Below are 60,948 nucleotides of genomic sequence, written 5' to 3'. Positions count from 1 at the left end.
GAAGACCACGGAGTGAGAACAACTGGTCATGGTGCTCAAGAGAAGACCCGATATGGGAGGAGGACTAGAGGTGTAACTGATGATCAAAGTACCCCATCTGATGTTTCTTCAATTGCCTTAAATTTTGACTCTATCAGTTTAGGCACAGAGCGCAGTGGGATCTCAAATGAATCTCATGAAGGCAACAATCAATTTGGTTATGATGCTTATGGATATAATCAATATGGAGAAGTATATGATCAGTCATCCAGTTGGGTTCATCCTTATTATCTCCTTATAGGGGAAACAGTCGGCAGTTCTAATGAGATCTATAACTATCATGCTCATCACTACAATTCGCATTATATGGGTCATATGTCTTGGTCTGATTATTGCATTTTTGTAGACCAGCGAGCGGCTTTTTAACTGCTTAGAGTCTCTTTTTGGATGTATATGAAGTTGACATTCATATGTATTTATATGTAGTTCTAAATTTCTAATAAATTGACTTTTTTCAAAAACGACATTTTGTTACACTGTATCTCCGATATATCCCCGATATTTTTGATGTCTCCCTTTTTCAAAGTACCGATACATATGAAGATACCAATATTTAAAACCTTGGTCCGAATGGATCAAGAACAGATGCACAGAAAGATTGACCAAAATATGGATAACAACTCATTAAACAAGAATCCTATTTAGCTGTATTGCAGAAGAGCCATTCTACAGTTTTTGAACTTTGAACAAATTTTCTGTTATATATGCAAAACCAATTTTATGACACTTCATTACATCATACATTACTCAGCATGGAAACACTCTGCGCAAGCATCAAGGATGAGGTACCTTAGTATACCAGTACACTTAATTTTGAGTTTGAATAATGAATATTCTCAGGGTTCATATTTCTTTGCTTTCTGAGAAAAAGATGTCTAGTCCTTCTCCACTGACAAAAGGAACATAGGAATTGGGAGTTGATTTTACCTAAATTTGTATCTGCATCATCAACAGTTTAACATAGAAATCTGCATCCCATGAAGCAACAGTAGTGTCTTTGCTGACAATCCTAGCCTTCGAGGTAGTCCTTAATATAATTCTGCTTTCAAAATTCCTTTATGATCTTCGTTTATAAATATTTATTTCATTTTTTCTTAAATCAGCACATTATGAAGATGCCTGGCAAATCTGTTCTTCTGTCGGAGAAAAGACTAATTCTATCAACCTCAGCATGCGACCATGTCTTTTGTCCTCTGCCTGATGAGGCTTTACATGGAACTGGTGCAGAGGAATAAAAATAAATAAGTTTCTCCTTGTTAGTCTTTTAGATAAGAGGAAAACAATCTAAAGTTGAACAACTTAGAGAACCTAAGTATTCTTTGTTAAAAAAAAAAAAGAATCTAAGTATGCATTTCAAAATTAACTTTGAGATACAAGAGTGAACAATACTTTCAATCACTCCTGATCAAATTATGAGGAATAAAATGCACAGATATGCAGAAACTCATGTACAAGCATGAGGTCTGAATTGAAGCAGTACGCAAGTATAGTATTAGACATGTAAAAGACTTCGATTTACAATCTCCTAACTATTACGGACCCATACACTTGCCAATACTGTATTCTTGGGACAAAAACAGCCACATCATACGTACATGTGGTTTATTTGATTGTCCTGATCACTAGTCCAAATTTGCAGTTTCATTTTACTTGCCATCAGATACAGAAAAAGGCAGCAAGGGAAAAAAAAACACTCCACTGGCAAAAGCCATAATTAGCACATAGGCATGATTCATAACCCAAAGGGAAGAATTAGAGAGATATTAGAAAGGGCGGCAGGGGAAAAGGAAGGGTATGGCTCCTAGACATTTCGGCAAGAATTGTCAGTATTCTTTTAATTTGTACCCTTGGAGCTGTAAGATGGCATTAGAAGGTTAAAAGTGAAACTTAGCAAGCAGAGGCCATTGTATGCATGCATGCATGCATAAATGTACGTGTATCGATCAGCGTTTGATTACGAAGTGCAGAAAGAGAGAATCAAATAGTCTAACAAACAGCATCCAGAAACTATTTTGATATTTTCAAACACATTCTCATTAGTAGTTCAAATCATTACCCAGCATTGTAGCACTGTCTGGTAATTCACCAGCTCTTTCACCATTAACAGCCACTGAAACTTGAACAATTCAATTCTGTGTCAATAACACATACACTTCTGTGTCAAATTATCAATGAGAAGAAATTGCATCGTCGTTTTGAGTCTCCGATCCGTGTGGTCTCTGCTTTCGATTGGACCTCGGCTCCTTGAGCTCCTGGAATGAGTCCAGGGCGCGTCGGACAAACCAGCAGGTCTCGTGGGACGTGCCGACAGACGCGCCGCCGCAGACGGAATTGTTGAAGTCAGAGAGGAATGAGGTGGCGTCCGAGAGAGAGGACCTGACTTTGGACTCTCTTCATGGTTTTGACCGAGGGTTTGTGTCAACCGTCAGATTTGTTTAAGGGGTTTTAGAGAGAAATACCCCAAGGCCTAAAACCCTAAATGCTTTTCAAGTTTAAATTGATTATCATAATCTCCTTGTAAGTCTTTTAGATAAGAGAAAAATAGTCTAAAGTTAGAGAACCTAAGTATGCTTTGTTATAAAATAAAAAAATAAAATAAAATTTAAGAGAGAGAGAGTACCTAAGTATGCATTTAAAAATTAAATTTGAGATACAAGACTACAAGAGTGAACAGTACCTTTAATCTCTCCTGATAAAATTATAAGAAATAAAATGCACAGATATGCAGGACCTCATGTACAAGCATGATGTCTGAATTGAAGCAGTATGCAAGTATAGCATATAGAAGACTTAAATTCCCCATAATCTCCTAAATGTTACGGACCCGTACCCTTGCCAACACCGTATTTTGGGGACAAAATCAGCCATAATTTACACGCGGTTTATTTGTTTGTCCTGATCACTAGTCCAAAGAAACATGCTTTACAATTTCATTTTACTTGCCATCAGATATGGCAAAATCAGCAAAGGAAAAAACACTCTACTGCCAAAAGCCAAAAGCACATAGGCATAAGTTATAACCCAAAGGTAAGAACTAGAGAGATATTAGAAAGGGCGGCAGGGGAAAAGGAAGTGCTCCTAGACTCTTGAAAGATCCTTCTCTCATTTTGGCAAGAATGTGCTTCACCAAACAAGAACAACAAAATTTAGTTAATGTTTTAATTGCTCTTGCAACAAGAGTGTATGACTAAGCCCAGTTAATGTCTAAATCATTTATTACTTAATAGGTTTTGAGGTTTAATGGATAGCCTAATATAGTACAGGATGTGAAAACCAAAACCAAACTAGGTTAGCTACATATCAATCTTAAACTAAACCCTAAACCAAACAAGAACAACAAAATTTAGTTAATGTTTTAATTGCTCTTGCAACAAGAGTGTATGACTAAGCCCAGTTAATGTCTAAATCATTTATTACTTAATGGGTTTTGAGGTTTAATGGATAGCCTAATATAGTACAGGATGTGAAAACCAAAACCAAACTAGGTTAGCTACATATCAATCTTAAACTTAACTGGGGAAAAAAAAAAGGGAAAAAAAAAAAAGAAGCAACACTGAAGTGCAGAAAAAAGAAATAAGGCTAGTTATAAACAAGGGCACAAATAGTTTCCAATAACAAAACCAAGAACTCAATTGGATAAGAAAAAGGAAAATGAAATAAGCAAGTGCCTAAAGAATCAAACAGTCTAAATAATACAAACAAGGAAAAAGTGCGATGTGCTAGTCATGTATTTTTCAAATACATTCCCATTGTAAGTGTTCAACAGATCTGCAGAACACATTCAACTCCTTATGGCATCAAACCGTCTAACTAATAGCAACAAGGAAAATGTGTCATGAGCTAGTGACATGTTTTTTAAGTACATTCTCATTATCAGTGCAAGTGTTCAACGGATTTGCAAAACACATTCAACTCCTCATAGCATTGCAGCATTGTCAACTATTACAAAAACTCACTCACACCCATAATTAAAACCTCATTTTAAGTACAAACAGAAGAAAGGTGACTCAAACCCATCAAATTATCAGCAAGAAGGAACACATGCTCTAGAAAGAGGGAAGACGCCTCAAACCCATCCTTTTGATGCCTAATAATGCCCATTTGGCAAGCGATTTAACTACAGAAGATGTTCAACTTAGTTAGTAGTTGCAGGTTGATCAACAACATACTGCAATCATAAGAGAACCCAAATGGTTCAAAGCAATACAATATAGAGTATCCAAAAGCAAAATAAGTCATAAATTTGTATAGAGTAGAATGAGTGGGACAGGGGACCTTGACAAGGATCCAGAGGGAATGACTTTAGGCCCTGTTAAGGAGCTCATGGAGGGCTCGGTCATGTGGACCAACCTCTCTGTAATATACACAGTTCTTAGAAATGTACATGGCGTAGTAGGGTCTTGTGTCCTTCAGCACACCAATCTTAACATAAGCGTAGACTCTCAAAGCTTTCTACGTTTCTCTTCCAAGCAGAAGCATCAATGACTCTATATCACTTGCACCACTACATGAATTTTTGGTTATGTCTGCCTGATTTCTTACCCAAAACCATGCACGCATGGGCTGCAAGCTGGGTGTAAGTAATAACATATCCTTGGAGGCTTGGATCCATATCCAGCAATAGTAGCTACCACTCTAGATAAAGTTTTGTTTGAAATAGCAAAAATATATTTATGGCTGGCTAATTCTGTGCCTACTTATTGCCAAAAATTTTCTATTATTTTCAATTGTTCACAAAGAGAAAAGAAAAGAGTACAGAGCCAGGAAGTGTTCAGGCTAAGAATGTTGAAATCATTTTTCTTTTGTTAGTTTGCTGGAGCTTATTTCTGTTTCAAGACAGCTAAAAATTGCTAGGTTGGTCTTTAACTGATTTGCTAGAGATGCTTAAAAGAGACACTGACCATTTCAACTCAAGCATGATACATATACGGAAGTCATGTCAGACCTAACAATCTAATCTATTTGGCAAGGCATGATACAAGCATAAAACGACTCAGACACACAACCAGCTACACATATCGAAGAAGGAATGACCCTGGCATCCAAAATTAATGTCCAACCAAAACATAAGAATCAAAAATTAAGACATAATAATTTAAAACACATTTTTCATACATATAAACTCATCCTGCTCTCAATGACAATATCTTGCTTAGTTAAAAGAAAAACAATACTCCTAGTCAATATGAATATATGCCACATTATCAATTTGTTGCATTAATTTGATGGCTCTGAACAGTAACAGTCACAGGTTGATTTATTGAACTTCCACTCCAAATGGGAATCTTTTTTTCTGCTTCTTGTCAAACTAATGGCCTTCCTTTTTAACCACGAACCAAACATCTGGCTCGGACCAAGAAAAGAAAACGCCCAATCATTCATACAGGTGCTTGTGGGTCAAAACACCACATAATCATATTGCTTCAGAACTTAGAGAGACCTAAAGAACCAGGGGTTTACAAGTTTAGGCTGGCGGCTGGACACAACCCACATGACGATGAGTTTATATTTTCTAAGGTTTATTGCCATACAGAAACTCCTCCATGCAGAGAAATGCAAGGACATGGAACATGAACCCCAAAAATATAATAGACTTCAACATCAAAGAGCTGTTATGAAACTATTAGTGTATGTAACATTTTTGTTAATAAACTTAGAAACAAGAACAAGAAACAAATGCTGAAAATGGGAGTCTGAAACAGCACACCCAGATGTTGTTCTCGGTATCCTTCTGCTCTCAAAAGTAAAAACAATCATCAAACTTACTTCTAGGAATTTCAAGAAATCACTTGGAGCCAAATTCAACATTACAACAGAGAGTTTGCAGACTTCAATGGAATGCAATGCTGCTACAAAGTTTTGGTAACCAATACAAAAGTAGGTGGGAAAGGACCCAACAATTGTTTTGCAAAATCAATATAACTGAAGCTTAAGTTAGTAGACATATTCTATTGTATACACAAGCAGCGTCTTTTAAAAAGATAAACCAGACAAATCTAGTGATGAAGCCACCACATAACTCAAAATATCTCAAAACTTTGCATCGAAGCTTCATCAGGATTCCATCTCAAAATCTCTGACACGACTTAACAAATTGGCTTCCTAGTCTTTATGTTTTAAAGCAATGAAGGGCATCGTTGTATCTATCATCCTAGATCACAGTCGTGAAGAAGGTTCCACTACCTATTACAGCAACGCTGACGGAGATTCTAAGAATCAATGCTCCCCTGCCAAAGAAAATCCTAATAATCCTTCTTCGCTATCCTAGAACTATGTATTGTAAGGCTCAAAAATCAAGAACTTAATCGGAAAAGGAAAAAGGCAAAAGCAACAACGAAGTGCAAAGACAAAGAATTAACTAGTCAAAACAGTATGATTTCGATATCTTTCAGACATGTTCTCTTTTATTATTTCAAAATCCTTCCACAGCATTGTCTAGTATTCCACTAACTCTTCCACAACCAAAAAAATACGATCAAAACCTCATTTCATTATGAGTACAAATGAGAAAGAAACTCACGAAACCAGAAACAAGAAGAAGAAGCTCCTCAACCGCTGCAGATCTTCTTCAACTTATCGGCGGCGGATTCATCAACAGAGTACTGCAAATCAAATCACAAGTTTAATTTGAGTCCAAAATCAAAGGAATCGGAAATGGAATTAGGAAGCGAGGCTAACCTTGTTGAGGACCCAGAGGGAATGAATGTAAGCCCTATTGAAGAGGTCGTGGAGAGCTTGGTCATCGGAGACCTCGACCTCTCTGTAATTGACGAAATTCTCCCGAACGTACTTGGCGTAGTAAGGCCGAGAGTCCTTGGGCAACCGCCGCACCAATCTCAGAACCTCCGCGTAGATTCTCAGAGCTTTCAACATCTCTCTCTCTCTCTCTCTTCTAAGCTTTAGAAACTTCTCTGGGTTATGGCCACTCACTATATATACACACCGGCCGCTCAGCTAGTGGCCTGGTGGACGATTTAATTAGTAACGTGTCAATTTTCAATGAAGCTCCAGTTAGAATTTTCAATGACTGTACGTGATACCCTAACACATGAATGTTAGAGATAGTATATGTCATCTGTCTAAAATTCGTTCAGATAAAAGCAATGCTACACTAAAAGTTTCATTGCAAGACTAAAGTCATTGTTTAACTCTCTGGCGAGAGAATTGATTATGTAATTAATTAACAATAAATTCATCATTACGATCACCGATGAAGTACTTATACATGAGATTTTCACTTCTTATTTTTCTCATTAAAGAGTTTTCAATGCTATACTAAAAATCTCATTGCAAGTCGAAAGTCATTGTTTAACTCTCTTGAGAGAGAATTGATAAATAAAAAAATATAATTAATTAACAAAAAAGTCATCATTACAATCACTAGTGAAGTACTTATACATGAGATTTTCACTTCATATCATTGAATTACTTTTCTCATTAAAGAGTCTCTCTTTCATTCTTTTTACTTCGTTTCAAAGAGTAATTAACAAATTCGATCAAGTGTTATGCCATCAAAACCATATTTACACAATTTAACAATTTTTTTAATCTTATCTGTCCAAAGAAAAATTTGTTAGTCTTATTCATTTTATTTTTAAAATTGTTCTATCTTTATTTTTGATAGAACGTTGGATGAGATGGAGGGGAGAATAAAGCCCGAAACGACCACGTTCATAGATTAAAAAGTCGTCTTGAGTTTAGTTTGCAACTCTATATCCTATCGGAGTACTTTTTTCTTGTTCGAGTAAATTGGACTCGTCACGTGTTGAATAGATATTCACCCACATTTACTTTTAAATTAATATATCACTGATTGTTTGATTTTTTGTAGACGATTTCTGAATTACACAGCTGTCTCCAAATAACTCTCTAGATGTAAGATTCAATTCTTAATTATTAAATGACAAAATTTCAAAATATGCTACAGTCCCAGCTACAATTTCTTAGAATGAGACGAATGGTTAAAAGGTGGAAGCAAAAAGCTTTAAGTTGTAATAATCTACTAGCCAAAGTAAAATAGTCTTGCATTTAGGAGCAATTTTTAATTTATAAATTTACCTATGCCATTTTCTTTTCACCCAATTGAATGAAAAATGGATTAATCTTCTAATGAGGACTTCATAATAGGACCAAGTGAGGACTTTTGAATGAACGGTTAGATGAGTATTTTCAACTTTAGTTGATATTTTAAAATTTTAACATGCAAGTCATCCAACCATTCATTCAAAAGTCTTCACTTAGTCCTTATTATAAGGTCATCATTAAAATCTCTCCCATGAAAATTCTGTAATTTTAATTGGCCTTTTCCCCAAAATAACAGAAATTACTGTAATTAAAAAAAAAACCAACCGTTCTAGTAATTTGATTGTTTGACTTGAGGCCTTTTAACTAGATCTATGATAGATTTGATTTGCAGTCAACCATGAGTAACTAGTTGGTAGTTTTATTATATAAAATTATTGAAGACTGATATGCTGAGTGGGCCATTGTATGGGCACAAAGATAGCACCACAATTTGGTCAATTTCATGCAATGATATATATATATATATATAGATCTTATCCAGAGCGAGGCATCGCTTTGAAATTTCAGAGCGAGGTTAGGGTTTAGGGTCACTTTTCGGTCGCATATCCACATCTCAACCGTTCAGTTTTTAGATACTAATGTATAGATCATCTCTGCAAAATTTCAACGAAATTGATGGTCTTTAAGATATCTAACTCGCTTAAATCAATGGACGAACTGAATCTGTCCAACCTGAACCGTACTAGCTTTAAGGCAGTTATCAATGCCTTAACGACCATCAATTTGGCTGAAATTTTGTAGAGATGATCTATACATTAGTACCTAGAAACTGAACGGTTGAGATGTGGATATGCGACCGAAAAGTGACCCTAAACCCTAACCTCGCTCTGAAATTTCAAAGCGATGCCTCGCTCTGGATAGGATCTGTATATATATATATATATATATATATATATATTTTTTTTTTTTTTTTTTTTTTCAAGAATAATAAAGAAATTCCAATACTTATCTGCAAGTTCAAAATCCTACAACAATTGCCAATTCATATTACACCGGGTGTCAAAATGCAGCACCATTAAAGGTTTGCAAGAAATGACACGCTCAAAAGTAAGCGCGCAATTTAACCCTGAAAAATGTCATCGTTAGTATATGGTAAATAGGGATCGTTCAAATCGGGGATTGAGGGTACACCTTGTTTGGCTCCAAAACCAGCCTAGTTGCAAACAGTCTCTTTTGCTGCTGTGATTGCGCAGGCGTGCCAGCACCGTGGGGTGCAGTCGTCGGGGGTGTCTTTTGACCTGACTTCTTACCAAACGCTGTAGACGAGGAGAGCACCAACCTTGTCACAAGGTTCTTTTCTATGCCTTTCAGAAAATGACTTCTTGCCTTACGGGTAAAGGCTTTGGTTGTGATCTCTTGCGTTGGGTCTTTAATGTAGGGACAAAAAATGAAGATTGTATGTAAGGTATCGGGTCTAGGGTATTGGGACCGTATGTAGGGTATCGGGTCTTTAATGTAGGGTCAAAAAATGAAGATCGTATGTAGGGTATCGGGTCTAGGGTATCGGGATTGTATGTAGGGTATCGGGTCTTTAATGTAGGGTCACCTCAAATCATGTAAAAGTTGCCATATATTAAGATCGTATTCTACAATTTTCTTGTTTTTATTTTTTTGTTTGATCGGTACTAAATCAAGTTAACAAGGAGATCCCCAAGATCCATCGCTGATCTCCAAGTTTCTTCTACACATTGGGCTTTCGTTTCTCGTTGTAATCTAGGTTTCATCGTTTAGTTCTTGGGATTTTGGACTTCCAATTTGGGTGATTCAATTATGTGTTATTATTCTTGATAATTCTTCATTTGCTTCTGCGGTTTCTTCATCAAATTTGATGTGATTGGCCTGCTAGCTTGCATTCGTTCAATTTGAGGGATGTTGATTGTTTGCCGGTGTTTTGAGTTTTGGGTTTCATATATGTCGAGTAAACAAGAAGCTCAGTGTTTAAGTTTCGATCTTATAAAGGCTCAGTCTTTGTTTCTTACTCAATGTGAGATATCTACATTTCAAATCAAATGGAAGTAAACCCAATTGACATAGGCTATGTTTGGTAGAGCTGGGCTTTTCAGAAAAGCTGGCTTCTGCTTATTTATGAGAATAAATGGCTAAAAAGCAAAGCTGCTGAGTGTTTGGTAAACTGGCTTTTTATAAGAGCTGTCAGTGGCAGAAGCAGTGGCAAAGTATTTGGTAAATCAAACTGGCTTGTGCTTTTTGTTTGTGGAATGACCAAATTGGACATGAGAGATTATTTTGCCTTAATTGTATACCAAACAATGTTGTTCAAATGCTCTTGTTATTATTTTTAATCTTTATTATGTCCTTATTAATTTTTGTTATCTTTCAATTTTTATAAATCATGGTGACTATATGATTAATATTGGACAATTTTAAAAATAACTGATACAAATATATTAGTAACATTAATAACAATTGGTTTCTGGTTCACATCAAATGTTCACGTTATTACGCGCATTCATCAAACTTTGAGTAATGTTATTTCTTATTGTTTCCATTTCTTGTGCACCGTGACCATGATATTCTTCTTCTACATCATCATCCATTTCTATCTCACCACTTGACCCATAACCTTCTCTTTCTTCACTGCGGACAAAATGTCTATCACCATGTGCATGTCTCCTTATATAATTATGAAGTGTCATGGTAGCAATGACAATCTTCACTTGCTTATCAAATGAATAACCTTGCATGTCCCTTAAAATCTTCCACTTTTTTTTCCAAACTCCAAATGTGCGTTCTATAACGCTTCTAAGAGAAGAGTGTGCTTGGTTAAATACCTCTTTTTCATTTCATGGTTCTTGCCTACGGTATTGTTGAAAATGTTGTCTCGGACCTTTGTAAGGTCCCAAAAACCCATTCATTTGAGGGTATCCGGAATCTACAACATAATATTTTCCTGTAAAATAAAGAAATGTCAAATTTTAACAAAACTTCATTCAAAGCATCATAAAATTTGATCTAAAAATAACTATAAATAAATATAGTTACCTGGTGGAGGTTTAGGAAAATTCATTTCAGGATCTCGAAGTACCGTTAGAAACACTCTTGTATCATAAGCAGACCCTTCCCATCCCGCACATACATAGATAAATTTCATATCGAAATTACATGCCGCCATAACATTTTGTGTTGGTATTCCTTTTCTACCAATGTACGGTATTTGTTTTTCAGGAGCTATAGAAGCGGGAATATGTACTCCGTCGATAGCGCCGATGCAATCCTGTAAATAATGATGTTATTTGTCAATTAATATAAGTAACTAAATTGTGAAATAATTTACTAGTAACGCATGACAAATACCTTAAATGAGGCATGTATTTGTTATCCCTCATTATCTCCGGTGCAACACCATTAAATTCATTCTCCGAAGGCTTCATTATATGTTTACTTAGTTTACACAAATGATCTAGTGCTTGTCCGAAATATCTACAAACGTTTTCACTAGAATGTTGAAATCGTTCTGCTACTGACCTAATTCCACATCCCTGTCCTAGGCACCACAATAGCATTCCCATAACTTCAATATGACTTGTTCTGTTTGAACCCAACACCCCAAATTTAACTTCCAAATCACTACATATGCATAAACGATAAAATACTTCCTTTTGCATTCTAAAGGCATTGTAACACCGACTGTCATTCCCTTGTAATACTTCCATTATCCACTTATTACCTATTTGAGAAGATACCATGCAAGGAGTTTTATGAACATAGTTCATGTAATAATGTTGAATGAGCAGAGCATTAAATTGTACACTTCGTAAGAATATCTCCTCCTCCACTTCATCTACTTCCGAATTGTTCATATTTCAATCCAAAACCTGCAAATTTAAATGACTGATTTTATAAATATGATAAATATAAACTAAATCATTATCAAGCAGTAATGAACAAAATTCACCAAATTCCATTTTTATAATCCACATGATGAAAAACATGTAATCAAATTCAATTCAATTCTTATAATTAAAAACAATGCTGAAACAAACAACAAACATAAAACTTCAAACATAACATAAGCTTAACCAAAGACAAGATAAGCTTATTTTTCGTTCATCTCAAATTTCAACCACTCCAACTTCACGTTAGGATCTTCCATAGTGAAATACATCTCTCTCTTCTCTGGACTTAAAAACAGTCGAGTGGCAAAAAACCATAACCTATTACCCTGCTCGATACCAGGCAATGAGGTGACATCCTTCATCATGTCCTTAATACTGGTGCCTCCACCTTCTACACTTTTATTAATCATGGAAGTTGCTGTGCTCCTACTCTCAATTGCCTCACACATTCGATTAATTTGTTTAGCCAAATGAACAGCACTTCCCACCTTTTTTTTTTTTGGTACTACTCCTTTATCTTTCTCAGCTCTCTCATTTCTTTTTCTTTTAGGCAGAGTGGGGGCCAAATCATCATTGTCCTCAGAGTCACCACTACCTTCAAGGTTCACCTCATTGTTACCTTGCTGTGGACTTCTAGGGATAGGTAGTGTAGAAGATGGTGAATATGCATGCTGACCAGTGGCTGAAATACCCATGAACATCTTATCCAACTTGTCTTCAAAATCGGGTGCAATCCCTTTTTCTTTAACTTTCCATATTCCTTGTTTTTCTCGATAAAATAATAAATAAATAAATCACACGATGTTCAATGTATCTCAAATGAAGTAAAATTGTTAACCACAATAATTAAATTGATTTACATACCTCAATCTTGAGGCGCCAGCACTCATCGGATGCATCTATAGTTTGACGCCTGTGATCCCACCCAAGACCGGTCTCTTTTCCCTTCAATTCTTTCCGTAATTTCCAATGATCTTTGAGGGAATCCCATTTATTTTTCAGTTGTTTTCTAGTATATTCTTTGCCCATTTCTTTAGAAAAATTATTGATTATATTCACCCATCCCTCCAGATTAAAATGAGTATGTGGACGATTATTGTTATCCACCTCCTTGATACATAAGTCACAAAAAACATCTACTAAATCATCATTCCAAACAGCCATCTAGCACAGATAAAAAGCCAAAAATTTACAGCCCAAGCTTTAGTACCAACCCCAATGCATAATCAATGATGCAATAACAAGAAACTAAAGCAGTGATAAGAAAACATAACCATCAACAACAGACAAAGAAAAAAAGGAAGCTATAAGAAAATGAATAAAGTAGCTGGTACCTTTGTCATATAACACACACTGAGCTTCTTCTTTTGGGTGGAGGAAACCAACTCGATGATGCTATATAAATCTTTTCCTCAAAACCTGTATGAAACAGCAAATAGGTAAATTACAAATAGCCTAAGCCAACTCTTTCTCAATCCAAGATAGTGATCCAACCTAATTTGTGCACAAGTTGACATACTAAACCAGAAAAATGCTCAAATTATTGGAAACAAAGATACACAAAACTAGAGTCAGAAAACGTGAATTAAGAAAGTGAAGCAATGAACCCCTAGTATCATCATTGCTAACCTGCACCATCATTTACATATGGTCTCTCTATTCCTAGCTTTCAGATTTTCAACTTTCCATGTCCATCATCATTACCTCTAGGTAAGGGATTCGATTAATATTTCTATATCATGTAGAAAGCAATGCGCAAATCCTAAATCAATGAGCAACTACACCAATAAAACCAAGTCAATTAAAGAACTGAATCCTAAAACTCGAAACCCTAAGTTCATCACAGCCCATACAAATTCACTTAACCATTTTGCTAAACATTCCCATAACTACGAAAGTCAAAACAAATATAACAACAATTTGATTAAAGATAAGAACGAAGCAGAGGGAGAGAGACTGACTTGCTCCTCCTTCCAGATCTCCCAACTAACCTGAATATCGAAACTGTCAAGTAGCCTTGCTTGATTGAGGCTTCAATTTCACTTTCGGAATCCTGATGAGATGCAAGTGAGGCAGTGACAAAGCCTGCCCCGGATTCCACCCTGAAATCCGAAGTGGCCCTGCGGGACCCACTTTTAAAGAAGGTTTACCAAAAATTTCGGCATAACCTCCCTTAAAAATGGACAACCCAAAAACCTGTGGAAAACAAATTTCACTTCCAACAAATCCAACCACATACTCTTGGAGCCACTCTGCTCCCATAATTCAACCAACTCAAACTCAAAGATAATAATAGTATATCAAATACTTCAAGTCCAAGAAACTCCAAGATTAAAGATACCACAATTCACCAAAGTTAGGTCGTAGACCTCAAATATAATTCATTACAAGTCTGGGTCACAAATCCCATAGTAATCAGAGCAATTCTAGGAACGTAAATTAACATAAAGTACAGTAGGTTAAACAAGTAACCTACGAAATGTGATGACGGAAGCGGTTGCGGTCACTATGGCTCACTCCTGAACGCCGAGCAGCAATTCTGTAAACTGGGCATTTGAAACCGAAGGGCCCAGGGGAAAAGTAATTTTAAAACACGTTAGCGTGAGTGGACAAAAATAAACAATTTTAAACAAAAGGAATTTTATACTTTCCCCAATTATTTCTCTATAAACTCCCGATGCATGCAATGTTAAGGAAAACAAAACAAGAGAAGTTCTGTACAAGAAAAACCGACTAGCCCCGCTAGTCACAAACTAAATGAAAAGATTGAAACTCCGGTACTCATGAAAAAAAGACCAGCCTCGCAAGTTAAACGGAAATCGAACTAGCCCCGCTAGTCAAAAATAGTAAAGTGAGTAGGGGAAGACGATAGCCATACAAGTGAGCCTCCCAGGCTCAGGTGATAGCCTCCCAGGCTAAAGTACTCCCATTACTCCCGTAATATACCCTTACGCCACTAAGTGTAGCGATAGGATACTAGGCTTCAGAATTACTGTCACAGAGACAGTAACCAGCGTCACAAAGGCGGAGGGCTTCGGTGATCCCATCACCTCGCCACAAAGGCGGAAGATCAAAGCTAGCAATGATAAGTCACCCAAAGTATGGTAAAAGAAAATCCGAAAACCACAGTAAAATCATAAATACATAAGGCTTCCCCATCTCTTGCAAAAGAATTCCCATGACGTGTCCCACACGCCAAGATAAACTCAAATTCAAAAATAAATAGGAGAAAATAAGCATATTCCAATGACGTGACCCCGCACGCCATAAAATCTTCAAATAATCAAATATCCGACACCATTTCCGAAAATAACCATATGCTCGAGAAAGTAATACGATAAACAAATTATCATCTCGGAAACAAATAAATAAATGCATGCATCATTCTTTGAAAATAAAAGTCCACTCACAGTATGATCAATCCTGACGTCGCTCGGTATTTTCCTCGTACGAAGACTCCTCTCGTCCTGTACGAATAGCACTCGTAAAAATATATTTACAGGACAGAAATTAACTTTACGATAATTAGAAATTGAAATTCAGAACGTCCCCCTTCAAAATCCAACTCCTTAATTCACATCGAATCCATCCGTAATTCTCCAATAATATTCATTCATCGATATATATATTCTAAAGTGAATTCGAAAGAAATTCGGTGATCGAATTCACATAAATCAACAATCAACAACTCATGCACAATTCGTAATTCCTCCAATTTCCACCAAACTTCATGTATAAACTTCTACAATCATTAAAGAATTTATGGAACCAAAACGGTAATTAAAACGCAGCTCTACGCGCCACCCACAGTGGCCGCGCGTGGGGCCCACGCGCCACCGGCAACCACCACCAATGGCCACCAAATTTTGGCAGCACCACCTACTCAACAGACCCAATACTTTTCACAACTACAACAAGTTCCAATTTTACCTTGAAGAGCTCCAAACTGGCTGGTAAAGTTTTTCAAGAAAATCCAAGAACCCTAGATATTGCAATTGTCAATCCGGCCTCTACACAGCAAATTGGAAGGCAAGACCTTAGGGGAAATGATCTTTGCAAAAACCCGACCTTCGACGTTAGTTTGGTGATCGGAGGTGACCGGAATTGCTGGAAATCGACGAAAGCTCCAAACTGCAGCTGTGAAGACTTTGCTTCGATCCGAGGTTTATCGGCCAAATCGCCACAATCTAAGGCCACTAAGGTGCAGAGAGGAGGGAGGCGCTCCTGTGGTGGCCGGCTGCACGCCGATGCACGCCGGTTGGTGGCCGGAAGACGTGGAATCGAAGGGAGGAAGAAGAACCCGAAAGGGGAAGGAAGAAAAGTCGGGGGAGAGGAGAGAGAGAGTTACCGTGGGTTTCCAAAAATGGAAACCTACAGTGGTAACTTTCCATATATATATTTTTATTACCATGAACAGTAACTTCCACATTTTAAGTCATAACTTTCACATACAAACTCCGATTTAAGTGTACCACATGTCCACAGACTCGGTTTAACGTCCCCTACAACTTACGTGAAGGAAATTTTCTCAAATTGTTAACCCATAAAAAGTCAACTTCCAACCACCCCCCTCCCCCCTAAAAGGTAAAACTATAACCGCGAATGGTAAAACATACAGTAATTCTTGTAACACTGTAAAAGGGGTAAATCGGATGTGGGGTGTAACAGGCAACATTAGAGGGAGATCGAGATGCGGCGACTGATGGGTTCTGTGATTAGAGGGAGATCGAGATGCGGCGACTGTGATGATTTCTGTGTGAGAGGGCGATCGAGAGACTAATATATCGAGGGTTTGATGGCAGATGACTGTAATTGGTTCAACCAACGGAGGGTAGAAACCGGGATTAAAAAAAATTCATTAATGTACAGTAATCACCGCTACAGTACTCCACGACCTTCTGGCTTCTAAAAGCTGGGGGGAACCAGCTTCTGCTTTTAGAGAGAAGCTGGGGAAGCTTTTTCCAAAAGCAGGATAAGCTCGCTCACCAAACGGTTATCGCTCTTGTGCTTATAAGCAGGGGAGCAAAAAAGCCCCCCCAAACATAGCCATATTCATAAGTTTAACCCCAGAATCATCTAGATAGGCCATAAAGTCTGCATTTGAATATTTTTGGTGGGATTAGATATGGTTTCTTTGCTCCTTTTTTGCTAGTTTCTGAATTGAAATGAGAGATTACAAATGTATGAATTGGAATTCAAAATGTGTGAATTGTGAATAAGTGTACGATGAAGTTGACTACAAATCATTACTTGTAAAAATCGTCTTTAAAAAAAAATTGAGCTACTGGATTTAATTATCATGTATTGATGTAGTTTGCTGAAACTCCTTATTTATTGTAGCACAAAGACTTATAAGTTTAAGATTGTGGTCATCTCTGTGTTTTTATATAGGATTTGGTTGCAGCTGGTGTTTGTGGGGCAATTGGGCAGCTATCCAAGCCTTTAACTGTTGTAATTCTATATGGCAAAGAGTTTGATTTAATGGCAACCCTTCAAGCTGGAGGATTAGATGGTTCCAAGCTCAAATTATAAAAACATGTTAAGGAGATGCCACTAATGCTAGATCATGCTTAAGACTATTCTCAAGAGTGTTATCACTGATGAGTTTTCTGTTGGTGCATGTTACTCTGTGAGTACTATACTTTGTGTGCATATATTCTGATATAGACAAATGCCATTAACACATTAATATCAGTAATATGAAATTTAGTTCCATTTTGCTCAGTTATACTAGACCAATACTAACAGAAAAATCATGTTCTGCATACTCACACTTTCACAGAGCTGAATATTCTCTTTATTTTTCATGCACAGTCAGACATTATTTTGAGAAAATACATTCCATTAGTCTTGATCGATCTATGTTGCCCACACCAATCAGCATTCCATATCGATGATGGTTGGTGGGTTAGGGAATGATTCTTTCATGTAGTTAATATCTAGTCTCCTGAATTATTTTCAGAAGAGTCATAGCTAAAACGAGCTATTCTTTTCACTTTATAGGATGGGTGATGCCATTACATCTAGCTATTTAAGGCCAAAGAATAGATGTAGTGAGGCTTTTGTTGATTAAACGATCGATGTTGCTGGAATCTAGTGTGTAATCTTCAGCATGATTGCATATGCTTCCCCTCTTTTAGCTATGGGTAAGACTTTTAAGACTACTTACGAAATGAGATTTGGCAGACCCCTCTACTTACTCTAGGATTGGATATGGTAATGAGACTTGCATCCCACTATCAAATCAGTCAACTTGTTCTTTTGATTTGTTTTTGTTCTTATGCCTACAGTAGCAATTGAATAAACTTGGTATAATTTGAATTTGATTATAGCAATAAAGATACGGTTTATTTGATATGCTAATTGTTGACTGGATTATGTAGAAGGTATACGCATTATGTCTTAGATTGGTCTGTACCCTTTTCCCTACTATGTACTAATGCTAGCTTTAATTATGTATTGGGAATCGAAGTATTTTTCTTTACATAGTAATGATATTTTAGATTGATCTATATGCATTCAAAATTTCATAATGAAAATCAATGAAGATAATGTTTTCAACCCATAAATTTTTTGAATTTTCTATGTTTGTTTGCTTTTCATTATTCACAGTATGTTTCTGTTAAAATGCTAGATTTTTGAATCGGCCATGGAAAGGAACCACATTCATGACCTTGTAAGTTGCCACCCCAAAGTAAAATTAACGTCACTAAGAGCAAGTGCACCGGTGCTCTTTTGCCCGGGCACCACCTCAGCATTCCATCAGTTTGACCGGGCATGCAGAATTTCTCCCCTCCACCAGGCCTGTTTTGCCTGGGCATGATTTGCCTTTGTTTGACCAAGGGCAAGATAAATGTCAAGCTGGTGCCCTTTTCTTTGCCCAGTCAAAATGTCAAGCCCGTGCCCATATTCATGCTGCCACCTCGGCCTGCTATACAATGTGGCTGACGTCACACTTTACATCAGATAGAGAGACGCGACAGAGAGGGATCGTGCAGAGCACGGACCAATCACAGGAGAGGAAGCGGTTTTTTGTCGCCTAGCGACAATTAAGGCAGGGTGGGCTCTGACGTGGCAAGTATCCGTTGGCTGCTTTGGGAATTTAAACCCAACGGTCAACAAATCTGGGCCTTCCAACCGAACAGTAAAAATGGATTTGATGGCTAGGAATTAATCTGAATGTAATATAGGTAACGGTAAGAAAACGGGCAGAAAAAAAATATGTAAAAAATTCTAAAAATCATACAAAAAATTTCTCTATAAATACCTACAATTTTTTCTAACATCTCACACCCAAAATACTAGAGTTCATAGTTACACCTTCCTCCTCTTCATATAGCTCTCTTCATCCATATTTTTCATTATCCACTATGGCCGAACAAAGGAGAAACACACGTCCAGTGGCCGAACAAGAGAGAGATCAAAATGAAGATGAGGTTACCCAAGACAAAAGGAGATGGACGGATGAGGAAGATGTTCAATTGTGCAAGTCTTGGAAAGTTGTAGGCCAATGTCCGGCTGTGGGCACAAATCAGAAAAAAAACGACTTATGGTTGCGCGTGAAGCGACACTTTGACGCAAATTGGCCCAAGAGCCGATCAGCCCAATCTTTGCAGGGAAGGTGGAAAATTTTGAAGATAGAACTCTTTGAGTGGCATTGTGCATTAAGGCAAGCGAAACATTGGTACAAAAGCGGTTCGAATGCGGTTGATGAGGTATGTATTTGTTGATAAATCATTTAATTTGTTGATACTTTATAGTAAAATATTACATGATAAATAATGTAGTAATTATAATATCGTTTTAATTGTAGTAATTGCTTTTCGTTACAATTAAGATAATTAGTTGATAAATAATTATGTAATTACAACGATGTTTATATTTGTACTTATTGATTTTTATTGTAAAACGGTGAGATAGTGGTTTATTAAAATTATGACCTTTATATTTGTTGATAAATCTTATTGATACATTATAGTAAAATATGGCTTGATAAATAATTAGTAATTATAATATCATTTTAATTGTAGTAATTGTTTTTCGTTACGATTAAGATAATTAGTTGATAAATAATTATGTAATTACAACGATGTTTATATTTGTACTTATTGATTTTTAACGCAAAACGGTGAGATAATTTCTTATTAAAATTATGACTTTTATAATAGATGACCCTTCATAATATCATTCTATTTGTACTAATTGCATTTTTTTTTTTAATTACGTAGCAAGATGAAGCACATAAATTGTGGCATGCCGGGATGAAGAGAAAAACTGGGAAGGACAAAAGACACAATTTTCAGAGCTTTGATAGTTACGTTGCTGTGGAGGGCTTTGCACAATTTAAAGACATCCCTAGCCATACATCCGGAGGAACATCAAATGAAGCAAATCAACATATGCGCACACAACCAATTGCTGAAAATTCCCCCATCAACTTAGATATGGATGTAGATGAGGTAATTGCAGGTGAAACTGCAGATCCTAATGTGAGGCCTCAAGGAAGGAAGGCTGCGAAAGAAGCAATACGGAAAGGAAAGAAGGCAGCTAAAGATCAAAGTCCTTTGTCAAGCAGTCTCGAGAGTATAGCGAACAACCAAATAGAGGCAACCAAGGGCAAGAAAAAACTCGATGACTAATTCGCTCGAAGTCTCCAAGAGGAAGAGAAAAGATCATGTATCCTCTTGCAAATCGAAATACGAAAAAAGCAACTCCTATTTCAAGAAAGGCAAGATCGAATTAAAGAGAGGGAAGAGCGAAATAAAGAGAGGGAAGAGCGTATTATGGAGATTGATACAAGTAAAATGACGCCAAATAAAAAGCGTTATTGGTCAAGAAAACAAAAGAAGATAGCGGAGAAAGAAGATCTTGAAGAGCAGCCGCCACCTTCTATGGGTGGATACTATCCGCAACCCAATGTTGGTGGTGCATTCCCACAACCAAATTTTGGTAGTGCATACCCACAACCTCCTTACCCCGGTGCATACCCGCAACCACCTTACCCCGATGCATTCCCATAACCTCCCTTAACCGGTGGATTTTCGCCACCTCCCTTCACCGGTGGTTTCCCACAACCCCCTTACCCCGGTGGATACTATCCGCAACCACCTTACCCCGGGGGATATCCTACACAACCACAATTTTCTAATTTCCCTACGGGTGATTCCACCAACCCTAACCTTAATGATGAGCCTTCAAACACAAATTGGATTTCTAGAGAGGATGAGGATTATGATTTAAATAATTAGCCCACAATCTGCATGTTTGTAATTGTATTGTACTTATTCTTAGTTTTTCATTTATGTAAGCGACAATTTAAGGAAATAAAAGTTGTATTTGGAAATTCCCCTTATTAAAGCACACACCTTATATTAAAAATCATAGCACATAATAAACATAATTCAAATCACATTGACATAAAAAACATAGACATTGACCAATTTAAAAGCACACCAAAATTTTTTGAAAAAACATATGAACAGTAAAAACGAACAGTGAAACACCCTTGTGAACAGTGATTTTTGGTGAACAGTACATGAACAGTGAAAAAGGTGAACAGTGTTGACCGGGCAAGAAAAACAACGGGTGCAAACCCATGTCCAGTGGCAGTGAATAGTAACTTGACCGGTCGAATTCTTGACTTCTCAACTTTACCTTTTCTTGACTACGGGTGGACTTGCTCTAAATAGCCTCCTTTTCAACTCTTGCTAGCAAGCGTGCAATCACACTCTTGTTGAAAGGTCTCTAAAGAACAAGGATATAGCACATAATTAAGGGGAGCCCTCAAAGCAATAGACATCAAAATGCAATAATATTCATCCTCTGGTAAAGAAAAACACTAAATATAGGAATGCTCAGGTGTAAAACAATAGTTCTATCTAACTATCTAGCCACATAGGGACCTAATATAAACTTGGAGTGAACCAAGTCCCTTGATACCGTAGAGACATCTCAACACTTGGAAAGGACCGCTCAATTCTTTGGCTATCTAGGTAGAATATACCAATCTCACGAGATGCATACGTTTTTGGAGCTGCCTCCCAATCGTACATCATATTTGATGCAAAATAAATACAATTCCTTTCTGATTTTTTCATATTACTGATTCCAAAGGAGAAGGAACCACAATCTCCAGAAAAGAATAATTGATCCCCCAAGCATTGCAATGGAATAAAGCTGTCGTCGTCAATCTTGTATACTCTAAAACTCCTTGTTGTTATATATGCATTAAATCCCGGTGCATTTTCATCAATAGTTTCTCCTTGCTGACCATTATCTTCTGGGTTATTGTTGTCTTCCTCATCACCTTCAGGATTCTGATCAATGTCTCCCACATCAACATCATTATTGTCGTTATTGCCTTCACCACCATCATCATTTTCCATATTGCTGTCGCCACCATCATTCTCATTACTGCCTTCATCACCATAAGTAATGTTTCCTCCATTTTGCTGAGCATTATCTTCTAAGTTGTTGGCTTCCTCATCACCCGCATCATTCTGATAAATGTCTACCTCATCAACCTCAAGATTTCCGTCGTCATTATCATGATGAATGTGTTGCTCACCATCATCATTCTCCATATTGCCGCCGACATTATTCTCATTATTGTCACCAATAATATCCTCCCCTCTTCCCACAACATAATCTACCATTTTATGGATCAATAAGACTTCATTGCTGGTTGATTCTAACAACATTGAGCTGTATGTTGCATTGTAAGCGATCATATAGTCACTATGACATTCATTAACGTTCCGGTTCCTGTTTTCACGCTTGTCGTAGACCAACTTCATTTTCAAATTTTCTGCACCTCTAAAGCCAAAGTTCAAGGTTTGAGTAACTGAATCCACAAAGCTTTCCTTTTGACTACTACAAACCAAAACATAAAGACTGCCGGAAGAAAACAATAAATCAGCAATCCAGTCGTTTTGATTAGTATCTAATACTTGAAAGTCACTCCATGTTCTGTCTCCAGGTCTGCACAAACTCAATTTCGACTTATCATTAAAAACTGCTGCTACCGTACAACGCTTTGAATCTAAAGCAATTCCATCAGAGGTTGATAGTGCAATGCTTAAGTCGAATGCATTGGCACCAAAAAGTTTCCAGTCCTCGGTTTTCACAAAATCTTTCAGAAAAGGAAGTGTTCTCAAGGGTGGAAGTTGGAGTAGCGCTCGTGAAATTGGGTTAAGTAGACACATCTTGGAATTTAGACCTCTTTCCTTGATCAGGATCAACCAACCTTTAGAAGACCCATAAATCCACCATCCACGAACTTGCTTAGGTAGCTTCAACTTGACAACTCTCCCCTCTGACACGCTGGCAAAGCTTACGTACTTGTTGCTGCAATGTGGGGTTTGGGGGAGTAGTAACCATGGGAATTCATGAGAAGCACTGCGGATGTCTCTACGCATAACGATTGACATCCAAGACTTGCAGGTAATGCTTAGCCTTATTTGATCACTTACTCTGACACGTGGCAGAACTTGCTCCGTGATATCAGGAGGTGGTGGCTGCCAAAAGGTACATTCATTAGAACTAGTTTGGTTTCTGTACTTATCATCTTCAGTCTCCTTCTGCTCTCTCTCTAATTTCTTTGGGAGTTTTTTTCTCTTTAGCAGCCTAAGCTTGCTCGTATTGCATCGAGGATTGAAGCAAGCGAATAGAGACTCGATCATCATCGATCTCCTTTTCGGCAGAAATCGAGCTACTATGAACCCTACTTCTTTAGAAACGTTATAAAGAAGTAAAACGGCGATCGACCTGCTTTCAGTCTTGACTTGGAGAGATTGCCAATGGCCTGGTTTCTTTATAAAGAATATTATATAATATATCAAGGTGAAAATCGATCCAAATATCCCTCTTTGATTAGGATCGAACTTGGGAAAAAACTTCCTAGGCTTATTAGGATTTTGATGGTGTCCCAGGCTTATTTATATATAGGGTTAGGCGGCTAATTTTGAGTTTCCTTAATTTGATCAAAACCTGGTCAGCACAAAGGTCAAAACAATAGCATCATACTTTTTTTTTTAACTCAATGAACCATGTTTTATCAGTAGTCCAATATAATTCCACCACATTAAAAGACAGATTTTTGGCATGAGAAAATTGTGATTTTTCATTGATTGAATTTAGTTGGTTACAAATGATGTATATATACTATTTCTAAGCTAAGCTTGACGAGCTAATGTTAGCTATCTTCCTCCAGATCGAACTCTTTAAGGAATTAAAACAAATGAGAAAATTATTGGAGACGTCTCTGTATTCTGTAATGTTATGGTATCTTCCTCAATATCCAAATCTTCGTTTGAGTTGTGTCATGCAGTTTCACATTAAATAAAGATTTACTTTTATTCCTCCACAATCTTCGTTTGAGTTGTGTCATGTAGTTGTATTCTCACGGAATATTCCATTGTCTTAGTTGATGTGCATTTCTGTTATGAAATTAGGCTTAATTCATGATTTGCTATTATAACTAGGGGTTGACGAGTTACTTAATCGTGCATGCTGTTGACACGTGGGTCAGACTAATTACTCATTAGGTTAATTAAGCTGCATTAGAGTTTAATAATCGGAACTAGATGAATTGGAACTACAGGTGCATCGGCTCGCTGAAATGCAAGCTAACATCCAAGAATCAGTGGCTAATACCCTAGCCGGGTTCAAATCGGGGCTAATGGAGGAGATCAAGCAGTTCCAACTCACTAAGCACGGCAGCACCGCCATCCCTCAGCCGGATGGGACGGTCAGGTTTGGATCTGTGCCTTCGCCGGTCATTCCACAGAAGTTAACCTCCGTTTCCGTGGGATCATCCTCTACGATGGCTAGATCTGAAGGTAGCTCAACTCTTATCCCTACCTTGAATTTGGGTAATGATGAGGTGTTGCTGGGGTTTATTAGTGAGGTACCTGCTACTGTGGTTGATGCTACATCTGTGGTGAATACTAGTAGTGCTCTGGATCAACGTAATCATGTCGAAGGTCCGCTTGCTTCTACGGGTGTTCATAGCAGTAATTCTATGGCTTCTTTGGCTCAAATCGGTGGAATGATGAGGGATCCTCCATCACAGTATTTTCAGCATGTTCATTCTGGGTTTCCAGCATATGTGACATCATCTGGAGCATACTCGACTACTCACCACATGCCGCCATTGCATACACAGGGGGGTAGTCAAGCTCTAAATGACTGTGACCCCTTCAGGATGACTTATTCCGGTCCATATTCTGCTACTATGCTTACATTCCCCAACTCAACTACCACCACATTCCCAACTGCCATGCCACAACCTGTTAGCCCAGTAGCCATCCCACAATATAGTCACAGTCCACCTACATATAGCTGAACTGTGGTTGGAAAAATTCAAACCAGAATGGCACACAGCAAATTGTTGGTTCACATGATGATTATGAATTTATAATGTATACCAGTACGGCAAAGATGGTTTCCAAAGGGGATCGAAGCAGCAAACTGATAAATCACATTCTAACCAAAACAGGAATTGGTAAACTAACCCAAATAAAAGCCTCAAAAAACATATTATGATTAAGAATAATAGGATTGCATACATTCTGTCAAAAATATTAAACAACCAGCAGATCTTCTTCACTTGTCAAGTATTTCAGAACCATCTAAATCCCTATAGCATCGCATTGTCAAGTAATTCACATCTCTTTCACACAGATAATTAAAACCTCATTTTAAGTGCAAACACCTCTGTGTCAAACTATGAGAAGAAACTCATGCTCTCACAAGAAGAAAGACACCTCGAACTCACCCTTCGATGCTTAATACAAACTTGGCAGACGCAATGCAGTAGATCTTCTTTAACTTACCAGTTCAGAATGTTCACTGCAATTATAAGTTTTTGGTTCAAATTGATACCAATACAACGTATCAAAAAGCAATATAAATCATGAATTTGTATCTAGCAAGAAAGAAAGTGGGATAGTTGGATCCTTTTTTTTTTTTTCCAGGTAGTAGTAAAAGACGAATCCCACAAGGAAACAAATAGCAAGCTTTATATAAACGTGCATGCACGAACCTTGTGGCTTCTCTCTCTCAAGTCTCAACCTATCCTTCTCTTCGATCTCTGTCACTACTAAATCTGATTAATCATCAACGTACATTGGTGAACATCAGATGGCTAATCTTCCTCAAGATCTTATTGTCTCCATCGCTCAAAGGGTGGTTTCCTTGGAGGACTTTATATCCTTTCGCGCGGTTTGTAAATCCTGGAGTTTAGCTGCCATCAAGGAAAACTTTACTAGAACACATCAAGTTCCATGGCTTATGCCCCCTGAGCATAAAGGTACTACTATCCGTGAGTTTTACGACCTGAAAAGGGATAAGATTTACAAACTTGATCTTCCACAAACTAAAGACAAATTGTGCTATTCATCTCTAGGGTGGCTGATGACTGAATCCATCAAAAACTCCAAGGTTAATCTGTTGCATCCATTAAACCATCAGCAAATTATTGAGCTTCCCGATGTTGAGATATCTAAGAACTATGATCATTACCAAGAATTGGAATTGATATACTTGTTCAAAGATTTCACCATAAGAAAATTTGTGTTATCTTCAAGTCCTTCTTCCACGTCGGATTATGCTGTTTTGATTCTTAGTTGGAAAAGATTAGCATTTTGGAGACCAGGAGACCAAGACTGGATGATATTAGATGGGCAAGAAACAAGATATGCGAATTTATATTATTTTGACATTACTTATTATAAGGGGCAATTTTATGCTGTGGTTGAACTGGGCACTGTTTCAGTCTGAATTTATTAGACACCCTAAGCAAGCAAAGATGAGGGTTGTAGTTCCGAGAATGCCTAGCGAACTTAAGACTTGGTTTCTTCCTCTGAAGCAATACCTGGAATCAGGTGGGGCTCTACTGGTAATTTTTCAATTCTATGAAAACACAACTATGTTTAGGGTTTTTGATGTGCCAGTTACTGATGGCAGTTGGTCTACTACTTCAGAAGTAAAGAATTTAGGTAATATAACTCTATTTGTGGGTTATAATAACTCTTCATTCTCAGTTAATGCCCTTGACCATCCTGGGTGCAAGCCCAATCGTATATACTTCACGAATCAACGACTGATGCAAGGCCTTCAACATGAAGAGGTGGGTTTATTTCATATGGAAGATGGAAAAATGGAGCCAGTCTTGAACAAATTACCGAAATTTCGATCTCCATATTTATGGGTAGAACCAAGTTTCTAAGTAGATGTTTTTCTATGCTTGCAAATTTGATTTGTATTGTAAAAGATAACAGTAAATCAAAGTGGATACAATAGAATGTCTATAGTAGCCTTTAATTCAAAATTTTCTTTTGAGGCAGCACTAAACAATAAGCACTTCCTTGTCTTGCTCTACCCTTTTCCTTCTGACATTCTAATTCCCATTGCCATAACTTCTAAACCAGATTGTGTTTGCTATTACTATACAAGACGGAAATAAATGCAACTGTGACAACTCAGATACATCTATGTCTATAATATATAATCAGAGCCTCTGTTTATCGATTTTGAAATGGGATCAATATGATTACCAATTGCTGCACATAGGTTTCCACGCTGCTCAAGCTCTTAAGAGTATCTTCATAAGGTGGCCACTTGCATTTTATTGCAGTTTTATATTTCTCAGAAAGATAAGCTGAAGTTACAAATGAAACTAGAATCTATGTGCAATGTACAAGGCTGTAAAAGATTGACCTTACAATCAATATAAGCTTCAAGCATCCTTCTTGCTCACCCTTTAATTTGCTTAAGCATGCAATTGGCTTCTCTTGATCTGTATCTTCTTGAGGTTTACGTTTGCTCTGATCCTATAAAAGTTTACCTTTCTTTACATTTTGTACAGATTTAGGTTTACATATACTATAAAGTTACAGATGTACAGGACATGGAAACTTACCGGTTAATTGACATGTAAGAAGCCAAGTCTTTTGAGCTAGCATAGACTCTCCCTGTGGCATGATGAATATACCTGCTTCCATGCCAAACTTCCAATAGTGGACCTCCTTACCGTCCTCTTGATGAGCAAGGCAAGGGGAAGATTGCCAATGATGTCTCACTGGAAGAAATAATTTTAAGAGTGGACAGCTTACTTTCGAGAAAGCACTGTATGGTCTGGACCAGATTTCAGTGATCTATTAGCAGGGATTCGACTGATGCTCCAGCTAGAGCTGCTCCAAATATACCTACGAAAGTATGATGATAATTAACACTACAATAAGACTAATTGGAGAACGATACCACCAAGAATTCACTTGAACAAGATAAGAATGCCAATAAGCACTTATTTGGAAGACTTTGATTGGAACACCTCCCCAACATTAAAAAAGAGGACAACAGTTCACTCAAAAATTACATCCGGCAAAAGCCATACCTAGGAGAAAGAAAAACAAACACCTAAGTAATAAATGCGTTCCAATTCCATGATTTACAGGCCCGAATGGATCAAGAACAGATGCACAGAAAGATTGACCAAAATATGGATAACAACTCCTTAAACAAGAATCCTATTTAGCTGTATTGCAGAAGAGCCATTCTACAGTTTTTGAACTTTGAACAAATTTTCTGTTATATATGCAAAACCAATTTTATGACACTTCATTACATCATACATTACTCAGCATGGAAACACTCTGCGCAAACATCAAGGATGAGGTACCTTAGTATACCAGTACACATAATTTTGAGTTTGAATAATGAATATTCTCAGGGTTCATATTTCTTTGCTTTCTGAGAAAAAGATGTCTAGTGCTTCTCCACTGACAAAAGGAACATAGGAATTGGGAGTTGATTTTACCTAAATTTGTATCTGCATCATCAACAATTTAACATAGAAATCTGCGTCCCATGAAGCAACAGTAGTGTCTTTGCTGACAATCCTAGCCTTCGAGGTAGTCCTTAATATAATTCTGCTTTCAAAATTCCTTTATGATCTTCATTTATTAATATTTATTTTATTTTTTCTTAAATCAGCACATTATGAAGAAGATGTTTGGCAAATCTGTTCTTCTGTCGGAGAAAAGATTAATTCTATCAACCTCAGCATGCCACCATGTCTTTTGTCCTCTGCCTGATGAGGCTTTACATGGAACTGGTGCAGAGGAATAAAAATAAATAAGTTTCTCCTTGTTAGTCTTCTAGATAAGAGGAAAACAGTCAAGTTGAACAACTTAGAGAACCTAAGTATTCTTTGTTCAAAAAAACAAAAAACAAAGAACCTAAGTATGCATTTCAAAATTAACTTTGAGATACAAGAGTGAACAATACTTTCAATCACTCCTGATCAAATTATAAGGAATAAAATGCACAGATATGCAGAAACTCATGTACAAGCATGAGATCTGAATTGAAGCAGTACACAAGTATAGTATTAGACATGTAAAAGACTTCGATTTACAATCTCCTAACTATTACGGACCCATACACTTGCCAATACTGTATTCTGGGGACAAAAACAGCCAAATTGTACGTACATGTGGTTTATTTGTTTGTCCTGATCACTAGTCCAAATTTGCAGTTTCATTTTACTTGCCATCAGATACAGAAAAAGGCAGCAAGGGAAAAAAACACTCTACTGGCAAAAGCCATAATTAGCACATAGGCATGATTCATAACCCAAGGGGAAGAATTAGAGAGATATTAGAAAGGGCGGCAGGGGAAAAGGAAGGGTATTTTGCCTCAGATAGCTTGGGGCTCCTAGACATTTCGGCAAGAATTGTTAGTATTCTTTTAATTTGTACCCTTGGAGCTGTAGATGGCATTAGAAGGTTAAAAGTGATACTTAGCAAGCAGAGGCCATAGTATGCATGCATAAATGTACGTGCATCGATCAGCGTTTGACTACGAAGTGCAGAAAGAAGGAATCAAGTAGTCTAACAGATAGCATCAAGACACTATTTTGATATTTTCAAACACATTCTCATTAGTAGTTCAAATCATTACACAGTCTCCGACCTGTGCAGTCTTCGCTTTTGATCGGACCTCGGCTCCTTGAGCTCCTGGAACGAGGCCAGGGCGCAAACTGTCTAACTAATAGCAACAAGGATTATGTGTCATGAACTAGTGACATATTTTTTAAGTACATTCTCATTATCAGTGCAAGTGTTCAACAGATTTGCAAAACACATTCAACTCCTCATAGCATTGCAGCATTGTCAACTATTACAAACAAAAACTCACTCACACCCATAATTAAAACCTCATTTTAAGTACAAACAGAAGAAAGGTGACTCAAACTCATCAAATTATCAGTCAGAAGAAACACATGCTCTAGAAAGAGGGAAGACGCCTCAAACTCATCCTTTTGATGCCTAATAATGCCCATTTGGCAAGCGCTTTAACTACAGAAGATGTTCAGCTTACCAGTTGCAGGTTGATCAACAACATACTGCAATCATAAGAGAACCCAAATGGTTCAAAGCAATACAATATAGAGTATCCAAAAGCAAAATAAGTCATAAATTTGTATAGAGTAAAATGAGTGGGACAGGGGACCTTGAAAAGGATCCAGAGGGAATGACTTTAGGCCCTGTTAAGGAGCTCATGGAGGGCTCAGTCATGTGGACCAACCTCTCTGTAATATACACAGTTCTTAGAAATGTACATGGCGTAGTAAGGTCTCATGTCCTTCAGCACACCAATCTTAACATAAGCGTAGACTCTCAAAGTTTTCTATGTTTCTCTTCCAAGCAGAAGCATCAATGACTCTTTATCACTTGCACCACTACATGAATTTTTGGTTATGTCTGGCTGATTTCTTACCCAAAACTATGTACGCATGGGCTGCAAGCTGGGTGTAAGTAATAACATATCCTTGGAGGCTTGGACCCATATCCAGCAATAGTAGCTACCACTCTAGATGAAGTTTGGTTTGAAATAGCGAAAATAAATTTATGGCTGGCTAATTCTGTGCCTACTTATTGCCAAAATTTTTCTATTATTTTCAATTGTTCACAAAGAGAAAAGAAAAGAGTACAGAGCCAGGAAGTGTTCAGGCTAAGAACTGTTCACAAGTCAGAATGTTGAAATCATTTTTCTTTTGTTAGTTTGCTGGAGCTTATTTCTGTTTCAAGACAGCTAAAAATTGCTAGGTTGGTCTTTAACTGTTTGCTAGAGATGTTTAAAAGAGACACTGACCATTTCAACTCAAGCATCATACATATACGGAAGTCATGTCAGACCTAACAATCTAATCTATTTGGCAAGGCATGATACAAGCATGAAATGACTCAGGCACACACCAGCTACACATATCGAAGAAGGAATGACCCTGGCATCCAAAATTAATGTCCAACCTAAACATAAGAATAAAAAATTAAGACACAATAATTTAAAGAACATTTTTCATACATATAAACTCATCCTGCTCTCAATGACAAATCTTGTTTAGTTAAAAGAAAAACAATACTCCTAGTCAATATGAGTATATGCCACATTATCAATTTGTTGCATTAATTTGATGGCTCTGAACAGTAACAGTCACAGTTTGATTTATTGAACTTCCACTCCAAATGAGAATCCATTTTTCTGCTTCTTGTCAAACTAATGGCCTTCCTTTTTAACCACGAACCAAACATCTGGCTCGGACCAAGAAAAGAAAACGCCCAATCATTCATACAGGTGCCTGTGGGTCAAAACACCACATAATCATATTGCTTCAGAATTTGGAATTTGGAGAGACCCAAAGAACCAGGGGTTTACAAGTTTAGGCTGGCGGCTGGACACAACCCACATGACGATGAGTTTATTGCCATACAGAAACTCCTCCATGCAGAGAAATGCAAGGACATGACATGAACCCCAAAAATATAATAGACTTCAACATCAAAGAGCTGTTATGAAACTATTAGTGTATGTAACATTTTTGTTAATAAACTTAGAAACAAGAACAAGAAACAAATGCTGAAAATGGGAGTCTGAAACAGCACACCCAGATGTTGTTCTCGGTATCCTTCTGCTCTCAAAAGTAAAAACAATCATCAAACTTACTTCTAGGAATTTCAAGAAATCACTTGGAGCCAAATTCAACATTACAACAGAGAGTTTGCAGACTTCAATGGAATGCAATGCTGCTACAAAGTTTTGGTAACCAATACAAAAGTAGGTGGGAAAGGACCCAACAATTGTTTTGCAAAATCAATATAACTGAAGCTTAAGTTAGTAGACATATTCTATTGTATACACAAGCAGCGTCTTTTAAAAAGATAAACCAGACAAATCTAGTGATGAAGCCACCACATAACTCAAAATATCTCAAAACTTTGCATCGAAGCTTCATCAGGATTCCATCTCAAAATCTCTGACACGACTTAACAAATTGGCTTCCTAGTCTTTATGTTTTAAAGCAATGAAGGGCATCGTTGTATCTATCATCCTAGATCACGGTCGTGAAGAAGGTTCTACTACCTATTACAGCAACACTAATGGAGATGCTAAGATTCAATGTTCCCCTGCCAAAGAAAATCCTAATCATCCTTCTTCGCAATCCTAGAACTATGTATTGTAAGGCTCAAAAATCAAGAACTTAACTGGAAAAGGAAAAAGGCAAAAGCAACCAACAAGTGCATTTCGATATCTTTCAGACATGTTCTCTTTTATTATTTCAAAATCCTTACACAGCATTGTAGCATTGTCTAGTATTCCACTAACTCTTCCACAACCAAAAAAATACGATCAAAACCTCATTTCATTATGAGTACAAATGAGAAAGAAACTCACGAAACCAGAAACAAGAAGAAGAAGCTCCTCAACCGCTGCAGATCTTCTTCAACTTATCGGCGGCGGATTCATCAACAGAGTACTGCAAATCAAATCACAAGTTTAATTTGAGTCCAAAATCAAAGGAATCGGCAAAAGGAATTAGGAAGCGAGGCTAACCTTGTTGAGGACCCAGAGGGAATGAATGTAAGCCCTATTGAAGAGGTCTTGGAGAGCTTGGTCATCGGAGACCTCGACCTCTCTGTAATTGACGAAGTTCTCCCGAACGTACTTGGCGTAGTAAGGCCGAGAGTCCTTGGGCAACCGCCGCACCAATCTCAGAACCTCCGCGTAGATTCTCAGAGCTTTCAACATCGCTCTCTCTCTCTCTCTCTTCTAAGCTTTAGAAAGTAGAAACTTCTCCGGGTTTACTCACTATATATATAGGCACCGCCCGCTTAGCTAGTGGCCTAGTGTACAATTTAATTAGTAACGTGTCCTTTACACAAGCGAAGCTAGCTACTAGGTTACATAATTGTAGTACGTAGAATGATTACAACCTCTTAAGAAGAGTCATAGAAGAGTTTTTGCTAGTACATACATACTCAACGGGGAGGGAAAAGAAAATAAGGACATAGCCAACCCATGCCAAATAAGAACTCTCATTGGCCTGTTGTTGTACACATGATGCCCGGTGAGCATTAGGGTTCCTCATCACTATGAAAGTTATCGTCATCGCGACAAGACAAGTTAAAGTAGACAATGAAAGAGTAAACATAAGAACACATTATAAGAATAAAGAAACCGCAATAGGCAACTAAAAAAAGGACAGAATTTAAGAAGAGAATAATCATTTACTCTTCATCAACTGTATATTAGTATCTTCGACCAAAGTTGCTTGGTCTTTGAACCATTGTGTTCCTCTCATTTCAGTAATTTTTTTTAGTTACCTAGCTTCTAATGCCATTCCATTTTTTTCTATCTACAAGATCGGATTCCCCTTAATACCCAAGCCATCAATTAATGAAAGCTGGATCATACCCGTCTCCAGTCTCCTTGCGCTTCTAGCATCTTCTAACTTTTTATCCCCAATGAGAATTTTACTTGGGAGACTTTCAATGCAGCTTCAAATAGCTCTTTAGGTTTGGAGGTCTCTCTTCTAGCAACCAACTCGTTTGACATCTAAACATAAAGCCATGTCCAATACCTTCACTGGGAACAATGCTTACAAAAAAACTTTAATATTTTGATGGTACAAAATATCAAGTGATATGCCCTTTTTGCAGCATTTCATTTCATTTCATTTTTGACTCTCTCCTCTTCACACATACCGTTCATCATAATATCACAAATTGCATACATCAAGATCAATTTACTCATCAATCAGTCCCATATTATAGCTCAAATTTACAAGACAAACTGTATTTGGTTGGATACCAATGGTCATCCACCGTGAAAGTATTGGTACATTAAATCTAACACTAACTTTCTACCATTGCAACTAGCTCTTTAATTGTAGACTAATTATCAAGCTAAGCGAGTCGACCTAGACGTAGGGGGTGTATTGTATATGGAATTAGTGGAACCTTTAAAGAAATCTATGGAATTTAAAAATCTGGGTGTATTCAATATAGACTTTTAACAGTCCATGAAAGTCTTGAGATATTTAATTAGGATTTTTAAAGACTTCATGAATTCCACCAAAATCTAGGGGTATTCAATTAGGACTTTTAAAAATGAATAAAAGTACAGAGGTATTCAAAATATCATTCATACTTATGGACTTTTATTTGGTAACACTAACTTTCTACCATTGCAACTAACTCTTTAATTGTAGACTAATTATCAAGCTAAGCGAGTCGACCTAGACGTAGAGTCATCTTACTTCTGTATCGAACTAATCAACTTGAAGTAGTAATACATCAATGTATCATAAACGAGACCTATATATACTCAATAACAAATTTATGAGATTTACTTTTTGTTCAAGTTTGAGAGTTTATACATGTGAATAAAAAAAAGTATTAAAAAAAAAAAGAGAGAGAGAGAGAGAGAAAAGAAGACGGCTGTAGTGTGTGGATCAGTATTGAAATTAAAAACCATGGTGGGTTCCACTTTGCTTTAATCTCCAAGCCTCAAACCTAACTTTTGATCAATTTTCATTGCCAATGCTTTCTTTTTGGAAACAAATTTTGTGAAGGTCCAATGAATTTTTTTTCCATAATTATATTTTGTAAATGGTATTTTCAATTAATAATCACAAAGAAGCTCCGGTTACAATTTTCAATGGTTGTACGTAACATCCTAACACCTGAATGTTAGTGATAGTATATGTCTAAAATTCGTTTAGATAAAAGCAACTACTAAAAATTTCATTGTGTAAAAGTAAATTGAGATTGGAATTGGTCTACTCATTTCATTTCATAGCCCCTTTATATAGGGAGAGAATTACAACAGAAATATCAATTACAATGATGACATTAAATGAAGATTGATCCGTAATCGTGTTGATTGATGGTAATCACTAATTCCTTGATTCCCTCTCCGTCAGTCGCTTTGACGAAGGCACATAATATGTTTTTCCTTTAACACTCCCCCTAGTGCCAAGTCAAAGACGAAATGGTGCATGAGTTGTTGCCTCACTAAAAACCTTGCCAAGTAACAATAAAAACCCTGTGGGACAAAAAATACACCTTGGTCGAAGGAAAAGAGCACAACGCACCTTTTAAATTTGAGGATGACATGTGTGTGTTAAACTCCTCCTGACGCCTACACCTCCCCCTGATCCTTACATTAATCAAGGGAGCTTGGAAAGTCTTTGCATTCCTATGCTTTTCACATGTTTCTCAAATGTGGCCTTAGGCAATGATTTTGTGAACAAATTTGCCACATTCTCCTCAAACCTTACTTGATTCACTTGAATCTTGAGGAAGGCTTGTTGTTGCTGATTGTAGAAAAACTTTGGCGATATGTGTTTTCTGTTATCACCCTTGATATAACCTAGCTTCATCTGTTAGATGCAAGTTGCATTATCTTCATAAATGCAAGTAGGCTCTTCAGTGGTAGAACTCAAACCACTAGTCCCTCGAATATGTGTAATGATAGCTCTTAACCTGTAATACCCCGAAAATCCAATTTATTTTCCGAGGACATTTTTGAATGATTTCGTGGTCATGGGTGATTATACGAAGCTTGGAGAAGTGTGAAATTTGTTCGATCGATCTTGTTTCGAAATCGTACGTATTTAGGGGCGTCTCAAAAATCGACTTTTTATACGTACAGAATTTGGGAAAATTTCCTTCATAAAAGTTGTAGAGCTCGTCGATACGATCGCGTGCATATATGGAATGCAAAAATCGGAGTTCGTATGAATTTATTATGAATTTTGGAAGAAATTTCCAGTTTAGTATAAATTTCTATTTTTGGAAATTTCCTATTTTATTTTCCAGTTTCCGTTTCGGGAAACCATTCCTCCTCCTGCACGCGACCGAGCCGGAACGCAGAAAAACAGAGCAAAGGAGCTCCGGCCGGGTTCTCCGCCCTCCGGCCACCAAACGACGCCAGACCACCTCCCTTGCCTTCGCCTCGACTACCTGCAGCTGCTGGACGTGGTATTTTCCACCGGCACGGCCTGAAAACCGGTGAATCCGAGGTGGTCCGATCTGAGCTCAAAACGGAGTCAACTCCGATATCTCTTGATTCCGACCACCAATCTTCAATTTTCTTGGCTTTTTGAACTCGCCTCAGCCTTCTTATCAAAACCCAAGAAGGATCGCTCAACAGGTGGACGTTTTCAAGCTCGTCGGAGCCTCGTCGGAAAACTGGAAAACAAATCCGGCCACCTCGACTGTTTAGGTATTTTTCGACCCCTTCCGGTCATTTTCAGACTTCGTGCTAGTTATGAAAGTTGTTCAGCTTGATGAGAGGAAGAGGAGCAGCCATGCCCCGACACCATTGGCGGTGGTCGGCGGCGGCTCTGCCCTTTTTCCGGCGACCCTTTTCCGGCCACCTCCGGGGGTCAAAAATTTGGTTTCTTTACATTTTTAGATTCTACATTTCAATACGATCATTTCGATATATTATATGCATTTTTTGGATGTCGTATGATTTAGTTATGAATTTTTACGGTTTCGATCGATTTCGATAATCTAATTAATGTTTTTCGAAGATCGGACCGTCCGATGGACTTGTAGTTTTGATATGTTGATCGTATGACTGTCCCGGTGACCTTGTGAGGTCACGGGCGAAGATCCGACCGTTGGATCTTCGTATAATTGTGAATTAGGGTTTTGGAAGGCGATTCGTGAGAATCCGACCGTCGGATTTTCATGAAATTTTGTGGAGATGTTGATAAGGATGATTCAGGAAGATCCGACCGTTGGATCTTCGTGATAATTTTGGGAGATGATCCTATGGGCGTTTCGATCCGACCGTTGGATCATCATATAATTTCGATCCGACCGTTGGATCGTCTTTATTTTTATTTATGAGTTGGTTGGCTAAGTTATGATCATATTGGATTTAGGTGATTGACGGTCTTCCTTGGTTAGCGGTTGTGGCGTGTTTTGTAAAAATTGAAGACGCAGCGGGATTAGAGGTGAGTAAATCTCACGCGGTTCATATTACGAACCGAGTACTGTTAATTAATTTATTTTGTCGTAATTGTGTGAAAAATATTTATGGAATAAATATTTGTTTTAAATCATATGGACTTGATCAACTACGGTCCATAGGTAAGTAAAATGATTTTAAGTATACAAAATGATTTTCACGATTTTTGTGCTTGATTTATAGTTGGTATTAGTGGTCATTCCTGAGTGGGTGATTACGTATATATATAATTACATGATTATATGTGGAATGGTGTGACATTGAAGAGTGTGGAATTGTGATGATTTATTTATTATGGTTTGAGATGTGACTTACCATATTTATATGTGCTTTATACGTGACTTACCATATTTATATGTGCTTTATACATGACTTATCATATTTATACGTGATGATTATGATCACTGAGTCATGTAGATTTTATGATGGACATTGGGGGATGTATAGAGGGTAGAATTGTAGTGCTCTGAGGACTGGGAGTCCGAAGACCGCCGGTTAGATAATAACCGAGATGTAGTGCTCTGAGGACTGGGAGTCCGAAGACCGCCAGTTAGATAATAACCGAGATGTAGTGCTCTGAGGACAGGGGAAAAGTCCGAAGACCGCCGGTTAAATAATTAACCGAGATATAGTTGGATCCAAACAGTTGGAATGGACCAAAGTGGTAGTAATGTGGGTAGAGAATTGTGGAAATGTATTCGTTGTGGATTTTCCGTGTTATGGTTTGATGTTTTCTTACAGATGTTGAGATTGTTGATTTTTTACTTGAGTTAAAATAAACATGTTATAAAATCAACAATTCTTTCTTATTTACTCACGAGCTGTCAAAAGCTTACCGGGTTTGGTGTTGTTGCAATCCCGGTACACTATTCAAATTGTGTAGCGGGAAATCTTGCAGGTTAGGAGAATCAGGGCGGTGATCGTGCGGGTTAGAGTAATAGTTATAGTTTTACAGTGATTGTAATAGCGAGGTGAGGGATGCTCGATTTGAGCTTTACATGTTTACTTTGTTTTTAAGCGAGTTGTAATAATTAATTTGAGATTTGAAATTTGAGTGACTTAAGTTGTAGCTGATATTCATGTTCTGGATTTGAATTGTTTATTCAAAATTCGGGGCGTGACATAACCATATACACTCACGAACCGCCTCATGTAGAGCAATGATCTCTGAGTGGTTCGAGGAGGTAGCCACAAGGGTTTGCTTGGTTGATCTCTAAGATATCGCCGTGTTCCCAATGGTAAATACATAACCAGTTTGGGAACGATCTTTATGTGGGTCAGAGAGATACCCAGCATTAGCAAAACCAACCAAAACGTCATTTGGCGTTTCGGTGTAGTGAGTGGCGCTTTCACCATCAACATTTCCTCTAGGGATTGCATTTTCATCTGCGGTCCCTCTTGTCTCTCTGTAGGAAAAGAACAGTCCCAAGTCAATGGTTCCTTTTAGGTATCAGAAAATGTTCTTGATACCATTCCAGTAATGCAGCATTGACGTTGAGCTAAATCTAGCTAACAAGTTCACTGAGAATGCAATGTATGGTCGAGTACATTGGGCTAAGTACAATAATGCGCCTATTGCACATTAATTTATTAAAATTTATTTTAGTCTACGTAAAAGTTTGATTCAAATATATAATTAATTTTTTTTTTTTAAACCGAAATTTTCACCAGAAGTTCTAAGATAAAGATTGCATTCAAGATAATTATTACAGAAATTAAAAATTAAAGCAAGGATTTCTGAGGTCTCCCATTGGCCCACTGGCATGAGTGGAGGCCCATCATTTGTCACTTTTTGTCTAAACTCTAGACAAAGTTCCATGTGTGGTAGTATGGCACCATAGATCTTGTAGACAATAAAGTATATTGTTGCTGTAACAATAATTCTCTTAGTTTTACCTCTTCGACCTCTGCTTTTTACCATGAAATGATTGCCTCTATCATTGCTTTTCTCAGAAACTACAAGAGAATTCAAATTGGTGACGTCATATACGTATGCTACATTCCAACTTGGGTAAGGATCAAGATTGTTTTTGCATTAAATTGCAGAAGCTGAGCTTTCCTGCAAAAATAGCTCAGGTATGGTGGTACGTATCAAATTCTTGGGCAGAGTCCCAGTATGTTGACGACGTTGACTTGCGCTACCCGTGGCTATTTGATTATATATTTTCTTCTTTTTCGGAAATTTGAATACTAGGGCTCTCGTCTTTTACTACTAGGCCCTTTTTTTTTTTTTTTTTTTTTGAGATTTGGTGCGAAGAACAAGTTGAAGAAGGAAGAGGACGCGAAGGAGGAAGAAGAGAGAAAAAAGAAAAAAAAAAGTAAAAAGGTGTGACCCGGCCCAAAGAAAAGGACCCGGCCCAATAAAAAAAAAACAAAGAAGCAGGCCTTGCGGCCCAGAATAAAAAAAAATAAAAAAAAAGAACAAGGCCCACTGCTTAAAAGAGAGGAAGTGACCCAGTTTTTTCAAGCCCAAAACATCGCTACGCACGCCCTGCATCAACACGCGCGTGCGCTAGGTTTGTTTTATTTTCTCCAAACCAAGTATGTTCTCTTTTATTTATTTAATTTCATACTGTGATATATTTAATTATTTATAATTAGAATTTTATCATGAACTTTTGAGCATGTTTAGTTAGATAATTGTGATCCTTTTACGCATGCCTTTTTTTTTTTATGTTTTACATGATTATGTTTAAGCATGTTTGGTTTATACTTTATTCTGATCATGTCATATATATTTTGTTATATATTATTTATGAAATTTTGAGCATGTTTTTATTTTATTTTATTTACGCTTATATAAATTATGCCTACGCATGCTTTGTATTATGCTATTGTTTACATTTTATTTTATGTATGATATATTATTGCTATTATTATGTGTAGTATATAATTTGTTGTATATTTGTGAAATTTGAGCATGCCATGTAGTTTATTTTGATATATGCTATGTTTAAATGTGCTATGGTTATTTTTAGAATGCAACATATACAATCCGCTTTGCCATGATAATGAAAATTCATGCGCATTATACATACACACTTACCGTGATAAAGCATTTTCACATAACATCGAAAAAATGTGACCATTATGAATCTTGGTCTTGAAATCTAATTCACATTTTTGGAAAATAATTTGCGTAGATGTCTTTATGACTGCGTAATTTATATCTTCCCTCTTGTTTATGTAGATGGTTGATCCAACTCGACCTGAATTTGACATCTTGGACTCAGAAGGACTTGAGTACCATCGTTGGGTTTCCAATGTGGAAACTGCCTTTGTGGCAAAAGACTACACTGTCACCATTACTGACCCCAAAGATGATGAACCATCTAATAAGGTGAAAGCAAATGTCTTAATGTTTCTGAGGCGACATATTGATCCTAGCCTACGCTGGGAGTACCTTCAGTTGAAGACACCCAAAGAACTGTGGGATGCCCTTAAGGGACGTTTTGGGAACATTCATGACACCTTGCTCCCAGAACTGTCGGTTCAGTGGAATGAAATCCGCTTGCTTGACTACAAAAGGGTCAATGACTTCAACAATGACATGTTGTGCCTAAAGGCACGTCTCAATTTCTGTGGAAAGGAACTCACAGAAGATGATATGATCTAGAAGACTCTTTCCACCTTTCCTACTTCAGCACTTATACTAGCGAATCAGTATAGGCTGGAGTATGACAACAAAAGAATCATAACCTTCAATAAGCTGATCAACCTACTGCAAGTGGCTGAGAGGCATAATGAGGTTCTCTTGAACAACAATGCCAGGCCCATTAGGATAAAGAAAATTCCAGAGGCTAATTATGGAAAATTGAAAGGTGGAAAGAACCCCAATGCAAAGGGGGTTGGACGTGCTAATCCCTACCCACGTGGCAACAATGCACCACGTGGCAAGGGATGTGGGGGTCGTGGTATGGGCCGTGGAGGCCCTCCCAATGTATGGCGCAGAGATGGTGGTGCTGGCCCTAGTGGTCATGGAAACAAGGTGCAAAGGGCACCGAAGAACCCTTCAGTCAAACAGAAAAAAAAATTGATAAATTAGATTTCTGAGCAAAACCTTGATTTGATTATCGTTGGCTTATTAAAAAATTTCGAATTTTATTCTGAAGCAATGAATTCGTTCGACTTTTATTTACTACACAAATTTACATGATTCGAAATAGCACTATAAAGATGTAAAGCAATATATCTAGAAAAAAACAAATTATTAGAATGAAAAGATTACCATTCTACCTAAATAGAAATACTCAAAAGAATATGAGATATGCTCTGTATGCACCAAGAGCTAATCGAACCTTGTTAAGTTTCAAAGATATTCGGGCCAACGGTTATCCAGTAGAAACACACTGTGAGATTAGAACTGAATACCTTGATATTAACTCTAATAAATTTGGAAGGAAACGCATTTTAGAGAAACTTATGAGTCAATCTAGTGGACTGTACCTCACTACGATTTATATCATTGAATCCTATGCTGTCACCAACAATGAAATGTGGGACACTGACTCATACAGGCTTTGGCATGACCGCCTAGGGCACCTCGGTCGTGACATGATGATCCGTATTTTAAAGAACTAACATGGACATCCATTCTTTCGATTGAAAAATATTGATAGGTCTGGTTTGACGTGAACTCGAAAAGATGAAGTTCGAGGTTTTAGGGTCCTGTCTGTATATCAGGTTGCTAAGAGCTTTTCGTGAAAAACATGGTTCATTGAGTTTAAAAAAAGTATAACAAATTACATCTAAGTTATTGACAGAATATTGTTTGACAGATACATCCTTAAAAGATGAAATTAAACATCCAAGGACAAAATCTTACAGATAAGGACAAGTTGATCTCCACTTGCCACCTGTTATAAGGTTAATTACTTATTTACCCTTAACTTATTTTTTTGGGAATATATTCCCTTACTGCTACAGAGACCGTCTCTCTCTCTCTTTATCTTTCTCCTTCGTCAGCGACAGCTTCTTCTTCTTCTTCTTTAATTTGAAACGCAGTGAGAGAACCCGTCCATGGAAGCTTTCCAATTTCTCTTCTCCTATTGAAAGCGATCGAATTTCCATGTAAGTTTTTTGATTCTTCATGTCTTCTTGCTTCAAATTCATGCTTCTGTGTCAATTTCATGCTTTCTAAGATTTTGATCATCTACTGTTTCATCCAATTTTTTGTGAATTTCTTCTAGTTTTGGTTCAATTTGTTTCGTTTTGAATTATTGAACTCGTTTTAGGTTGAATTTGATTCTTCTTTTTTCTTTTTTCTTTTCTATTTTGAATTTGTCTGTTGGTTTTTTACCTATAATTGGAACGGGAATATACTTCGAGGCTATGATATTCAATCCTGAAGTTTGAGGTCTGAGTTGGTTTATAATTGGAGTATTGTGATTTTAGTGTCTGATGGTTTATAATTGTGTTATGATTGTAGTAGAGCAGTAGCAGGTGTTTGAATTTGTGTAATAGCAGTAGCAGGTGGTTGATTATTGTATATTTGAGGTTTGATATCTTGTAGAGCAGTAGCAGAGTTTGATGTGATGTTTAGTTTTACTATTATCATAGTAGCTGTTCTAATATTTTGGCTTTCAGGTTGTGCAGTAGCAGTATATAACATTAATAATAGTTTTCTACATGTGTTTTATAGTATGTCAAAGTCAACATTTGGAAGATTTACATATGGGACAGAGACTATTCTTTTACCGTTGTCATCAAGCACCACGTATGAAAATTTGTGTGCCAAAATTTCCTCAAGGTTTCGAAACCTCAAGGATGGTCAATTTGTTTTTAGATATGCACTTAACGATTGCCCCAATTGCTACTTAGAGTGTGACGATGATATTTTGATCATGTTGGATATCTTCCAACTGCTAAATTTTCCCTTTATAGATATACATGTTCTTGATGTTGGAGCTTGTTCCAAGATGTGTGTCGATAAACAGGAAATTGCTGCTACTGTGGATACTGCTATTGTGAATATCCCTGAACTTGTTGATGAAGATCATGCTAGTAGTGATGATTCAAACCTTGAGGATGACAACAACATGATAATTGGAAATTTTGTGAGCAACAAGTCTAAAAGGAAGTATATGTCTAGTGATTGGAATGACAATATATATAAGATTGGTCAAGTTTTCATTGGTGGTGCCGTCGAATTTCGGGATAAGTTGTGCAAGTTTGCAGTTGAGAAGGGGTTTGAGTTTAACTATGTTAAGAATGACAAGTGCCGTGTTAGTGCTACTTGTGCCAAGAAAGATTCCGATGGGTGTGAATGGTATGTTTATGCTTCCTTAAACAAGGCTAGTGGTTATTTCCATATAATAAAGTTGGTGAATAATCATTCTTGTGTTGGTGTTGTCCGGCATCAAAATCATAAGAGGTTAGGATCCAAAGTTATTGCCACTATTATGGCTGATAAAGTCAGATCCGATCCTTTAATTAAGCCCAAGGATATTGTCAAGCATTTCAAGCATGATTATGGGTTTGATATTCCTTATCACATGGCATATAGGGGCAAAGAGGCTGCTAATAAGATGTTACATGGTAGTGAAGCATTTGGGTATTCTCTATTGCCTTGGTATATTGACACATTAAAGAGAACTAACCCCGGTTCATATTGCATTCTTGACTCTCTTGATAATCGTTTTCGTCGATTGTTTATATCTTATGGGGCTTGCATAAACGGCTTCAAATATTGTCGACCTATGTTGTTCCTTGATGGGACTTTTATTAAAAACAAGTATAAGGGGATGCTATTGGGTGCTTGTGCTAAAACAGGGAACAAAGGTACGCAAACTTCTTCTAAAGTGAGTTTTCTTTTATGATTTTTTTTGTTTTGTCCATGTAGTAGCAGCATATGTAAATTTTGATTAAATGTGAATTTTTAGTGTAATTTATGAGAACCTGGCAGTAGCAGCCCTTATTGTGTTTTCTTGTGATCTTCACATGATGATCGGATGTGAGTTTGTTTTGCATGCTTTCCTATTGTCAAGTTGAATTTCTTTAATGGCAGTAGCAGTAGCAGTAACAGTATCAGTGGCAGTTTAAAGCAGTAGCAGTTCTTATATTCGATCCTTTTTTTGTCTTATTTATTCTTGCTTTTGTTTTTGTTTTTTGTTTTCCAGATGTTTTCCCATTTGCCTTTGCCATTGTTGATGCTGAAAGTAAAGAGAATTGGAGGTGGTTCCTTGAACATTTGGCAATAATCTTGGCGAGCGACTACCGGACTATTGTATTCATGACAGACCGTGGAGCTGGTCTTTTGGATGGTGTGAAAGAGGTGTTTCCAAATGCGCCTCACTCCTACTGTATCAAGCATCTAAAGGACAATTTGAATGGCAGGTATCCAAGTTCCTATGGTTCTACTTTTAAGGAACACATTGTGAGATTGTTTACACAAGCTGCATATGCTAGGACTTTAGATATCTTCAATGAAAAGTTGGAAGAATTTAGGAAGCAAAGTCGTGGGCAGGGTCAGTCCTTTCTTGCTAACTTGCCACCCGAAAACTATGCTATTGCTTGCTTCCCTGCTAAAAGATATGGCGAAATGAGTAATTCTTTGGCAGAGAGCTTCAACAACATGGTCAAGGATGAGAGATGCATGCCGCTGCCTCAATTGCTTGAAGGCATTCGTGTGAGAGTTATGGAGATTTTTTGTGAAAGGAAGGTTCAATCTTCTACTTGGAGGAGTGTGCTATGTCCTAAGCTTGAGAAAAAGTTGTCGAAAAGGATAGAAACAGGGAGAAATTGGAGAGTTAGCCAGTCTACTAATGATATTTTTGAAGTTTGTACAGAGGATAGCAATGTCATGGTGAACTTGGTTGAGAGGGAGTGTTCTTGTGCTTGGTGGCAGTTTAGGTGTTTCCCATGTTCTCATGTAGTTCAAGTAATGCAGAAGGCGAACCGTATCCCTTACTGTTACATTGAAGATTACTGGAAGACCTCATTCTATAGAAGTGCTCATGATCTTCCTATTTTTTCAGTCCCGGATCTTGATAAGCCCAATCCTAGTAGTTTTGGTGATTCAGCTTTGCAGCCTCCCAAGACTCGAAAACCTCCCGGAAGACCACGGACAAGGAGGATCAAGTCGTTTGGGGAAGAGTCCAGACCAGTGAAATGCACACGGTGTGATCAACTTGGCCACCACAATCGCAGGTCATGCAATGTGGCGATCTGAGACAGTAGCACATTCAACAGTAACAGTAGCACATGACATGATTCAGCAGTAGCAAATTGATTCAACAGTAGCAGCAGATGGCATGATTCAACAATATGACATGATTCAGCAATAGCACATAACATGATTCAGCAGTAGCAGATTGATTCAACAGTAGCAGATGGCATGATTCAACAATATGACATGCAATTTTTTGATTCATATATGTTCGCACTGCAATTTTATATAGTAGCAGTGCCTCAGATTAATTTTTTGAGTTTTTGAGAAGTTTCTATGTCATGAGGAACTGAGTATTATAGGGATAAATGGTCATGGATGATCATTTTCAAGCAATAGCTTATTCAACAGTAGCATATGACATTGTTTCGTTGTAGCAAATTACAGAAAAAAGTTTAATTTCAGTGATTGATATTTTTGGTTTCCAGCAATGAAGTAGCAGATTTGTTTATGTTCCCTCCTAAACAGGTGTAGTAGCGAAGTGTTTGTGTAGTAGCAGGGCCTGTTGGCGGTGCAGCGGCACACTGCCTTGTTTTATGTTCAATCTTCTGCCTCCGTGTATATTCAATCTTTTTCATTTTATGTTTGGTCACCAAACCCGAAAACCACAATCAAATGCCTTCCAACATTACAATTCCCCAAGAAAATATCACACCAACCTAACATTAAATTTTGGTTTGGCTTAGAAAATCTGAATCAATTTCAACCTTTTAAGAACCTTTGCAATTCAAGATTTTGATCCCCTTCCCATCCTACTTGTTGAAAGATCAAAAAATGATAGGCAATAGCAAATCTACAAACATATCCCTATCTTCTGCACATGAAAAATATACTAACACCGAATCCCATACGATTATACACAAAAAATGAAAATATATACAAATATATACCAACACCAAATCTACAAATATATACTAATTTGGATGACTGACTTAACACCGAATCCCATACGATTGGTGCACCAAAATAGACTACTAATATGTTTGTTAAGTCCTTTAATTGCTCTTCTTCCTCTGTTTCTTCGATGGTTTCTGCACCTCAAAACCTTCTAGTTGCTTCTCTTTCCGATCGGTTCTTTCTTTGATTCTCTTTATCGCTGATCGTGTCCTTGGTTCATTTGATGGAGCAGTAGCATGAGCAGGAACAGCAGCAGGAGCAGTAGAATGAGCAGGAACAGTAGCAGGAGCAGTAGCATGAGCGGGAACAGCAGCAGGAGCGGGAACAGCAGGAGGAGCAGCAGGAGCAGCAGTAGCAGCAACATCTTCATTGGCCTCTTCATCTTTTTCTACCCTTTGCACTATCATCATTAGTTGTTTGCATTTGTTTCTCCGTTTTCTAAGCTCTTCTTGCTTCTTCTTCAACTTTGTCTTCAACTTTTTGTATTTTTTTGACACTTCTTCTTTTTCATCCCACAATCTCTCTATATAAGCTTGCTTCCTTTTGCAGCTCTCGATAGCACTTCCCGCCATATCTTGTTTCAGCATTGCCACATCTTGCCAATGCTCCACTGTATTGATCTGCTCTTCATCAGTGCTTGGATAGCCAAATTCATCGTACTCACTTTGCAACAAGGCTTCCCATTCATCGAACCAAACTGGATCATTCCTGCACACAGTAGCATACAACCTCACCCAATTATGAACTTTCTATATTCCAACATCAAAACAACCAGCATTGCAATCCACACAACATGAATCAATATAAATGCAAACCATATAAAACAAAAAAATAAGCTTAATAATAAAATAATAGAGATACATACAAATCTGTTCATTCACAATCATACCATATAAATGCAAATCATACTTGCTCTTGTACTCTTCATTCACAATCTCTTCTACAATGTTGTACAAGATTTGATCAGCAATATTTGCACCAGCCTCAGTAGCAGCTTTTTCTTTCCTTGCAGCTTCATTCACAATCTCTTCTATAATACTTTTCAGGGTTTGATCCATAAAATTTGCATCGGCCTCAGTAGCAGCTTTTCTGTTCCTTTCAACATCATCAGCCTCAGTAGCAGCTTTTCTATTCCTTTCAACATCATCAGCCTCAGTGGCAGCTCTTTCATTCCTTTCCATTCGATCTGGTTCTCCTCCTTCAGTTCCATCCCGATCCTGATCGACCTCAGTAGCAGCTTTTTCATTCCTTTCCATTTGATCTGGTTCTCCTCCGTCAGTTCCATCCCGATCATGATTGACCTCAGTAGCAGCTTTTTCATTCCTTTGCATTTGATCTGGTTCTGCTCCTTCAGTTCCATCCCGATCCTGATCGACAAAGTTTGTTTCATTTTCCTGCCCCCAAAATCCAGTGTCAAAGCTAAAGTCATCTCTAATACCATCCGCAACATCCTTAACCAAAAGAAAATGATAATTCAAAAAAATTAGAAAATAATGCAGTATCACATTATTACCAATCAAATTACATCAAAACAAGGTAAAGATCCAAAGTGAAGTAGACCAAAAGAAATCTGCATAAACCGAGAAACTTAAATTTATTTACCTCTTCTTCCTCAGTTGCACCCAAATCCATGTCATTGACATTTACTCCACTTGTGGTTTTTGTTTGCATTCCTTCCTCTCCTTTATTCTCGTCAATCTTTTTCGCAAAATTCATGCTGTTCATATCCACCTAAAAAACAAAGCAAAGATGATTTTAGTAAAAATGTACACGTAGCTGCTATAAATGTAATTTTTCATTGTAGTTACCCAATCTCTTAATGTCATGTCTTCATGTTCATCTTCGAAACCTTCTGATTCATTATCAGCTGTCTCTTCTTCATTTCTACGTTTTTCCTTTTCAGCTGGTGCAGTAGCACCCTCATTCGAGATCTTATTTTCTTTACTTTTGCTCTCTTTTCGGCCACCCGCTTTTTGGCTGGTTTTTGGCAGCTACTGTGGCCTTCTTTTCTTCTCTTTGTCCTTTCTGCCCCTTTGCCTGTGCAGTAGCAGCATGCTTTGATGGAGGGTTCTCAAAGTCATCGTCACTGTTTTCCTTGCCATGTTTGCTTCTATTGTTGTCGGCAACTGCATTATCAATCTGCAATAAAATATTTTTCAAGTTAGTAGCATATTGCACAGTATCATAACCATATATAGTAGCAGACAGTAGCGTATCCATCACCTCTATGTCATCAACTTACATTTTCTGCAATTCTTTTGTGAATAGAGGGAGACTCCACTTGACGCACCCTGGAGTCATTGCTTCTCTGCCTTTAATTTCAACAAGCATAGTACTCCTCTCGCATATCCAATACTATAACAAAAACAAAACAGATATAAGTAACACATAATTTAACTATACAGTAGCAATAGGAGTAGCAGTAGCAGTAGTGACTTACCGGGATTAATGCTACACACCCACTGATTTGCCTTGCTTTTCCCGTTGTGGCAGCTTGCAAACACAATAACAAATAGTCTCTAACAGCTCTTGCCCAGTTATATCTCCTCATTGTCTCAATATCAGTGATGCATTTCACAAAGCTCCATCCTAAGGTAGACCCCGAGCTTGCAAACAGTAGTGTGATGAACAGATGCAGTAGCAGCAACTTTGTCATGTTCTCTATCCACCCATGAGCTTTTTCCCTTAACTGCTCATCAATACAGCTCATGATTCTTGCTTTTTTTATCCTTCGGTCATTTGCAAAGAACCTTTGAACAAGAGGATGATCAGTCGGCTTCTTAGGATCATCTATTGGGTTTGGCACCGTGAGAACTGATTTTTGGTTTGGCAAACCCAAAATGTAGTGCACATCCGATACACTTATTTCTGCCAACTTGTTTCCAAACTTAAATTTCTTCAAAGCCGGCTTGTAGCATTGCACTAACCTATGCATCTCTCGATCTGATTTTGCAGTTGCGTTCTTAGTCATCAATCCCTTGTCATAAGCTTCAATCAAGTTCCAAAATGGCGTCTTCTTCAACTCAGCTTTCAATCTCATCTTTTCTTCACGATTGAGCTGCTCATACACTTTATGAAGCACATCATGGAAGGCAATCATATTGCACCTGTATTGGCAATATGATTGTTTCTGGTCTTTGCCACTGTTCCTTGGAAGGAAACGCATTTTAGAGAAACTTATGAGTCAATCTAGTGGACTGTACCTCACTACGATTTATATCATTGAATCCTATGCTGTCACCAACAATGAAATGTGGGACACTGACTCATACAGGCTTTGGCATGACCGCCTAGGGCACCTCGGTCGTGACATGATGATCCGTATTTTAAAGAACTAACATGGACATCCATTCTTTCGATTGAAAAATATTGATAGGTCTGGTTTGACGTGAACTCGAAAAGATGAAGTTCGAGGTTTTAGGGTCCTGTCTGTATATCAGGTTGCTAAGAGCTTTTCGTGAAAAACATGGTTCATTGAGTTTAAAAAAAGTATGATGCTATTGTTTTGACCTTTGTGCTGACCAGGTTTTGATCAAATTAAGGAAACTCAAAAGAAGTAGCCTAACCCTATAAATAAGCCTGGGACACCATCAAAATCCTAATAAGCCTAGGAAGTTTTTTCCTACTCTAATCCTACTCGGACACCATTCCTAATCAAAGAGGGATATTTGGATCTATTTTCACCTTGATATATTATATAATATTCTTTATAAAGAAACCAGGCCATTGGCAATCTCTCCAAGTCAAGACTGAAAGCAGGTCGATCGCCGTTTTACTTCTTTATAACGTTTCTAAAGAAGTAGGGTTCATAGTAGCTCGATTTCTGCCGAAAAGGAGATCGATGATGATCGAGTCTCTATTCGCTTGCTTCAATCCTCGATGCAATACGAGCAAGCTTAGGCTGCTAAAGAGAAAAAAACTCCCAAAGAAATTAGAGAGAGAGCAGAAGGAGAATGAAGATGATAAGTACAGAAACCAAACCAGTTCTAATGAATGTACCTCTTGGCAGCCACCGCCTCCTGATATCATGGAGCAAGTTCTGCCGCGTGTCAGAGTAAGTGATCAAATAAGGCTAAGCATTGCCTGCAAGTCTTGGATGTCAATCGTTATGCGTAGAGACATCCGCAGTGCTTCTCATGAATTCCCATGGTTACTACTCCCTCAAACCCCACATTGCAGCAACAAGTACGTAAGCTTTGCCAGCGTGTCAGAGGGGAGAGTTGTCAAGTTGAAGCTACCTAAGCAAGTTCGTGGATGGTGGATTTTTGGGTCTTCTAAAGGTTGGTTGATCATGATCAAGGAAAGAGGTCTAAATTCCAAGATGTGTCTACTTAACCCAATTTCAGGAGCCCTACTCCAACTTCCACCCTTGAGAACACTTCCTTTTCTGAAAGATTTTGTGAAAACCGAGGACTGGAAACTTTTTGGTGCCAATGCATTCGACTTAAGGATTGCACTATCAACCTCTGATGGAATTGCTTTAGATTCAAAGCGTTGTACGGTAGCAGCAGTTTTTAATGATAAGTCGAAATTGAGTTTGTGCAGACCTGGAGACAGAACATGGAGTGACTTTCAAGTATTAGATACTAATCAAAACGACTGGATTGCTGATTTATTGTTTTCTTCCGGCAGTCTATATGTTTTGGTTCGTGGTGGTCAAAAGGAAAGCTTTGTAGACTCAGTTACTCAAACCTTGAACTTTAGCTTTGGTGGAGATGCAGAAAATTTGAAAATGAAGTTGGTCTACGACAAGCATGAAAACAGGAACGTGAACGTTAATGAATGTCATAGTGACTATAAGATCGTTTACAATGCATTATACTTCTCAACATTGTTAGAATCAACCAGCAATGAAGTCTTATTGATCCATCAAATGGTAGATTATGTTGTGGGAAGAACAGAGGATATTATTGGTGACAATAATGAGAATAATGGAGGCGGCAATATGGAGAATGATGAGGATGATGATGAAGCCAACAACTTAGAAGATATTGATCAGCAAAATGGAGGAAACATTATTTATGGTGATGAAGGCAGCATTAGTGGCGACAGCAATATGGAAAATGATGATGGTGGTGAAGTCCATAACGACAATAATGATGTTGATGTGGGAGACATTAATCAGAATCCTGAAGGTGATGAGGAAGACAACAATAACCCAGAAGATAATGGTCAGCAAGGAGAAACTATTGATGAAGATGCACCGCGATTTAATGCATATATGACAACAAGGAGTTTTAGAGTATACAAGACTGACGACGACAACTTTATTCCATTGCAATGCTTGGGGGATCAATTATTCTTTCTTGGAGATTGTGGTTCCTTCTCCTTTGGAGTCAGTAATATGAAAAAATCAGAAAGGAATTGTATTTATTTTGCATCAAATTTGATGTACGATTGGGAGGCAGCTCCAAAAACGTATGCATCTCGTGACATTGGTATATTCTACCTAGATAGCCAAAGAATTGAGCGGTCATTTCCAAGTGTTGAGATGTCTCTACGGTATCAAGGGACTTGGTTCACTCCAAGTTTATATTAGGTCCCTATGTGGCCAGGCAGTTAGATAGAACTATTGATTTACATTTGACCATTCCTATATTTAATGTTTTTCTTTACGCCTTACCAAAGGATGAATATTATTGCATTTTGATGTCTATTGCTTTGAGGGCTCTCTTTATGTGCCACATACTTGCCTTTCAACAAGAGTCTGTGATTGCACCCTTGCTAGCAAGAGTTGAATAGGATTAGTGACGTTAATTTTAGTCAAGTAATTGGTGGGATTAAGTACTTTTAATTGGGTTTATTAATTGGATTAAGTACTTCTAGCTTGCACCAAGACCTTTGACAACCGCCTAAGAGCCCTATGCTAAGATTGGAAGTAGCATTTGTCTTTCACTGGTCCACCTGAATCATATGCCTGGTGGAGGTGCTCCTTAAATTCGGACGGATGGGCAACTAGGTAGTCTATCTTGATCTCTTGGAAGCTAATGATACACACAATTCACAAGCCTACTTGTCAAGAAAAAGGAAAGGGTACTTCAAGGTGATGAAACGAGACTCAAGAGTGTGCCGCTAGTGAAGATGAAACACGCATACTGAAGTTTCAAATAATGTGTAGCTTCCTAAACACAAAAGAAATCAAAATCAAGCTAGCAAGATTCATGAAACGAATGTGAGCTTACATTTCTGAAAGTGAACATGCCCCCGAAGCTCGTCTATTCATGTAATTGAAGAACCAGAGAGGGAATACAAATGCAGCATGTCCAAGAAATATTAGACGACGGGGACAGGGGTAGATTCAGATAAGTGATTTCGCCTTAAGTAACTCCTCAAAAAATAATTGCATTGAGGAAGTGTACCACAACTTAGTTATACTCCAGTTCTCAATGTTAACAGCATCCATTCCCACAAAGAAATTAGTATGTTTCTGCAATGAATGAAGTATTCAATTACATATATTGAATTAGTCATTACCAATCCAGATAGAAGTGAATCAAGACTTTGTCCCTATAGTTTAAGACTATACTTATATTAAAATAAATCTTCTAACTCTAGATCTTGAGAAAAAAAAAATAAAAAAAAACCTTTTAAGCATCTAAGATGGTCACATAATATAAAGAATTTAAAAACAGTTTTCAGATTGTTTAATTGTGTTTTCAAAATCAAAATACAAATCAAGTTTTCAGAAGATATTCAAGTTTATTTGAAAATGATTTCAATCAAGAACCATACGAGCCCTTCAATTTTCAGTTGCAGCCATTATACATGTAGTAATAGTGTAATATTGTCTCCACTGTGTGCTAGTGTTCCCAAAGGAGGATCCTGGCCGAGGTTTGGGTCAGAGTCGACCTCAACTAGAATAATCTGGTACAGGGGAAGGCACTGCCCGTGGTATTCAAAACGCTTAGAAAGCCACAATCTCAGTTTGGTGGGGAGCAAGAAAGAAAGTCCATTGCCACAAGTGATAAAAGTTTATCTGACAGTGCTTGGTGAAAAACAGGTTACGAAATTAGTTCAATTGCTCTAACAGAATGCACTTGATCACCTAAATAAGATTATGTTGATTCAAAATAGGGCATATTCTAAGATAACAAGCAACTATAGCAATAAGATTATGCAATGTTTATCTTAGAACTTCCGGTGAAAATTTCGGTTTAAAAAAAAAAAATTAATTATATATTTGAATCAAACTTTTACGTAGACTAAAATAAATTTTAATAAATTAATGCAAGGTGGCAGGGACGACTTCTTTTATAATTTTGATTCATGGTTGCTAAATTTAGTATCATACAATACTGAGCATCTTTAGCAATGCTAGTCATTTTTTAGTCAAATTTTAGCTAGCCACTTTAGAATTACGTCTGCATCAATGTTCTTGTTTTAGCTAGTTTTAAATTTATATTATTTTTTAAATGAATATTAAATAGTTTAAATGTATTTATAAATTACATAAAATAACTTAAAATGAATGTTTTAAATTATAGAGAGCCTCATCCCGCTCTCTATATTTAGGAGCGAGATAATTAAAAGTTATAATAGAGAGACACTTAGGAGTCTGGTGCAGCTGCTAAAATAGATAAAAACCTAAACATGCTCTCCAAAATAGCTAAAGAGCCACAATAGAGAGTCTGCTAAAGATGCTCTAAATACATGAATTTTAATATTGATTTTGGAACTTCATCACATGGTTATTGTTTCATCTATAAAGTAAAATTTGTTGTCGGGTGTCATACAAAACTTTGGTAAAATTTTGCCTTTTTTTTTTTTTTTACTTATGTGTAGAGACGAAAAATAAGAATTTCGTGGAAATTGATGAAAAATTTTGAGAAATTTCAGAAAACTTCTAACAGAATGACGTAATATGACAATATCTGAATTTCGTCTTAGTATTTCAATATTTCAATCCTTCGTTACAACTATTGTATCTCTTTTGTGAAGAAATAAATAGATTTTTAAAACAGCTTCTAGCTCAGTTGAAGAAGGCCCCGGCTACTGCCTCTACTTCTAGCTCAGTCGTTGGAGGTCCGTTGAGCAAGTATTGGAATGCCATCTGGAGTGCACACGTACCAGCTAAAACAAAGGTTTTTCTCTGGAAGCTACTTCGAGGAATCTTGCCTACACGCACTGTGCTTGCCGACCGGCGGGTTCACTTACCAGACTACATGTGTGTCTTTTGCTCAGGGACATAGCCCAGATTCGAAAATGGGGTGGGCAATTTTTTTGGGCGAAGGCCAAAATTTTTTTTTGATGTCTCTATAGCCAAACCTGCAAAATATCAATGAATCTCATCAACCGATTCAACCCATTCCCAATTATCAACAATCCAACATCAACCCATTCCCAATTACGACCTCAGTCACCTCACCCTAAACACCAAACATCACGAATTCAGCATGGGTATTGGGTATACGGTGTTTACCTGAGAATCTGAGCATCAGGGATTGAAGATTTGAAGCCTTCAAGAGTTCAAGGAGTCGCACTGTCGCAGAGAATCCAAAGATGCAGACTGCAGCCCAAAAATCGAATACCTGGGATCTGGGATTGAAGCCTTGAAGGAGTCGCACTGCGACTGTCGCAGACTCGTAGTGGAGCCATGGAGGTGGCTCGGTGGTGGAGGAGGTGGCTCAGGCGTGGAGTGGTGGAGGTGGCTCGGCGGAGGTGTCGGGACTCGCTAATCGAACCTGGAAGGCGGAAGCAAAATGGGGACAGCGCCACAGGGGGAGAACGGGAGAGTATGAGAGTCGACCTACAGCCCACAAAGCATCAATATTTTTTTTTTAATTTTTTTTTTATTGGGCTATACCCATACTTAGTCGATTTTGGCTCAAATTTTCCCTTGGGCTGTAGCCCAAGTAGCCCTTGTCTTGGCTACGTCCCTGCTTTTGCTCTAATAATTTTGAGACTAGTGTCCATACTTTCAAAAATTGTGATGGCGTGGAGCTCTTTTGGGTGGGGGGGCCTTTGAAATTAAAGCCCAAAGAGCATGCAGCCATTAATTTGCATGATTGGATATATGGTATGATTGACGTAATGCATGGGGAGCAACTCTGCATGTTTTTCATAGCTCTTTGGAGTCTGTGGAATGAAAGGAACAAAGTAATTTGGCAGGGTGCGCAATTCAATCCTATGTTCGCTGCTCAATGGGCTGTTGCTTATTTGGTGGAGTTCCAAAAGGTTACTTACAAACCTACTGTGAAGATGAAAAGAAGCGTGACGAAGTGGGAGTGTCCACCACGGGGTAGGCTCAAAATAAACATTGATGGCACTGGCGGATCCAATCACAGACTAGGATGGGCTCAAGCCCGTCCGAGATTTTGAAGCCAAAAAAAAAAAAAATTAGATGTATGTTCAAAGAAAGCTCATCTTTTTCTCATCTTGTTATTGTTGTTGTTGATGTATGGTTTTCAAAAGACTCCGTTAGAAAGAAGAAAACCCAGAAGGAAGTATCCAACTTCATTAGCCCTTTATAGAATTTGACATACAACACTCTATAAGTTAGTTATTTCCAGCTGAATTTGAGAAAGGCAGAGACCCTAGAATTTTGATCTGGGTTTGTGTTTGGTGCTTTTATGAAAAATTGGAATTGGGTTTTGATCAGAAGAGAAGGAGCTGGTGGAATTGGTGTTGTTTGGTGAATGGAAAAATGGATTTCTGGCCGGAATTTCTTGCAAGCAGTTGGGGTGAAGAATTTGTGGCAAGTACTATATATATATATATATATATATATATATATTTTAAGAATTCCAAGCCCGCCCAAGACTTCAATCCTGGATCCGCCACTGATTGATGGAGCTTTTCTTGGTGTTGACGGCAAGGGGGAATTGGGGTGGTGGTTAGAACTGATGAAGGTGTGGGAATCGCGGCTTTAGCTAGGCCTTTGTACATGCTCACTCCGCGTTGAATATGGAAGTTGAAGCGTGTAGAGCGGGTCTATTTCTTGGTATTAACCAAGGTTGGACTGACATTGACATTGAGTGCGATTCTATCCTTTTGATTGCTGCCCTGCAAAGAGGTGGAGAGGATCTTTCTGAGGTGGGTCGGGTGTTAGAAGATTGTAAGGCATATATGACGGCTTTTCAGTCTGTTAATATTCGGCACATCTATAGAGAAGCAAATGGTGTCGCGGATCGTTTAGCGCATCTTGCTAGTTGTGGTATGCTTGATGATGTTTGGTTAGAGGAGACTCCTGCTATTATTCAGGATGTTCTCTACGAGGATATGTGTAATTGTTCTTATGTAGCTCGGAATTCAGGTTTTATGTCCCCTCCGATGTGAAACTTAATTATTAATATAATAAATGAAACCGAGCGTGGGGCTGAGCCTCCCAGATAGACTGGGTTCCAAACCACTTAAAAAAAAAAAAAAAAAAAAGATTTTTAAAACAGAATGTTTGAAGTAGTGGACAAAACTTGTTAAACACCTTCTACTAAAGGGTTAATGGTCAATATCGAAGGGATAAAGATCGACAAGTGTGAAAAAATTGTAAACAGTGAATAAAATTTTGATATCTTCTCCAAAAAAAAAAAAAACACCCGTTAGATTTCTGAAGAGAATCTACCATAGCAGTTGGATATGAAATCCATTCGGGGATGTAACTGAAGTACAAGGACCCACCTCTATAATCCTGGTTGGTGTACTTTCTTTACCCTCAACACCTACCTCTTATTTATCATGCATTCATGCGATTTCATTTATAATTCTGAATTGCATTAATTTTCAAATCTACCTATTTATTTTCAGAAGATATGTAAAAAAAAAAAAAGAATGGCTGGTAAAAGGAAATAATTGTCATGGTGACGTCGTGGAATAAAGCCAATTAGAAGGTTTTTTAATAAAAAAAAAACTGGTGGTGCACATATTTACCGAAACGAGTAATTTTCGACTAAAAGGGTTTTTTTGCTAAATTAGGGGTTTTCAGAAACAGAGCAACTAGTTCTAGTTCTAAGCCGCAAACCTGTTCTCTCTCTCCAACCTAAGACCAAGCTCTCTCCTTGACTCCTTGTGGAAGATCCTTGGTCACCCAGAAGCGCGGCTGCTCAAGTTTTCGTTATGAATATTCTCAAACTTTTGTCCGGCTCTCTGTTTCCGGAGAAAGATGACCAAAAGTTTGATGATTGTGGGAGTCTTGATCTGTTTCCATTTGGATTTCCCAGATCATTAACTGTGGATAGGATTCACGTTCAAAGCACTTGTCCTGCTCTGTTCCTTCACATGGTAAATAGCGATTTCTCGGCTGTTTAATCTTTTCGTTTAGATCCTGGTTTTCAGGCCCTGAATCTGAATTTCAATTTGGTTTATGTTTTCAATTGAATTTCAAAATTTGGTTTGCCGTTTTTGGTTTTCAGATGGATTCGAACTATGAATTTTAAATCTTTTTTTGACAATCCCTTTTTGGCTTTGCTTCTTGGTTTCTTTGGTTTGCTTTTTTTCTTTCTTTGAATTTGCATGTTTGTTAATTTCGTTTGTGTTTTGTCAATCTTGTGTCTCTGCACTGCATCATGTTGCTCTTCTTTTTCTATTTTGAGAATCTTTTTTGTTATTTTGGCCTGAGTTTGGATTTGAAATCAAAATCTCTTTTTAGAATATCGGCAGTCTTCTCTTGTGATATTCAATTTTGTGTCCTTTTTGTTAACTGATTTCTATTCTACTTGGATGTTCTGAAGCCCATCTCATCTAAAATTTTATTCCTACTTAACGACATGCAGTTCTCTGTTGCAATTGCTGTTAAGGTTATTGTCCATTTATTTATGTTGTTGATATGATTAGATTGTATCTAATGAAAATCAAAACCTTGTTTGAAAGCATTATCCATTTCCTTTCTAGGTTTCTCGGTATGATTCAAAGATATGTTTTTAGGTGAGTGAATTGTGAAAGTTTAAATTTTGATTCGATTTTATTTTGACTCTGCACATCGATAATGATGGCAGTGATCTCTTATATCAATGACGCTGGGAGTGGAGGATTCAGGAGCATGCAAAGTCTTTGTCTGAGATTATTTCCCACCAACTTTTAATTGCTAGCAGACCTGAGATTCCTCTTCTGTGGATCTCTTTAAGAAATGTAGTATTTGAGTTTTGTAGACTTCTAATCCAGATTTGGTAGCTCAATATTCTTCAAGTATACAACATTAGTGGGTCCTGTTTTCTATTTTTTAATTTCTTTTACTAACTTATTGTGGTGCATCTGAGCCACATTAGAGGTCTTTTGTTGCTTCTAACTGATGACTGACCATATATTTGTTTCATCACTTGGAGAATAATCGGAAAGCTGTTTGAATTCTTCTAGGATGTTGTTCAGTACGATCACTCCAATGCTGCTTTTCCTACTATGATTTATGTAAATTAAATTTTTGGTGTAGGAAGAGTATATTATGCTTTTATTGATACAAGCATCAAAAGTGTTTTTGTACGATTCATATGTTAATACCAAGTTCATACCTGTATAGGCAGTAGTAAATCTGGACTCTGGGTGTCAAAAAGATTATTTTTTGGTGCTTGAATCTTTAGTTTTGCAGAATCTAATTTATTTCTGATTTTACAGATCGACATCGATGGAGAATTCAAACGATACCTGTTCTTTCCCGCCATGCCCTGCTCAATTAACTTTCATAAACAGCACAGAGGTGATTAGTCCCCCCATATTTGTTAATTACTTATTTAAGTGCTTCATTATGCCTGACTTCAATTTGCGGTTATAATGTGGTTCAATTCTGATTCCAGATTCAATATCAATGTAATACTGAATTCTCAAAAGGATTGCGGTACTTCCCTGCCATGCCCTGCTGAAGTAACTATCCTAAGCAGCAGAGCCCTGCAGAGGTAATTTGTTTTCATCTTTGTTAATTACAGGTATTATGTGATTTTTTATGTCCTACCTTTTGTTTCGTGTGAATTTGAACTTTGAATTAAAAACTTTTTCTTTTTCTATTTTGATTTTTTTTTTGTTTAGTTTCTGTTATTTTGGTCGGGATTTGAATTTTAAAATTAAATTCTTTCACTCTTTGGATTTTGAATTTAAAATCTTTCTCTTTTTAGAATGTCAGCAGTCTTTCTCTTGTGATATTCAATTTTCCTTTGGTTTTGTTAACTTATTTCCATTGTACTTGGAAGTTCTGGAGCGCATCTCAACTAAAATTTAATTCCTAGCCAACGACATATGGTTCTCTGTTGCAATTGCTGTTAAGGTCATTGTTTATGTATATATGTTGTTGATAAGATTATATTGTATCTAATGAAAATCAAAACCAAGTTTCTTGGAAAGCAGTATCAATTTCCTTTCTAGGTTTCTCGGTATGGTCAAAACTCAAAAGATAGGTTTTTAGGTGCGTGAACTGTGAAAGTTAAAAATTTTGATTTGGTTTTATTTTGACTCTGCAAATCGATAGTGATGGCAGTATCTTATATCAACGACTCTGGAGTGGTGGATTCAGGAGAATGCAAAGTCTTTGTCTGAGATTATTTCCCACCAACGACCTGAGATTCCACTTTAGTGGATTTCTTTAATAAATGTATTCTTTGAGTTTTTGCTGACTTCTAATCCAGATGTGGTAGCTCAATATTCTTGAAGTGTACTACATTAGTGGGTCTGTTTATTTATTTTTTAATTTCTTTTACTAATTTATTATGGTGCATCTAAGGCGTAGTAGAGGTCTTCTGTCGCTTCTATCTGACTGACTGTATATTTGTTTCATTACTGGGAGAATTATCGGCAAGCTGTTTGAATTCTTCCAGGATGTTGTTCAGTATGATCACTGCACTGCTGCTTTTCTACGTTGCATTTTATGTAAATTAAACATTTGTGTAGGAAGGGCGTGTTATGCCTTTATTGATACAAGCATCAAAAGTGTTTTTATACGATTCATATGTTAATACCAAGAAGTTAATACCTGTATAGGCAGTAATAAATCTGAACTTTGGGTGTCAAAAAGATTATGTTTGGGTGCTTGAATTTTTTGTTGTCTAGAATCTAATTCATTTCTGATTTTACAGATTGAGATTGATGGAGAATTCAAACGATACCTGTTCTTTCCTGCCATGCCTTGCTCAAGTAACTGTCATAAACAGCAGAGAGGTGATTATTCTCTGTATTTCTTAATTACATATTTAAGTGTTTCATTAGGCTCAACTTTGATCTGCAGTTCTAATGTTGTTCAATTCTAATTTTCCAGATTCATTGTTGATTGAATACTTAAAAGGATTGCTGTTCTTTCCTGCGATGCCGTGTTGAAGTAACTATCCTAAGCAGCAGAGCCCTGCAGAGGTAATTAGTTTTCATCTTTGCTAATAACAGGTTAATTACGCTCGATTTTGATTATATGTCCCCGTCTCTGTTGGTTCTTCAGAATATACCAAGCTGTAGTATTGTTTATGTTTGTGTTATCAGTATTATGTGATTTTTTATGTCTAGCTTCTTTTTTGCTTGAATTTGAACTTTCAATTAAAATGTTTTTCTTTTTCTATGTTGAGAAATTTGTTGTTTAGTATTTTGGCCTGAATATGAAGTACAAGGACCACCTTGAGTTACTTTCTATAATCCTGGTTGGGTGTACTTTCTTTACCCTCAACACCTACCTCTTAT

The 60,948-nt window shown here is 37.4% G+C and overlaps 5 protein-coding genes and 3 long non-coding RNA genes across 31 annotated transcripts in view; 3 read left to right on the top strand and 5 right to left on the bottom strand.

The window, feature by feature from the left end:
* Positions 1 to 713: 713 nt before the first annotated feature.
* Positions 714 to 7,047, bottom strand: LOC112173044 (LYR motif-containing protein At3g19508). Of its 4 annotated transcripts, none has more exons than XM_040509263.1 (3): positions 6,718 to 7,046; positions 6,560 to 6,641; positions 714 to 1,257 (listed from the first exon to the last, which is right to left on the bottom strand). In XM_040509263.1, exons 1-2 carry the CDS (start codon positions 6,910 to 6,912, stop codon positions 6,588 to 6,590), a joined length of 249 nt encoding a protein of 82 aa, XP_040365197.1. In that variant the 5' UTR covers positions 6,913 to 7,046; the 3' UTR covers positions 714 to 1,257; positions 6,560 to 6,587. The 4 variants fall into 4 exon arrangements, with proteins under 4 accessions (XP_040365197.1, XP_040365198.1, XP_040365199.1 ...); XM_040509264.1 differs by lacking the exon at positions 714 to 1,257 and adding an exon at positions 3,237 to 4,156 and having other exon boundaries at positions 6,718 to 7,047; XM_040509265.1 differs by lacking the exon at positions 714 to 1,257 and adding an exon at positions 5,411 to 5,429 and having other exon boundaries at positions 6,718 to 7,047.
* Positions 7,048 to 12,178: 5,131 nt separating this feature from the next.
* On the bottom strand, positions 12,179 to 13,007 carry LOC112170784. The gene is made up of 2 exons (XM_024308084.1): positions 12,843 to 13,007; positions 12,179 to 12,649 (listed from the first exon to the last, which is right to left on the bottom strand). The coding sequence occupies exons 1-2, from the start codon at positions 13,005 to 13,007 to the stop codon at positions 12,179 to 12,181; spliced, it is 636 nt and encodes a 211-aa protein (XP_024163852.1).
* An 11,487-nt stretch (positions 13,008 to 24,494) lies between these two features.
* LOC121050140 lies at positions 24,495 to 26,605 on the bottom strand. Its single transcript, XR_005802079.1, has 3 exons — positions 26,023 to 26,605; positions 25,814 to 25,829; positions 24,495 to 25,252 (listed from the first exon to the last, which is right to left on the bottom strand). It is a non-coding gene; the product is annotated as an uncharacterized LOC121050140 (long non-coding RNA).
* A 632-nt stretch (positions 26,606 to 27,237) lies between these two features.
* On the bottom strand, positions 27,238 to 33,132 carry LOC112173043 (LYR motif-containing protein At3g19508). Of its 5 annotated transcripts, XR_002925434.2 has the most exons (5): positions 32,877 to 33,132; positions 32,718 to 32,799; positions 28,798 to 29,091; positions 27,901 to 28,186; positions 27,238 to 27,811 (listed from the first exon to the last, which is right to left on the bottom strand). XR_002925434.2 is itself a non-coding variant. In XM_040509262.1 (3 exons), the coding sequence occupies exons 1-2, from the start codon at positions 33,069 to 33,071 to the stop codon at positions 32,746 to 32,748; spliced, it is 249 nt and encodes an 82-aa protein (XP_040365196.1). In that variant the 5' UTR covers positions 33,072 to 33,132; the 3' UTR covers positions 31,326 to 31,716; positions 32,718 to 32,745. The 5 variants fall into 5 exon arrangements, 3 of the variants coding, with proteins under 3 accessions (XP_040365196.1, XP_024166358.1, XP_024166357.1); XR_002925433.2 differs by lacking the exon at positions 28,798 to 29,091; XM_040509262.1 differs by lacking the exons at positions 27,238 to 27,811; positions 27,901 to 28,186; positions 28,798 to 29,091 and adding an exon at positions 31,326 to 31,716.
* A 3,020-nt stretch (positions 33,133 to 36,152) lies between these two features.
* On the top strand, positions 36,153 to 38,416 carry LOC112173047. The gene is made up of 3 exons (XR_002925448.2): positions 36,153 to 36,551; positions 37,222 to 37,293; positions 38,191 to 38,416. It is a non-coding gene; the product is annotated as an uncharacterized LOC112173047 (long non-coding RNA).
* A 3,707-nt stretch (positions 38,417 to 42,123) lies between these two features.
* On the top strand, positions 42,124 to 45,930 carry LOC112173042. Of its 2 annotated transcripts, XM_024310588.2 has the most exons (3): positions 42,124 to 42,377; positions 42,949 to 44,087; positions 44,426 to 45,930. In XM_024310588.2, the coding sequence occupies exons 2-3, from the start codon at positions 42,950 to 42,952 to the stop codon at positions 45,475 to 45,477; spliced, it is 2,190 nt and encodes a 729-aa protein (XP_024166356.1). In that variant the 5' UTR covers positions 42,124 to 42,377; position 42,949; the 3' UTR covers positions 45,478 to 45,930. The 2 variants fall into 2 exon arrangements, with proteins under 2 accessions (XP_024166356.1, XP_024166355.1); XM_024310587.2 differs by lacking the exon at positions 42,124 to 42,377 and having other exon boundaries at positions 42,756 to 44,087.
* A 4,183-nt stretch (positions 45,931 to 50,113) lies between these two features.
* On the bottom strand, positions 50,114 to 52,912 carry LOC121049685. The gene is made up of 3 exons (XR_005801053.1): positions 52,554 to 52,912; positions 50,371 to 50,918; positions 50,114 to 50,275 (listed from the first exon to the last, which is right to left on the bottom strand). It is a non-coding gene; the product is annotated as an uncharacterized LOC121049685 (long non-coding RNA).
* Positions 52,913 to 57,245: 4,333 nt separating this feature from the next.
* LOC112173046 overlaps positions 57,246 to 60,948 on the top strand; it is an 11,655-nt gene continuing 7,952 nt past the window's right edge. For 4 of the 16 annotated variants that reach the window (XR_002925446.2, XR_002925443.2, XR_005801749.1 and 1 more), the window contains exons 1-5: positions 57,253 to 57,585; positions 58,912 to 58,993; positions 59,091 to 59,189; positions 60,360 to 60,441; positions 60,539 to 60,630. The gene's annotated coding sequence lies outside the window, so the exon portion shown is untranslated. Of the gene's footprint in view, positions 57,586 to 58,298; positions 58,432 to 58,911; positions 58,994 to 59,090; positions 59,190 to 60,359; positions 60,442 to 60,538; positions 60,631 to 60,948 lie in introns of all 16 variants that reach the window. The other 12 variants (XR_005801744.1, XR_005801745.1, XR_005801746.1 and 9 more) reach the window with 9 other exon arrangements.

Source organism: Rosa chinensis, chromosome 6 (assembly GCF_002994745.2).
Source record: "Rosa chinensis cultivar Old Blush chromosome 6, RchiOBHm-V2, whole genome shotgun sequence".
NCBI lineage: Eukaryota > Viridiplantae > Streptophyta > Magnoliopsida > Rosales > Rosaceae > Rosa > Rosa chinensis.
Note: the sequence above shows the minus strand (reverse complement) of the source record. Positions and strands in the feature narration are given on the sequence as shown.

What these genes read in the sequence shown, in the direction of transcription:
- LOC112173044 (XM_040509264.1), bottom strand. Translation starts at nt 6,912, where the DNA reads ATGTTGAAAGCTCTGAGAATCTACGCGGAGGTTCTGAGATTGGTGCGG. An exon ending in CCCTCTGGGTCCTCAACAAG is followed by an intron (nt 6,642 to 6,717) that starts GTTAGCCTCGCT and finishes TTTGATTTGCAG; the next exon opens with TACTCTGTTGATGAATCCGC.
- LOC112173042 (XM_024310587.2), top strand. Translation starts at nt 42,842, where the DNA reads ATGTTTAGTTTTACTATTATCATAGTAGCTGTTCTAATATTTTGGCTT. An exon ending in TGCTAAAACAGGGAACAAAG is followed by an intron (nt 44,088 to 44,425) that starts GTACGCAAACTT and finishes TTTGTTTTCCAG; the next exon opens with ATGTTTTCCCATTTGCCTTT.
- LOC112173043 (XM_040509262.1), bottom strand. Translation starts at nt 33,071, where the DNA reads ATGTTGAAAGCTCTGAGAATCTACGCGGAGGTTCTGAGATTGGTGCGG. An exon ending in CCCTCTGGGTCCTCAACAAG is followed by an intron (nt 32,800 to 32,876) that starts GTTAGCCTCGCT and finishes TTTGATTTGCAG; the next exon opens with TACTCTGTTGATGAATCCGC.
- LOC112170784 (XM_024308084.1), bottom strand. Translation starts at nt 13,007, where the DNA reads ATGGGCAAAGAATATACTAGAAAACAACTGAAAAATAAATGGGATTCC. An exon ending in GCTGGCGCCTCAAGATTGAG is followed by an intron (nt 12,650 to 12,842) that starts GTATGTAAATCA and finishes GCCACTGGTCAG; the next exon opens with CATGCATATTCACCATCTTC.